The sequence below is a fragment of the Lolium rigidum genome, chromosome 4 (genome assembly GCF_022539505.1).
Source record: "Lolium rigidum isolate FL_2022 chromosome 4, APGP_CSIRO_Lrig_0.1, whole genome shotgun sequence".
Classification (NCBI taxonomy): Eukaryota; Viridiplantae; Streptophyta; class Magnoliopsida; order Poales; family Poaceae; genus Lolium; species Lolium rigidum.
Window position 1 is genome coordinate 250,335,520 of NC_061511.1, and position 71,282 is coordinate 250,406,801.

Consider the following 71,282-nt stretch of genomic DNA (forward strand, 5'->3'; position numbering starts at 1 on the left):
TGGAGGCGTCATTGAGGATGGTGCTCCTCCACCATTGGCCCCGGGTGAAAATCCTCGGTTAGGTTCGCCGGACAGGGCAGCGACACACCTTGGCGCCGCTTCCTTCTTGGAGGCGCTGCTTTTGGAGCCACTGGTCCCTGCCAACTAGTGGTTGCGGTGTGGTTCTTTGGATACGACTAAGTGGCTTTAGGAATGGCGATCTTCCCCGTGGGGAGCAGTTCGAAATCTCTTCTTTCTCGGTTCCCCGGCTATCCGCTATAACTCGAGCTCTAGGGTGAGTGTTCCATCATTTGACAGTACGACGCCCTCGAACCTGGGCGAGAGGGTAGGGGCCCTCTTCGGCGATGGATGGGTTGTCCCGTGATGCAGTGTGTCCATGTTTGAAGCAGATGAAGGCATTCTCTTCCGCTGTTGTGGTGTCCTCCTCCTCCGCTTTGCTTCCTCTACCTTGATCAGCGTTTGTTTCGACATCTGAAGAGCTAGGCGTTTGCAGGCTGTGTATCTTGTTTCATTTTGTGTTGCCCTGCAATGTTTCTGGTTTTTGTTGTTGTTCACCTCAACACCTTGTGATTATAGCCATTGGTAGCTTTATTAATTTAAAGTTGGACGTAATGCCTTATGTTTAAGTAAGAAGGAGTTGCACCGAGGCGAGGTCAAGGCGTGCGATACAGACCAACTCGAGTTAGGTTCTCTTCACCTTCGAGCATCACTAAGTGAACCACGCCAAGGCCATGCTGCAAGCGTACATGGCAGACTCGTCCTCTTCAGACGAGGACGAGTGAAGTGCACATACCTCCACGTTCCGGCGTGTAGTGAAGCGCCGCCGACGACATGTCGGTGCACATAAGGGCCGTCGTATTTGGTCTCCGAGTTAGTTGTCGCCGCCGCGTAGATAAGCACCGCCGACGCTGCATCACTCTTTAGTTGAGCACCGCCACCTTTGGGTCACCGTTGAGGTGCTACAACCGACGCCTACTTGTCGTCTTAGGGTTTGCTTGATCTAGGTCAAGCTTATCTAGGTTGAGGTAGTACTTAATCAGTGTTCATGATGAACGTGATGTATGTGTAAATTAGTGTTGTGAAGAAACTCCCACAAACTCATGCCGGCAAACTCGTCTATTCTTTTTTTCTTTGAAATATCTAGTATGAATGAAGTTGCTCTTACTCCATCCTTTCACAATTACCATGTGTGTTGGGTTTAGTAAAAATCAAATTTTATATCAATTGAATAAATATTAATATTTTCAATATAAAATCTATCGTGTTAGAGTTTTCATAAAGAATACTTTTGTATTATATGCATTTGGTTTTATTGATCTTGATATCTTTCTCCTACTCCATCCGTCTAAAAGTAGGTATCTTAACTTTATCTAGATTTGGATGTATTTTTAAATAAAATGCATCTATATACATTCGTATCTATACAAAAATGAGTCATCTAATTTTAGTCAGGGGAGTATATATTTGATCAAACTTAACAAAATCTAACTTTAACTAAAGCCAAAATGCAGTGTAAATGAAAACGGAGGGAGTACATGAGATGGTGTGACACAAATCCGGAGACTGCTCAATTTCGACAGTATGAAATTTCGGACCCTTTTATCGAAAGAGAAAATCGCCGTGTGGTCCCTTTCATGTTTATTTTTTCCCCCGCAAAACGCTTCCAGCTCGCGCCTCACGGAACGAAATATCGGACCCACGCAGCCAATCTACTGCGCCGAAGTCCCCGCAACCAAATTTTCGGACCCAGCCCGCCACAGTCTACCGCGCCAAGTCCCCGAAATCGAAATTTTGGGAGCCACCCCGCCAAACCACCTCCCCAAGTCCCGGCCACGTCAGCGATCCGCGGCATTCTCCCCCGGATCGCCATCGCAACCATCCATTTTCCCCGCATCGAACGGCAGACACAACACTCCTCCCACCTCTCGCCCCCATATAACCCCGCCCTCCCCATCCCCCAAACCACCAACCACCACTCCCCAAATCCCCACTCCCCCTCACACCTCCAACCAAGACCAGTTTCCTCAGCCATGTCGGGCCGCGGCAAGGGAGGAAAGGGGCTGCGAAGGGCGGCGCCAAGCGCCACCGGAAGGTGCTCCGCGACAACATCCAGGGCATCACCAAGCCGGCCATCCGCCGCCTGGCCCGCCGCGGCGGCGTCAAGCGCATCTCCGGGCTCATCTACGAGGAGACCCGCGGCGTGCTCAAGATCTTCCTCGAGAACGTCATCCGCGACGCCGTCACCTACACCGAGCACGCGCGCCGCAAGACCGTCACCGCCATGGACGTCGTCTACGCGCTCAAGCGCCAAGGACGCACCCTCTACGGATTCGGAGGCTAGAAGAGGCCGTCCTCGTCTTCGTCCGCGCCAAACCCGTCGCATCCTTGCCGTCAACAACCTGTTGTCTCAGTGTCTCTGTTATGTTCAGTTCAGTAGCTCTAGTTGGAATTGGAACGGTGTTACTAGTTCGCTATCTGCCCTTCGCAAAATCTCTCTAGCTAGCTTGTAATACCTCTGTATGGTCCTGGATCTGAAATCGAGTATATTATCTTCCACTGAAATGGTCTGAGTACACTATTTGCCAATTTGCTACTGTATTAAGTTGCTTCTATTCGGCGTCAGCCTGTGCTCAATAGTTGGCCAAAAAAAAGCATTGATGGAATTGGAACGGTGTTACTAGTTTGCCACCCGTCGTTCGCAGAATCTCTCTAGCTAGCTTTTTTTTTGAGGGGGACTCTCTAGCTAGCTTGTAGCGCTGTATGTGCCCAGATCTGAAATTGAGTATATTATCTTCCACTGAAACGGTCTGTGTTCACTATTTGCCAATTTGCTATTAAGTTGCTTCTATTCGGCGTCAGCCTGTGCTCAATAGTCGGCCAAAAAAAAAGCATTGATTGAACGCAATCTACCTCGTTTAGTTCGCTGTTTCTTCAGTAGATCGAACTGTAACGTGGAACAAAGTTGTTTGTATCTGAAGCTCGAATTCAGACTCGTTTCCGTGCAAATACTGTCCTTCTGTCGTGTGATGTGCGTGTTTGTGTTTGTCACGGGTGCTGATCCTTCGGTTGGGCAAAATCATGCGCAGCTGAGGTGTGTTTGTGCCTTCATTTCAGAGATGTAGGTAAATTGTCTGCGTTTGAGTTTGGTCTCGTTTCTTCAGTTCAGGGACCGAGTTTTGCAACGAGGGCATCCTGGCTTCACCTTAAGTTCAGGTGGAACAAGTGTATGTGATTTGAAAATGTTTCTGTCAAATCTTTATTTTGAGCTTTGTGTCTTTCATTTTGGGTGCGATTTGAAAATTTCCTCTTGCGGCCAAGTGACCCATCCTTGACGTGAAGTTGTAGAGGAACAAATTTGAAATAAATAAAAGTGGTAGCTAATCAGATCTTAATTTTGAGCTTTGTACCTTCCATTGTTTCAGTGTGATCAATTCTTGCTTCAAATTTGAGTGGATGGTGGATTAGTTTATCATGATACTTTGTTATGTTTGTTGCATTGACACCAGAAATTTCAGAATATTTTGTTCTAATTTGTTACACCGTCACTGGAACCCGTTTAGGTTCTTTTGAAACTTAACATCCTATTAGTTCTATTAGTCGATGACATTATACTATTACAGGGCACGCTTCGTATAAAGTTTACTGGATACACAAATCCTCATGCTCTACCTTATTTCTGAAAGTGTTGTATTTAGCATATGCTGCTCTTCTGAAATATGAACCATGATACTTTGTATGCGTTATAGTTCCATATATACATTCTGACTCAATTTCTTCCGCAGAAGAAAGAAACTAGCTTATAACATATTTGTCTTGGTTGCAGACAGTAGTGTAGTTTCAACATATTTTATTAGCTGTTAAGCTATTGTTTGATGATACCCCCTCTGTTTTAAGGAATAAGACGGTTCTTGTTTTTCGTGTTTTTTTGTTTGACCAAAAATTGCTTCAAATATATAAAGATTGTTTGTATGAAATTAGCATCATTATAAGGCACTTTTCAATAAAAATTCAACGATACTAATTACATATAATATAATTAAGATTTTGTTGCTTATTTTTATGGTCAAAGTAATCTTGAAATACGCGTGCACCTTATTACTTGAAACGGAGGTAGTAATGCTCAAGCCTGGTCAACCAATTTTGCAAGGCTTATTCCTTTAAACGCGTGCGCCTTATTCCTTTAAACGAAATTTCTGAAATTTCAATCGGTTTCCGTGATGTGATTTTCTCAAAATTTTCAAACTATGTTCAAATGTTTAATTTTGATAAAATTTGCGTGAGTGAATTCTGAAATAATCGTTGAGAAATCCGAAATTTCATAATGTCTCAAAATTTTAGTCAAACCGGAATCCAAAGCCCAAACCAAAATTCAAAACCCGACACTGACTATGTAACTCTTTGAAGTGTGACAGATTGCTGCCACCCGTTACTGGTTCATTTGATCAGGACTATGAGTAAGAGCATGCCCAATGGCAGCCCCCAAAGTCTCCCAAACGGGCTTTGGAGCCTCTGGCCCAAAAATGTTCCGCACCGGTGCGCCCCTCCAAACCGCGCCAGCGCAAGTATCGGCCCGAAACTTGGTCCGACACTCCCGTTCCGAAACCGTATCGAGAGTTTCAAGCGGGGGATGCCGTCAATGCAGAAAAAGTCGCGCGGTCCCGCCGTGGACGCGACAGAGGGGAAGATATACCCTTCCCACCCCAAAAATCTCCCCCCAATCCACTCCCATCGCTAGAGACATTTCCGCCCATCTTTCCCTCTCCCGTCTTTCTCCCTCTCGAGCGCGAATCCCCGCTGTCATCGACCGATGCCGCAACTTAGCAAGCGAGGCCACCCAGGTGGTAGAGCTTCCAGCACTGACGCCGCAACAACCACCTCCAGCACCAGAGCATCCAACACCGGTTGTCATCGATGAGCCACCGGCCTCCTCCAGCTGATTTCTATCACCTCTTCCCGGTTTGTAATATGAGCCAGAATTTGATGGCGTTTTGGTAGCCGGTGGCCGATGAATTTGAACCTATGACTTGGATTGAATGTGGGGCCCTTTGTGGCCGACTTTAAAATATGGTTGTGATTTATATTTTCCGAGCCTTTTGATCGTTGGGGGGGGGGGGGGGGGGGTCAATTTCAGGGCCACCGGTGGGGGAAGGCGACCCCCAAACCGCGGCAGGTTTTCCGGTGCTCCTCAAAGCCTATATATGGCGGTGCTGCCGGACATTTGGGAGGCCGGATTGGGGGTACTCAAATTACATGATAGAAGACGATAAGTTGCATTAGATATCATAGATATAATGTGTGTGTGCGCGCGCAAACAAATACCCATCAAAACCAGTCCTTCGAGTAATCCATCCAAGTTGTAACATTTTCGTCATATAAAAGAAAGACACGTAGTAGAAGAGTGTGGACTTCTGTAAGACGAGCTATACATGGCTCATTTTTGTTTTTAATATTTTAACATGGCATTCTATTTTCTTTTAAATCTGATTCTTTTTTAGATGCAGGCAATGTTGAGTTAAATCTCTTTTCTTCTCTTCTACTCCCTCCGTTCGCATTTAATCGGTGCCTTGCATGTATATAAGCTCTACTAACTAGACTGTACTCCCGTGTCAATTAAAAAAGAACAGAGGTAGTACTTGGCTACGAACCTTCTAAAAGGAGGAGCAATAAATAAAAATTGCTAGGTTTGGATTTGAGTGAGATTCCAGATCGGTAGCTTCAGATATCCCCTCAGATTGGAATGATAATTTCGATAGATTTCTTTGCTTTAAAACATAGTTGCAGGTAGGTTATACTCCTTTGCTTCATCCCTATAATCTAAGGATTGCCAATCAAACAGTAGCGGTAGACTAGGCATATTCATCTTCTACATTTCCGTGTTTCCCCTATTTAAAATGGCCAGCCTGCACAACAGAAAAAAGACGCTATAATCGTACTCGAGCCGTTAATCCCCAATAGGGCTTACTTACCCGACTCAATTCTTTCCTTCATGTGTGAAAGCAAGGCCTCACAATATTGTCTATATCTAGATTTTTTTAAACTTCAAATCATCATTTTTTTTTTTAAAAAAACAAGCTACACCTAGCTCAAGCTATGTTTGTGGTCTCCGCGTGGTAGAACTGTTAGACTGATAAGCATATGTAACTGGTTCTATTTTCCTTTTGCTATTTTTCAAGAATTTGTCGGGACGGCGAGTGATGACCACTACATAGCTGTTGCTGGAGCATGTATCGGTATGGCTGACGAGCGATGGCTGCTAGCTATCGAACAGCCTATGACATCAGCTGCAGGTGCTGCCGTTGCGTTTGTTATCGCCCCAAGGTTATCTGTTCTGCACCTCTTGAGCGCCATTCGTTTGCCATAACCACATTATCCTTCCAGGAACACGAGATTAGTCAACTAAGCTTAGCACTGCTGCCAGGGATTTGTTTTCTGTATCTGATGTGTAAGTATATGAGCCTAGGATCAGGTCGAACATACGCGCTGACAGGGATGCTTGGTGTGTGCTGGTCAAATGGGCACTGCGCACGATTCCGGTCGATCGGTGGTAGCCCAGCTGTTCTTCCCTCCTTTCCCGGACACGTTTGGCCGCGCTGCCAAGCATATCCGCGCTACACCAGCGCCCCGATGCGCCTATTTCAATCGCCGGACCGCTCCTTCCCTCCCGCACCCGGTGCCGCGCGTCCATTTGGTCTCCCAGCTCTCGCCGTCGGCACTCTCACTCGATCACTTGTCACCTCCAGTTTCCACGATCGGCAAGAGCCAGCACCGTCCGTAGCTAGCTAGGTAGCTAGCCGGAGAGATGGATCACGCGGCGGAGGCGCAGCGGACGGACCTGATGACGATCACGCGGCACGCGCTGAACGAGCAGGGCCGGCACCCGGAGTCGCGCGGCGACTTCACCATCCTCCTCTCACACATCGTCCTCGGCTGCAAGTTCGTCGCCTCCGCCGTCAACAAGGCCGGCCTCGCAAAGCTCATCGGCCTCGCCGGAGAGACCAACATCCAGGCAAGCAAGCACCCTTACCTCGCTCGCCACCTATACACGTCTTCTTCTTCTGATTAAATTCCTTATCCCTTCGCCTGCACGGCACCGCTCCTCAAGAGTCAAGTCCCTTTCTCAATTTGTTTAGTCTTTGCACGCTCGATCGTTGACAAAATAATTAACATGCGATGCGAGGGAGCAGGGGGAGGAGCAGAAGAAGCTGGATGTGCTGTCCAACGAGGTCTTCGTCAAGGCGCTCGTCAGCAGCGGCCGCACTGTAATCCTCTGGCTCTCCTAAAACATCACTTATCCAGTGGTTATCTTTTTGAAGTCTTAGAAAATTCAGTTACCAATTAATTAAGGTTCTGACTTTGCCGTGCACTTAGCAAACAAAAAATTATTGAATACTCAAAGGCTCTGACTTCGCCGTTCTGCTCTGTGCAGTGCGTTCTGGTGTCTGAAGAGAACGAGGAGGCCATATTCGTCGACGCTCCCCTCCGCGGGAAGTATGTCAATCCAGGCAGCTCTTCATAGTTTCATAGTGCTGTGGATGCTGTTTTCTGACCTACCGGGATCTTTCCTTGCTGTTCAGGTACTGCGTCTGCTTTGATCCGCTGGATGGCTCCTCCAACATCGACTGCGGCGTCTCCATCGGAACGGTATGCGTTCGTGCTACTGTGGTTGTCTATGCTGATCACAGATTATGATATGGCACATGCCACTGGCCGTGTGTTTATGTTCTGTCCTGTTCTGCAGATCTTTGGGATCTACATGATCAAAGACAAGGACAATGCGACTCTGGAGGACGTGCTGCAACCTGGAACTGACATGATCGCGGCTGGCTACTGCATGTATGGGAGTTCATGCACGGTAACCATGTTTCCCTAATGCACTTCCGACCATTAGTTTACGCTAACTCTCCATCCTAGATTGAATGTTGTTCTGATTTATCACAGCTTGTCTTGAGCACTGGAAATGGTGTAAACGGTTTCACTCTTGATCCTTCCCTTGGGGAATTCATACTCACTCATCCCAACATAAAGGTTTGTGATAATACTACTATAACAGAATCCTTTTCTTTTTCTTTGCCTGAACTGCAAGAAACAACAGTTAAAATCGAATATCTATTGTCCTGTATATCTTTTTATTTGTTCAGATTCCGAATAAAGGAAAGATATATTCGGTCAATGAAGGAAACGCCAGAAACTGGGACGTGCCTACCGCAAAGTATGTACATCTCATCTTAGTTTACAAATATTACAACCTCTTAAGAAGTTAAGCTGAACTTTCCAGCCAACATTGCAGGTTTGTAGAGAAATGCAAATTTCCCCAAGATGGTTCATCACCGAAATCCTTGAGATATATTGGAAGGTGAGTCAGCGTTACAACTGTTATTCTGACAGCATAGTGAAATACTTCAATAGCCTTTTCAGTCTGTTTTTTGACCTTTTCATAGTTTACTGAATCTAATGATCTTATTGCATGCTTCTGAACTCCACAGTATGGTTGCCGATGTTCACCGTACCCTGCTTTATGGAGGCATATTTCTGTACCCTGCAGACAAGAAGAGCCCAAACGGAAAACTTCGGTACGATGATGCTAGCAGTCTCCTTCATGGTATGCCCGGCTGATTAATAATATGCATTTCTGAGGTTTCTGATGGTGTATTTCAGTGTTCTGTACGAAGTTTTCCCCATGTCGTTCCTGATGGAGCAAGCCGGAGGCCAATCTTTCACAGGCAAACAACGGGTAGGCTGAACTGATTCCACCTGATTGTCAGAGCAACATCTTCTTCTTTATACTATGTTATTACTTTGTCTGATTCTTTTTTTTAGCCGAACTTTGTCTGATTCTAGTATGAGCATATTTGGCGTGTAATCTTACAACGTCATCTTAACTTTATGCTCGTGCCTATACTTGGCGTGATATTTAACTGAAAAGTAGTTGTTGCGTCCGCATCGCAGGCTCTTGACCTTGTTCCTACTGAGATCCACCAGAGATCTCCAATATTCCTCGGGAGCTACGATGATGTAGAGGAGATCAAATCATTGTACGCTTCAGAGTCAAGCAACGCCTGATCTGGGTACCTGCAGCCACATAAACATGCTCAAAAAGAAGTTATGTTCTGACTTGTAAGGAAATTCCTAAGAAGGCATCTTATGGTGATTCTGAAATAGTGGTCTTGGCGTTGATGTAAAAGTATCAGTATACACAGATGTTGCACAATATTCAGTATGTATAACTACAGTTACTTCATGGTCTTGGGCTAGATGTGAAAAAATACTATATATGGAGACTGGACAAAAATAATTTAAAAAAATCCACATCCACATTTCTTACAAAGTTTCACACTTTGAGGAAATCATGAGCTTTATTAATTGAAAATAACAGTATTACAATGAGCTAAAAAGGCTGATGACTCAGTATTCCTCGAGAACAACTCTTCCGTTTTTTTGTTGATAAAAGGGAGCTATTTCCCCTGCTTCATTAACAAAGCAAAAAAAAATTCTATAGAGTTTTTACATGACCATTGCCCAAACAGAAGTATTATTGATATATAAAGGCTATGAATTGGTAATTCTTCGACATAGCGGCGCCCAACCAGCGTCCAACCACGAGATTTGTTGAAGATCTGCTGTATCATCTGCTTCACCAATTCACTTCCTCGCTCTAGTTTCTCTCGGACATTTGGTTTCTGCAGGTCACACCAGTAGTTAACATAGTGACAAATCAAGAAGATAATATCACTACGATCAGTTGGCATAATATTGTCAAAACGTGATTTGTTTCTGATTTTCAAGATAGCCCAAAACATAGCAGCTAAACATACTTTATCTTTAACTATATCTTTCCCTCTGAATTTGTTGACCCAATCCCCAAGCTCAGCCATTCTATTGGATTGAGCAGGGGTATTACAGGTACATTGAAAAGTGCTCCAAATAAACCTTGCAATTGGAGAGAAGAAAACCAAATGATCAATGCTTTCATCTTTAGCACTGAGCAAACAATGTTGATCCCCTACCCACCCTCGTTTGCTTTTAACTATCCCTAGTCAAAGTTCTCCCTTACATTAAGCGCCACATGAACATCTTAACTTTTGCTGTAACTTTTAAACCCCACATCAATTTGAAAGCTTTGACATGTGGTCTATTCTGTAGAGCACTATACAAGGATTTGACAGTAAATCCCCTTTCCCTAATTTCCAAGACACCTTATCATCGGCTGGAGTAAAATTTACCCCATGAATAATATCTAACAACTGTAACCATTTAGTGGGCAACTCACCCTGCAAATGTCTTTTAGAAGTCAAAAAACCTCCAAAAGAATTTACAACTTTATCCACGGGTATATGTTGATTAAAGGACATGTTGTATAATATATGGTAGGTGGTTGCCAAAGGCTATTTTGATTATACCATACATCTCTCCAAAATCTTGTTTTATTCTCAGAAACCACTCTATTACAGAAATTGTAGAAAGTTGGCTTCACCTTCATCAGTCCTGGCCATAATTGAGATGAACCCACCCTATGCGTAGCTTGTGTTAGAGTTTCTTTATGAAGATATTTTTTCTTCAAAATGTTTTGCCAAGCACCATCCTCATTCTCCAACTTCCACAACCATTTACACAACAAACTAATATTCATCACATCCAAATTCAACACTCCAAACCCACCTAGATCTTTGGGAGTACAAACTGTCTCCCAATTTACTAAGTGGTATTTCCTAGTCCCTTGTTCTTCTTGCCACAACAACATATTCACTCCCTTTTGTACTCCTAGAGTTACTCTATAGAAAGGAGACATAAACAAGGGTATAGTGGTCAAACAAGCATTCAACAAGTTAACTCTAGAACTCATATCCAAATGCTTCCCTTGATAACAACCCAATCTTTCTCCATCTTATCATCTACAAGTTATCAATGTGCATTAAGAAGTTTTTTTTCTTATCAATTGGCACCCCAAATATTTTAAGGTAGCACCCCAGATTTACAAGTAAAAATCTCTTCATAAATATGTATACATTCCTTCCATTTGCCCAAACAATAGACTTCACTTTTAGGAAAAATTATCTTAAGCCCAGACATTTGTTCAAAAAGGCAAAGCACGAATTTCAAGATCCTAGCATTTTCAAAACCCTCATTTAACAGGAAAATGGTAACATTTGCCTATTGGAGAATGGCAATCCCATTCTCCCTCAGGTGAGATACCAAATCAGTTATAACACCACCCCGTTGTGCATTTTAAATCATTACACTCAAAGAGTCAACTAGAGAATTAAAGAGGATGGGGGACATGAGATCACCCTGCCCTCACACCCCTATAAGTAGAGAAGAACCCTCCCATCTAATCATTAATTTTAATGTTCACTTTTCCACTACTAATGATGCTAAACACAAGATCATTACACTTGTGTGAAAACCCTTTTTATCATTACACTATAGAGAAAAGCCCAATTCACATTATCAAAGGATTTTTCAAAATCAACTTTGAAAAGCACCCATGGCATTTTTTCTCCATTTTAACTACATGAATAATTTCATGAAGCATGGAAACAACTTCCATAATGATTCTACTTTCCATAAAAGTAGTTTGAGTTCTATCAACTATCGGAGCCAACCCATTATTCATTCTTTTAATAATAATTTTCAAGTTTGTGTTCATTAGGCATATAAGCCTAAATTTCGAAATTTCCATGGCATCCTCACGTTTTGGGATTAAGGTAATCGTACCATAATTTATCATACCAATACCCAAATTACCATTAAAAAAGCCACCAAAAAGATTTTTCAAAGGAACTTTCACCAAATCCAAAAAGAATAGTTCAATTTTCTAGGAAAACCATCAGGTCTAGGATTTTGTTATGTGCCAAAGAGAAAACCATTTCCTTAATCTCTTCAAAGGAGGAAAGCTAGGTCAGACTCAATAACCACCATATTTGGAAAATCAAAATCCGCTCCCACCTAGATTCTATCAGAATGCCCAATTATTGTTTGTAAAAATCAGTTCCATGAGCAATCAGATTTTCATCACCTTCAACCACATCACCCCGATCCATCATATGCATTATTTCGTTTTTTACCTTCTCCTATCATTCATTTTATTCATATAATACCAAGTGCAAGTTTGTCCCAGTTTGAGGTCAACACTTTTTACTCTATGGAAGCGATTTAATGTTGTCCTCCCTAACCGGATAATTAAGTTGTTTTTAATATAAAATATTTTTCTCTTTCCCCCAAATCCAAACCATTAATCTCAGCTGTCTTTCAAGATTATCAAGAAAAACAATTTTTTTCTTCTCTTTTCTAAAAACACTATCCACATTTCCGTTCCACCCTTTTAGTTTCTTCCTATTCTCTGACAACCTCCAGTTACATTCATCCATGGAATTTCTTTTACCAGCAGAAGCTTCCAAACTGGTCTAATAGTTTTTGTTATGTCCTCTCTAATCAACCAACACAACTCAAATTTGAAACTGAAGGACCTGCAAACCCCTCACCAGTGTCTAGCAACAAAGGTGTGTGGTGAGACCACTCCCTTGTCTTGTCTCTTGTGTAAGAGGATAATGATCCATCCAATCTGTGGTGACTAAGAAATGATCAAGCTTCTCAAAAGTGGGAAGAATATGATTAGTGCTTACGGTTTGAGCATCCCCATAAATAACGATCAAATTTTATTTAAAATCATCACTTTTTTTAATCAATCATGTCGGGTCCGATCTAGGTCCGTGATGTCTACGGGTGCTTCTATTCTTGTAGACAGTGTTGGGCCTCCAAGAGCAGAGGTTTGTAGAACAGCAGCAAGTTTCCCTTAAGTGGATCACCCAAGGTTTATCGAACTCAGGGAGGAAGAGGTCAAAGATATCCCTCTCATGCAACCCTGCAACCACAAAGCAAGAAGTCTCTTGTGTCCCCAACACACCTAATAGGTGCACTAGTTCGGCGAAGAGATAGTGAAATACAGGTGGTATGAATGAATATGAGCAGTAGTAACGGCACCAGAAAAGTGCTTGCTGGCGTGCAGTTGATGGTAGTAAAATTGCAGGAAGTAAAGATGCAGTAAAACAGTAAACAAGCAGCAATAGCAGTATTTAGGAACAAGGCCTAGGGATCATACTTTCACTAGCGGACACTCTCAGCTTTGATCACATAACAGAATAAATAAATAGATGCTAGACTCTACACTCTCTTGTTGGATGATGAACACCACTAACTGTGTAGGATTACACGAACCCTCAATGCCGGAGTTAGCAAGCTCCACAATATTCGATGTTCATGTTTAAATAACCTTAGAGTGCATGACAGATCAACATAACCAAACCAAGTACTAACATAGCTGATACGTCTCCGACGTATCGATAATTTCTTATGTTCCATGCCATATTATTGATGATACCTACATGTTTTATGCACACTTTATGTCATATTCGTGCATTTTCTGGAACTAACCTATTAACAAGATACCGAAGAGCCGATTCTTTGTTTCTACGCTGTTTTTGGTTTCGAAATCCTAGTAACGAAATATTCTCGGAATTGGACGAAATCAAAACCCGGGGTCCTATTTTGCCACGAAGCTTCCAAAAGACCGAAGAGGAGTCGAAGTGGGGCCACGAGGGCCGCCACCATAGGGCGGCGCGGCCCGGGCCCCGGCCGCGCCGACCTGTGGTGTGGGGCCCTCGTGTGGCCCCCACGTTGCCCTTCCGCCTACTTAAAGCCTCCGTCGCGAAAACCCCAGAACGAAGAACCACGATACGGAAAACCTTACTGAGACGCCGCCGCCGCCAATCCCATCTCGGGGGATTCTGGAGATCTCCTCCGGCACCCTGCCGGAGAGGGGATTCATCTTTCGGAGGACTCTTCACCGCCATGGTCGCCTCCGGAGTGATGAGTGAGTAGTTCACCCCTGGACTATGGGTCCATAGCAGTAGCTAGATGGTTGTCTTCTCCTCATTGTGCTTCATTGTTGGATCTTGTGAGCTGCCTAACATGATCAAGATCATCTATACGTAATGCTATATGTTGTGTTTGTCGGGATCCGATGGATAGAGAATACCATGTTATGTTAATTATCAAGTTATTACCTATGTGTTGTTTATGATCTTGCATGCTCTCCGTTATTAGTAGAGGCTCTGGCCAAGTTTTTGCTCTTAACTCCAAGAGGGAGTATTTATGCTCGATAGTGGGTTCATGCCTTCATTGATACCGGGACGGTGATAGAAAGTTCTAAGGTTGTGATGTGCTTGTTGCCACTAGGGATAAAACATTGATGCTATGTCTAAGGATGTAGTTGTTGATTACATTACGCACCATACTTAATGCAATTGTCTGTTGCTTTGCAACTTAATACTGGAAGGGGTTCGGATGATAACCTGAAGGTGGACTTTTTAGGCATACATGCAGTTGGATGGCGGTCTATGTACTTTGTCGTAATGCCAATTTAAATCTCACTGTACTTATCATGACATGTATGTGCATTGTTATGCCCTCTCTATTTGTCAATTGCCCGACTGTAATTTGTTCACCCAACATGCTTTTATCTTATGGGAGAGACACCTCTAGTGAACTGTGGACCCCGGTCCATTCTTTTATACTGAAATACAAATCTGCTGCAATACTTGTTCTTTACTTGTTTTCTCTGCAAACAATCATCTTCCACACAATACGGTTAATCCTTTGTTACAGACAAGCCGGTGAGATTGACAACCTCAACTGTTTCGTTGGGGCAAAGTACTTTGGTTGTGTTGTGCAGGTTCCACGTTGGCGCCGGGATCTGCGGTGTTGCGCCGCACTACATCCCGCCGCCATCAACCTTCAACGTGCTTCTTGGCTCCTCCTGGTTCGATAAACCTTGGTTTTTTTCTGAGGGAAAATTTGCTGCTGTGCGCATCATACCTTCCTCTTGGGGTTCCCAACGAACGTGTGAGTTACACGCCATCAATAGCATGCACACTGTCACCTTCACACTACGAAAGGAGGAATAGATCACATCAACACTATCATAGCAATAGTTAACTTCATAATCTACAAGAGATCACAATCATAGCCTACGCCAAGTATCGCACGATGCACACGAGTGTCACCATTACACCGTGCGGGAGGAATAAACTAATTTAATAACATCACTAGAGTAGCACACGAAATATATTGTGATACAAAACACATTGCAATCATAAAGAGATATAAATAAGCACTTCACTATGCCATTCATAACAGTGAATAAGTATTCTGTGAAATATAGCCTAAGAGACCCACACAGTGCACACACTGTCACCTTTACACACGTGGGACAAGTAGTCTCCGGAGATCACATAAGTAAAATCCACTTGACTAGCACAATGACATCTAGATTACAAGCATCATCATATGAATCTCAATCATGTAAGGCAGCTCATGAGATTATTGTATTGAAGTACATAGGAGAGAGATTAACCACATAGCTACCGGTACAGCCCCGAGCCTCGATGGAGAACTACTCCCTCCTCATGGGAGACAGCAGCGTTGATGAAGATGGCGGTGGTGTCGATGGAGGAGCCTTCCGGGGCACTTCCCGTCCCGGCGGCGTGCCGGAACAGAGACTCCTGTCCCCCAGATCTTGGCTTCGCGATGGCGGCGGCTCTGGAAGGTTTTCTCTGGTTTCGTCGAACGTGTCGAGGTTTTTAGGTCAGGGACCTTTATATAGGCGAAGAGGCGGAGTCGGAGGGTCGACGAGGCGACGACACACTAGGGGGGCGCGGCCAAGGCCTGGGCCGCGCCACCCTGTCGTCTGGGGCCCACAGGGCCCTCCTCTGGCGGCTCTCGGGTGTTCTGGAAGCTTCGTGGAAAATTAGGATGCTGGGCGTTGATTTCGTCCGATTCCGAGAATATTTCCTTACTAGGATTTCGGAACCAAAAACAGCAGAAAACAGCAATCGGCCCTTCGGCATCTCGTCAATAGGTTAGTTCCGGAAAACGCATAATAATGACATAAAGTATGCATAAAACATGTAGATATCATCAATAATGTGGCATGGAACATAAGAAATTATCGATACGTCGGAGACGTATCAACATCCCCAAGCTTAGTTCCCGCTCGTCCCGAGCAGGTAAACGATAACAAAGATAATTTCTGGAGTGACATGCCATCATAACCTTGATCATACTGTTGTAAGCATATGTAATGAATGCAGCGATCAAAACAATGGTAATGACATGAGTAAACAAATGAATCATAAAGCATAGACTTTTCACGAATAGTACTTTCAAGACAAGCATCAATAAGTCTTGTATAAGAGTTAAGTCATAAAGCAATAATTCAAAGTAAAGGTATTGAAGCAACACAAAGGAAGATTAAGTTTCAGCGGTTGCTTTCAACTTGTAACATGTATATCTCAATGATAGTTTGTCAATGCAAAGCAATATAACAAGTGCAATATGCAAGTATGTAGGAATCAATGCACGGTTCACACAAGTGTTTGCTTCTTGAGGTGGAGAGAGATAGGTGAACTGACTCAACATAAAAGGTAAAAGAATGGCCCTTCACAGAGGGAAGCATTGATTGCTATATTTGTGCTAGAGCTTTGGTTTTTGAAAACATAAAGAGAGCATAAAAGTAAAGTTTTGAGAGGTGTTTGTTGTTGTCAACGAATGGTAGTGGGCACTCTAACTACCTTATCCACCAGACTTTTAAGAGCGGCTCCCATGAAGGACGTTATCTCTACCAGCAAGGTAGATCATCCCTCTTCTCTTTTGTTTACACATGTACTTTAGTTTCATTATTTATGGATGACACTCCTCCCAACCTTTTGCTTACACAAGCCATGGCTAACCGAATCCTCGGGTGCCTTCCAACAATCACATACCATGAAGGAGTGTCTATTTGCAAAATTAAGTTGCTTACTGATGAATCAGAGCAAAACATGTGAAGAGAATTATTAATGAAAGTTAATTAATCGGGGCTGGGAACCCCATTGCCAGCTCTTTTTGCAAAATTATTGGATAAGCGGATGAATCCACTAGTCCATTGTGAAAGTCTGTCAGAAGTAAATGACAAGATCGAAAGATAAAACACCACATACTTCCTCATGAGCTATAAAACATTGACACAAATCAGAGGTGATAAATTTTGAATTATTTAAAGGTAGCACTCAAGCAATTTACTTTGGAATGGCGGAGAAATACCATGTAGTAGGTAGGTATGGTGGACACAAATGGCATAGTGGTTGGCTCAAGGATTTTGGATGCATGAGAAGTATTCCCTCTCGATACAAGGCTTAGGATAGCAAGGTTATTTGAAACAAACACAAGGATGAACCGGTGCAGCAAAACTCACATAAAAGACATATTGTAAACATTATAAGACTCTACACCGTCTTCCTTGTTGTTCAAACTCTTTAGTAGAAATTATCTAGACCTTAGAGAGACCAATTATGCAAACCAAATTTTAGCAAGCTCTATGTATTTCTTCATTAATAGGTGCAAAGTATATGATGCAAGAGCTTAAACATGAGCACAACAATTGCCAAGTATCACATTATCCAAGACATTTTACCAATTACTACATGTAGCATTTTCCGTTTCCAACCATATAACAATGAACGAAGCAGTTTCAACCTTCGCCATGAACATTAAAAGCTAAGAACACATGTGTTCATACGAACCAGCGGAGCGTGTCTCTCTCCCACACAAGCATTTATTCAAACAAAAACAAAAAACAAAAACAAACAGACGCTCCAAGTAAAGTACATATGATGTGACCGAATAAAAATATAGTTTCAAGGGAGGAAACCTGATAAGTTGTCGATGAAGAAGGGGATGCCTTGGGCATCCCCAAGCTTAGATGCTTGAGTCTTCTTGAAATATGCGGGGATGAACCACCAGGGCATCCCCAAGCTTAGACTTTTCACTCTTCTTGATCGTACTATATCATCCTCCTCTCTTGACCCTTGAAAACTTCCTTCACACCAAACTCGAAACAAACTCATTAGAGGGTTAGTGCATAATCAAAAACTCACATGTTCAGAGGTGACACAATCATTTCTTAACACTTCTGGACATTTCTCAAAGCTACTGGAAGGTAATGGAACAAAGAAATCCATCCAACACAGCGAAAGAGGCAATGCAAAATAAAAGGCAGAATCTGTCAAAACAGAACAGTCCGTAAAGACGAATTTTATTGAGGCACCATACTTCCTCAGATGAAAATGCTCAAATTGAATGAAAGTTGCGTACATATCTGAGGATCACTCACGTAAATTGGCATAATTTTCTGAGTTACCTACAGAGAATTAGGCCCAGATTCGTGACAGCAAGAAATCTGTTTCTGCGCAGTAATCCAAATCTAGTATGAACCTTACTATCAAAGACTTTACTTGGCACAACAATGCAATAAAAATAAGATAAGGAGAGGTTGCTACAGTAGTAACAACTTCCAAGACACAAATATAAAATAAAAGTACTGTAGCAAAATAAACACATGGGTTATCTCCCAAGAAGTTCTTTCTTTATAGCCATTAAGATGGGCTCAACAGTTTTAATGATGCACTCGCAAGAAATAGTAGTTGAAGCAAAAGAGAGCATCAAGAGGCAAATTCAAAATAAATTTAAGTCTAACATGTTTCCTATGCATAGGAGTCTTGTAAATAAACAAGTTCATGAAGCATAATGCAACAAGCATAGAAAGATAAAACAAGTGCAGCTTCAAGATTATCAGCAAAAAGAGAGGTGTTTTAGTAACATGAAAATTTCTACAACCATATTTTCCTCTTTCATAATAATGTCCAGTAGCATCATGAGCAAACTCAACAATATAACTATCACATAAAGCATTCTTATCATGAGTCTCATGCATAAAATTATTACTCTCCACATATGCATAGTCAATTTTATTAGTAATAGTGGGAGCAAATTCAACAAAGTAGCTATCATTATTATTCTCATCATCAAATATAGGAGGCATATTGTAATCATAATCAAATTTATCCTCCATAACAGTCGGTACTAAAAGACTACTATCATTATAATCATCATAAATAGGAGGCAAAGTATCATCAAAGTAAATTTCCTCCTCAATGCTTGGTGGACTAAAAAGATCATGCTCATCAAAACCAGCTTCCCCAAGCTTAGAACTTTCTATATCATTAGCAACAACGGTATTCAAAGTGTTCATACTAATATGTTCCATGGGTTTTTTAATTTTCGCATCAAACCATCCATGTCTTAAATCGGGAAATAGAATAAGAAGCTCATTGTTGTCCATTATGCCAAACTAGTGTAAACAAGAAACAAAAAGATGCAATTGCGGGATCTAAAGGAAATAGCTTCTAGCACACACACAACGGCGCCGAGAAAAGTACTTTACTCGGGACCGGAGTATGAGAGCCTTTTACCTTTCCTCCCCGGCAACGAGCGCCGGAAAAGTGCTTGATGTCTACGGGTGCTTCTATTCTTGTAGACCGTGTTGGGCCTCCAAGAGCGAGAGGTTTGTAGAACAGCAGCAAGTTTCCCTTAAGTGGATCACCCAAGGTTTATCGAACTCGGGGAGGAAGAGGTCAAAGATATCCCTCTCATGCAACCCTGCAACCACGAAGCAAAAAGTCTCTTGTGTCCCCAACACACCTAATAGGTGCACTAGTTCGGCGAAGAGATAGTGAAATACAGGTGGTATGAATGAATATGAGCAGTAGTAACGGCACCAGAAAAGTGCTTGCTGGCGTGCAGTTGATGGTAGTAAAATTGCAGGAAGTAAAGATGCAGTAAAACAGTAAATAAGCAACAATAGCTGTATTTAGAAACAAGGCCTAGGGATCATACTTTCACTAGCGGACACTCTCAACTTTGATTACATAACAAAATAAATAAATAGATGCTAGACTCTACACTCTCTTGTTGGATGATGAACACCACTAACTGTGTAGGATTACACGAACCCTCAATGCCGGAGTTAACAAGCTCCACAATATTCGATGTTCATGTTTAAATAACCTTAGAGTGCATGACGAGATCAACATAACCAAACCAAGTACTAACATAGCATGCACACTGTCACCTTCACACTACGAAAGGAGGAATATATCACATCAACACTATCATAGCAATAGTTAACTTCATAATCTACAAGAGATCACAATCATAGCCTACACCAAGTACTACACGATGCACACACTGTCATCATTACACCGTGCAGGAGGAATAAACTACTTTAATAACATCACTAGAGTAGCACACAGATATATTGTGATCCAAAATACATTGCAATCATAAAGAGATATAAATAAGCACTTCACTATGCCATTCATAACAGTGAATAAGTATTCGTGAAATATAGCCTAAGAGACCCACACGGTGCACACACTGTCACCTTTACACACGTGGGACAAGGAGTCTCCGGAGATCACATAAGTAAAATCCACTTGACTAGCACAATGACATCTAGATTACAAGCATCATCATATGAATCTCAATCATGTAAGGCAGCTCATGAGATTATTGTATTGAAGTACATATGAGAGAGATTAACCACATAGCTACCGGTACAGCCCCGAGCCTCGATGGAGAACTACTCCCTCCTCATGGGAGACAGCAGCGTTGATGAAGATGGCGGTGGTGTCGATGGAGGAGCCTTCCGGGGCACTTCCCCGTCCCGGCGGCGTGCCGGAACAGAGACTCCTGTCCCCCGGATCTTGGCTTCGCGATGGCGGCGGCTCGGAAGGTTTTCTCTCGGTTTCGTCGAACGTGTCGAGGTTTTTAGGTCAGGGACCTTTATATAGGCGAAGAGGCGGAGTCGGAGGGTCGACGAGGCGACGACACACTAGGGGGGCGCGGCCAAGGCCTGGGCCGCGCCACCCTGTCGTCTGGGGCCCACAGGGCCCTCCTGTGGCGGCTCTCGGGTGTTACGGAAGCTTCGTGGAAAAATAGGATCTTCGGGCGTTGATTTCGTCCGATTCCGAGAATATTTCCTTACTAGGATTTCGGAACCAAAAACAGCGAAAACGAGCAAGCGGCCCTTCGGCATCTCGTCAATAGGTTAGTTCCGGAAAACGCATAATAATGACATAAAGTATGCATAAAACATGTAGATATCATCAATAATGTGGCATGGAACATAAGAAATTATCGATACGTCGGAGACGTATCAGTCCGTTGGGCTGGGGGGGGGGGGCTCAATGTTGTGGCTCTGCCTCCTCGGCGGTGAGGCGTTCGTGGGCATCTCTCGCGTCATGAGGAAACCTGGGGCAGCAGCCCCGGGCATGGTGGTGGTGGTCATCTTCTTCGTCGGAGGTGGTCGGCCAGGCTGGTAGTCCTGTGTGGGGGATCCTGAGATCTCACACAGGGCTCCGGCAATGGTGATCTAGTCCGGGGTGTCATGGCGGCCGGTGAAAACTGAGCCTCGACCTCGGTCTTGGCGGATGATGGCTGCGTCGGTCGACTTTGTTACCTTGTCGAAGGCGTCATCTTTGCCCGTCTTGGCACTACACTCGGCGAGTTGGGGATGCGCGGTTGCCGGTGAAAACCGTGCTCCGACCCGGTTGGCGGGCGATGGCGACGTGTCGAGCCGCTACCTTGTTGAAGGCATCGTCGTTGCAGTCTGCGGTTTCTCACTCGTGCTGCTCCGGGGAAACCCTAGGTCCGGGTCTCTGGATCGGACGATGGCGGTGCTACCTGCGTCGTTCTACCTCTTGGGGCATCGTTTTTGGAGCAGCTGCTGGATGTTGGTGGATGTTGGTGGAGTGGTGTTCATCTACCACATTGTTGGCGCTGTGTCTCGGTGGCATGGTGCTGCAGGGTATCGACGACGGATGCGGGATGATGTATGCGTGCAAGATGGTGGAGCCATCTGGTGTCTTGGTGGCATCGACGGCAGGTCTTGCAAGGTTAATGCGATGATCTCTCTTGAAGATGGAGTCGAGGAAGACGGCGGTAGCAACTTCTATGGCGTGTGCGTTGGCGTGCGCTGAGAGTCTGCTTGACTGGATGTGCTTCTCATCTGCTATTGGGCGGTTTGGGAAGGCATTTGGTTTTTAGATGATGTGAGTTTGTGTATTGTCACCACCTTCATCCCACTGTAGGTTTAGTGAGGTGGCTTCGAGTTTGAAGTTTTGTATTGTTCTTGTAAGGTTTTGTGAATAATCTGATAAAAAAAGCTGTGTGCATCCTTTGGATGCAGAAGCTGGGGTGATGTTTCCTCCATTTCGAAAAAAAAACAAAATTGATGGCATGCTCCACTTCCGGGACATCATAAACATAATTTTTCACCCCAACCAAGATCCCACAAGATCTACCTTGGGAGGGAGAAACATACCAAAAGAAATTTTGCCTAGCACCAATTTGATCTAACCAAACATCTTTAATTTCCTCCATTTGAGTTTCCTGGATTCGGATGAAATGCAAGCCATACTCATCTACCAACTCTTTAGCATGTTTACTTTGTTAGCAGAACCCATACCTCTACCATTCCAGGAAGCTTCTCTCACCCTACTTGTAGATTTTAGCTTTAGCCTTGCTTTTCACGCTTACAGGTTTATTTTTGGTTCAAACCTTTTGATAAAGGAGAACTTCGGTAAAACTAAAAGTTTATATCGTATCCTCCGTGGTTGGCACATTTATCTCCACGCTGTGCAACTTAACATTCTTCCATGACTTCAGTGATAAAATTGCAGTAGACCAAGGCTGCACAAGCTGGATTAATCTCAATGGTTATACCCGCTTGAGTCGCCTTCCCAATAGTAAAAACACACGATCAACCATCGGTTACAACCGCTGGGACAAAAAGTCTTGCCCGTTGGTTTCTCGTTGTGATTGTTTTGGGGTATGATTTATGTTGTTGGAGTACTTTGTAATGTTTTTGGTTACAAATACTTTCTTTGTTATCGTGCAGTAAGCACGATTAGTCATTTACAAACCTTGATGATACGAAGCATGCATGTAATAAAAAAATCTTCCTCTATTTTTGTATACAAAGCCAATAATTTATTTTTAAACACCAAAACAAACAAAATCAACTAATAAATAGCACGATCAATTAGGTGGAAAACTTCTTGTGTTCATTCTACTTAAATATATTACTCCCTCCATCTCATGAATTTTTTCTGAGATTTGATAAAATTTGGATGTATCTATATACTAGATAGTGTCTAAATACATCTAAATTTTGACAAATCTAAGACAACTTTTGTGAGACGAAAGGAGTACATATAATGTCTCTATCTCCATGACTGCATCCAATCACATTAATGAGCACATTTATACTGCATAAAAATTTAGTGGTAATGTTTTTGGTTATGAATACTTCATCTGTTCTTGTATACAAAGCCAATATCTTATTTTTTAAAACACCAAAACAAACAAAATCAAGTAATAAATAGCATGATCAATTAGGCGGGAAAGTTCTTGTGTTGGTCCTAATTAAATTATTGCATGCGATGTCTATATGCCTATATCTACATCCAATCACATTAATGCGGAAAGTTGTACAGAAGAAAAATCTAGTGGTACTGTATACACGAGAATGGACTAGAGTCAATCTCTCGCGCCGGGGACTAGTCACAGACTCACAGTCCACCACGCAACGCGGCACCCTTTTTTTTTTTTGAGAGCAACCACATATTTCATTAATAGAAAATCAAGTTACATGAAGCAACACATGTGGAAACTAAAAGACAAACCGGGATAAAATGATTATCCTGAATTTGCAGATAAAATCCTAAAAGATCGAAAAATACAAAACGATCCCTAGGCCATGCACCTGCTTACAAATTGCCTTCTTCTCGCCTTCTCGGTAGCTCGTACGAACCCAGCAATGGCGCCCTCCCCACGAGCCATGCGTATCCTGGGCCTCCCATCTCTCTTCCTCCTCCTAGTCGGCGCAGGCGTCGCCACCGCAGACCTTAACTACACCGACTGCCCGAACGAAGGAAACTACACCCTCGGCGGCGTATTCCAGGCCAACCTCGACGCTCTCCTCTCCTTCCTCCCCGCCACGGCGTCTGGCGCGTCCGGGTTCGCCACGAACGCTACCGGCGCAGCGCCCGACCAGGCGTTCGGGCTCGCGCAGTGCCGCGCTGACGTTAACCCGTCCGAGTGCCGAGCGTGCCTCGATGCCTCAGCGCAGGAGGCGGCCAGCAACAGCAACTGCCCCGGCCAGAAATCCTCCATGGTCATCCACGACTACTGCCTCCTGCGGCACTCGAACGCGAGCTTCTTCGGCACCGCCGACACGTCGGTGATGTTGGGACTCTGGTCACTCTGCAACAACGGGAACGCGACGCAGCCCGAGCTGTTCATGACGCAGCTGGTTTCTCTGATGAGAAACCTCAGTAGCCTGGCGGCGTACTCATCCCCGCGGATGTTCGCGGTCGGCGAGGCCGATGTCACGTCCTTCACGAAGATCTACGGCATGGCCCAGTGCACACGCGACCTCGGCGGCGACGACTGCAACCGCTGCCTCAGTGGAACCGTCACGGACATCCTCAGCAGCTGCAACGGAAAGATAGGCGGACAGAACATCCGCCGGAGCTGCTCCGTCCGGTACGAGGAATCCCTTTTCTACAGCGCCAAGGCCGCCGAGGCGGCGATGTCGCCGCCTGCTCCAGCAGGCGGCGGACTCAACGGTACCGACCACTCCGGTGAGTCAATAAAAGTCTCCGTCAACTTTGTGTTCCCTGCGCCAACGCGTTTCTAGCTGGCTGACACTAGCGTCCATACAGTTCCTGTTCTCTGTTTTGGAATTGTCGTTTCAATCTTGAAAGTTTGCGTACACAAAAACGCACCGGATTTCTACCACTCCGTATTAGGCATGGCGGCATGCAACGTGCTTTCGGTGGTCAAAGTAGCGAGTTGAAAAGTTTAGACAGCGACTGAACTAGAGGAAATGGTAAACTATTCTGAATTTCGTGACAGGAGGAAACAATTCCACGGTCAAGATAGCTCTGGCGGTCTCTGTTCCTGTCGCTGCCGTGCTGCTGGTGCTGTTGATCACTGCTTTGTACCTGTGCAAGAGGAAGAACAAGAAGCCACACGAGCATGTGCAGATTTCCAGCGCCGGTCAGTGATTCTCCATCGATTATAGCAAATCTCTGAAGAATAACAGCATATGAGGCTTAATTCTCTAGTACTTTTGTTTTTGTGTGGACTGCAGCTGACTGTGAGGATGGAGAAGACATGGGAAGTTCAGAGTCTCTCCTGTACGATCTGAGCACTCTAAGAGCTGCCACGGACAACTTCTCTGAAGAAAATAAGCTAGGGGAAGGCGGGTTTGGGCCGGTCTACAAAGTACGTAACACTATTATTATCTTGGAAGATCAGCTCATTTTTTTTTTTTACTTGGAACATGAGCATCCACTATTCTCCATGCCTGAAACTGAACTTGGATGTTGGTCAGGGCACACTGCAGGATGGGCAGGAGATCGCGGTGAAGAGGCTGTCGAAAACCTCCCAGCAAGGGCACGTGGAGATGAAGAACGAGGTTGTGCTAGTCGCGAAGCTCCAGCACAAGAATCTGGTGCGCTTGCTGGGCTGCTGCATCCAGGAGCAGGAGATGCTCCTCGTATACGAGTTCCTCGCCAACAAAAGCCTCGACAAAATTCTATTCGGTTCGTGTCTATACTCTATATCTAGTTCTTCCGATTCCCGGCCAACTGTTGATCTAAGCGACATTCAGTTCCTTCAAGTCATCACCCACGTAAATGTTTACTGAAGCGTGCTAAATTGCAGATCCTGTGAGGAGGCAAGAGCTTACCTGGGGGCACAGGTTCAGGATCATCCAGGGTATCGGTCGAGGCCTTCTTTACCTCCACGAGGACTCGAGACTGACCATCATCCACCGGGACCTCAAAGCTAGCAACATCTTGCTAGACCCCGACATGAGCCCCAAGATCTCCGACTTCGGCCTCGCCAAGCTATTCAGCCTGGACACCAGCGTCGGGAACACCAGCCACATCGCCGGAACCTAGTGAGTTTATTTGTTAGATTGATCGAGCAGCAACACGGAGTAATGCTGCTCTGTACCTGAACGGAGCCGAGCTAACATAACAAAATGCGGTGTATTTCTTGAAATGCAGCGGGTACATGGCGCCGGAGTACGCCCTGCACGGCATCTTCTCGGCCAAATCGGACGTGTACAGCTACGGCGTTCTGGTCCTGGAGATCATCGCGGGTCGCCGCAACACTTTCAGCCAGTATCCAGGCACAAATAACGAAGATCTTCTGACCACGGTAACCTTGATATTAATACCCTGCTACCAATTTACGTACTAGGAGTCTAGAGCTTTGCTAATGGCAGATCGATCGGTAACTAATTGTGCACTTGCATCATGCATGTACAGGTGTGGAGGCACTGGAGCCATGGGAGCGTAACGGGGTTGCTCGACGGCTGCTCAGCCGACGGTCTCCAGCCGTCCGAGATGCTGCGGTGTGTCCACGTGGGGCTGCTCTGCGTCCAGGAGGACGCGCACCTGCGTCCAAGCATGGCGACCGTCGTCGTCATGCTCAACAGCCGCTCAATTACTCTCCCGGTGCCGACGCCGCCAGCCTACCTCGTTCGGAGCCGCGCGGGCGCATTGGGGAGGAGCCAGACGCACGAGGAAGAGACTCCGGCCGGAGCTGTTCGTGAGCCGTTTGGTAACGACGCCTATATTTCTGACATGGAGCCCCGGTGAACCGATGGCGGAAATTTTCCTGTTTCTTGTGATTTGGCCAGCTAGATGTTGTATGGAGAGAAATGAAGCTTGTGTCTGTATGTGTATTATGTTTGGATCTCAACAAAGTTTTATGGTGCAGTTTCAGCCCATTAATTATAGACAACAATCGTTCATATGTTGACTGACGAGGAAATAATTAGCTGTTTGATTTTATGCTAAAGCAGTGATGTTTTACCTTTCTATTCAGCTGATGCTCTCACCCCTTAACTAGCCATTACGAAGCACAACACACATGAACACAGCGAAGTAAGCACACATGTCAACAGACACACAAGCTAACTGCATCACCTATTAAGGATTGTTAGGGCAAGCTATAAAGCCCTGATCAAAAGCAACGACGTTCCAAGGGCATAGAAGTCTGTGGAACCCCTTGATCAAAAGATACTAGCATTGTCTTATCAGTAAAGGTTCACCATTATCAAGTTCAACTAAAACTACATATGAACATCATAAACATGCATACAAATTCGGTAGTGGCGCTGCCGCCTAGCCATGATCGAGGCAGGTGTAGAGCCTGGCGGTGGAGGACTTGGCCTTGTAGTGATCATCTTCATGGCGAAGGCCTGGAGCTGGAACTCCACGACGTCGCCGTGATGCAGATCATACTTGTAGACCGTATGCGCCTAGTTCCCGCCGAAGACCACCTGGCCACCATGGTAGGTGACTTGCACCCACTCGTCGCACAAGCGACATGCAGACAAGGGCACACTGCGTGCCAGTGCGATCTTGATCGACTCCCGCAGCGCGTGCTGGAACCATGGGGGGACGACGAGCATGTGGATGTCATCCGTGGATAGCTGCATGACAAACCGCCGCGGCATCATCGCCCTAGCCATGTGCCCCAGCTTCGGCTGACTGCCGAGGGTGGGAGGTGGTATCAGCACAACCTCCACCCTGCCAGTCATCTTCAACATTAGCGCTCTCGTCCAGTGGTTCATGGCGATGTGGTCCTGGTAGCCGGGTGGAGGGAAGAACCCCTTGCCCACCTTGTCGCACTCCAGCTTCACCACCTTATCGGAAAATCAAATGGATGTTAGAGTGATGATAATGTCATAGCCATTGGCAAGACAGTGACATGATCATGCCATTGCCATTGTCATTGCCTAGAGAGTGGCATGATCAAGCCATTGCCATTGGCTACACTATACATAGGCAAGGCAATGGCATGATCACAAGCATGTGCACATAGGCAGGACAATGGCATGATCACAAGCATGTACACACATGCAAGATAATGGCATGATCACAAGCATCTACACATAGGCAAGACTCATGCATGACCACAAAACATCTACACATAGGCAGAACAATGGCATGATCACAAGCATCTACACATAGGCAAGACAATGACATGATCTTGAACCAATCTTGATCATATCCTTGTCTTGCTGATTCTGGCACTGCAATGATTTCCCAATTTCTCAATTTGGGGAGTGCAATCATTTAACAGACTAACATTTGCACTCCACAAATTGGGAAATCTAGATGCCACATGTACGTACCAGCAAGGAAAATCTAGAAGCCACACCTACAAGCGCATGCATTACAACCCTAACGACCTCCGGTCGCTCTCCGTAGAGAGTTTAATCAATGGCAGTTGCCGCCGGTACCAAACCCTAATCGCTACCGGAATATATCTAGGCGTTAGGGGACTTACCGTGGAGAAATTGGGCACTCCTGTCGACGAAGGAACGCTTCGCGACCTTGACCGAGCCACCGGAGTCCGTGAAGTAGAGCCGCCGCTGTTGGAGGCAGCCGCTAGAGGGGGTGAACCCCCGCCTCCCCCAAATTGGCGAGGGTAGGGCCTACGAACGCAGGTGCCTTGCCTGCCTCCACGCTATCGGGACTGGGGACCGTCAGTCAGATCCTCTGAGGCGGACGACGAGGTCGTCGCCCTCATCGCGCGCCGCCTCGAACACTCCAGGGACGGGCTCTTCAGTGCTGCTGCGAGGTTCGCGCCTCCACCAGCCGCTAGCTTGTCGAGTTGGCGCGATGCCCACACTTCATGGGCGGACATCTCCTAATGGTGGGGAGTCCGCTGGGCGGAGGGGGAGGCGGAGGAGTGGCGGCCATGGAGGAAGCCGAGGGATGTGAGATTGCCGGTTGGGCGGTGAGGGGAGTGAAGTGGGGAGTTAAGCGATACGTCTGGTCTCCCGCGCTTCCTAACGAGTGCAAAACACCACACACATGGCGCTCGGCAGGGTCTGTCCGTGGAAAAAGCGGCTAAATCGATCTTCCTCCCGGATCAACTTTTAGCCTGCTTTAAAGGTGTTGTGCAAAATCTTCATGCGACCTGGGCTTCCAAACAGCCCGAATTTTGACCCCCTAGATTAGAAAAAAGGCTTTGTTAGCAACCAAACACGCCCTCAAAGAATGGTGTTTTGGGCTGAACTTCTAGTTTTTTTTTTAGAACCACCTGTAGGTCATTTTTTCTTTTGCGTTATCTAAGCGTACGTGTGTTAGTCGTTTCAGTATTCGATAAAGAAGTCAATCCTCTTCCTAAGAGCATCTTTAATACAAATCTCTTAAATCAGCGAAAACCATACTACATATATTGATTATAAACTATACATATATTGGATCTCTTGATTATAAACTATACATATATTGGATTAGTGAACAAGGGAAAATCTCAAGAAAGGTTTTCTTATTATGTACAAAATTTTATTTTATTAATACGTACTTGCAGTGCTAAAGTACTAGAAATTACTAGATAATACCCCGCGCGTTGCGGCGGAACTGTATGCTACAAAATGAAATTACTGGAGAAAGCGTGAACCGGAACAATATAACCAATAAACCAAGGACCGCATATACATCGGGAGAATACGCTCCCATGTTGTATAAAAGACAATAGAATATCATAGTCAGGAAGACTTCAATACCTAATAGCATAGAAAAAGTATAGTAAGACAAATGGGTATATAGTATATACATTGAAAAATAAATGATGTCCGCAGTTTGGGCGGAACATAAAGTATTTTGTATCTTCCAAGTGAACAAAAACCGTTTGGATTTTGTAGGAAAGGAAGGTGCACCCGAGATCAAGTACTTGATTGGATGGAAGCACATTCATATATCATTATCAGGTCGACGATTTCTGCATTTCAAGGAAGACCAGAAACAATTTAGTTTCAATTCAAGCAGTGATTGAAGGAGAGAAACACAATATAATAATGGAGAAGAACATATGTTTGATCATGTACTGAACATATTATGAAGACAGAAATTAAAAATGATCATCCGATGATGTTGTATAAGCAAACTAAAAGGTATTTATTTCCTTCGGGTACTCATCTACCCATCTAATTAAACACAAACATTATTTGCTAGTTTGGTCATGTCCCCTCTAATCTGCAATGGAAAAGAAAAGGCAACCTTTTGTAATAAGTGTGTAAAAGCTGCTAGCAACTATTGGCAGTAAGTAATAGGAATTTAGGATATCAGCATTTTAACTCGAGATTCCTCTTTCCATGCACAATCAGATAAAAAGAGAAGAGCAATCAAATGTACGAATATTTACCCAAGATCTGACAATACAAACCTTAGGTGGTCACAGGCTTCAATATCTTGCAAACCTGAACATACTAAACGATCAGAAGTGCAAATTTCTTGTTCCCTGATGTAAAGTTCATTCTTGGTCTCCACCTGAACCAAACGGAGCAAATAATGTAAAATCAAGGTCACATGCCGTGAAAAATAAAAAGCTTTTTAGTAGTTTGTTGTAATTGAAGGGTAAGATAAAAAAAAGGCAATTCCCTTCACTACATGGTCCTTGCTACTTGCTAGATGCTATGTGCTTGTAGAACCCTTTGACTCTTTGAGGGAAGTGATAGTAAATGACCGGTAGCTGCAGATTGTGCAAGATGGAGAATTCCTCAATAGATGTACGAACTACGAAGCCAGTAACCGGGACGAATTAATGGGTGTTATCCTCCATGATCTTCCGAATTGCAAGACAAACTGGCCAACTTCACTGGCGGCCTGCTACAGAAAGGCGGGAGATGGCATATACTTCCAGAGCCAGCAAACCACGAGGCCCATCGCCACAGCGAGGTGGATGCAATGGTAATCGTAGGCAGGGCTGACCCACGAAGACTATGAATCTGAATACACAACTGATTGTGAGAACCGGAGTGCCAAAACTCAGTCATGACAATGACCATGCTTGGGTTCCTGGGAACAGAGCAGGAGGATATTTGACGAAGTGATGGGCAGGAAATCACGGTCGAGCAAGGTGAATTTATGGGAATACTTGGGACAGGGGAGGGGAGAAGACGGCACAGAGGGGCCTACTGGTATGCTTGCAATAATTTCTTGTGCATCTATTCTAGTATTTCTCACGGAATCACGGGGAGAGGAAGAAGAGAGGGTTATCGTAGACATTGATTGAGAGGAAGAGTTTGTTAGACTATCCAGATTCTACTCAGTGGAAAACAGAAACAATGCTCCGTGGAGATGGGCCGAATAATGGCCTTCAATTATGACGCATGAACAACATCAAAACAGAACGGTGATTTGTCAATTGTCATTTAAAAGAAAAAAAGAAAAAAAAACTAAAGTTGCTGACGGGGCATGTAGCTGAGTTGGATAGGCTGCATGTTGAGAGAAATAGTTTAGTGGGGATGAACTTCTTACTTATATAAGATTCCCAACAAGGAGTGCCTCACCCCTCAAGTATTCTTTGCAAAATCGGTCAAATATTATTAGCGTAGCCACCATTATTGAGCAGCATGTTCATATAATATTTTCCATTCCACTTCCATCAATATATGAAAATTACAAGTTAGTGTCGAGATCTTTCAAATATTATTAGGATAAGAAGTATGCTCAGATAATATTTTCTTTCCACTCCCATCAGCATTCTGAAATTACATGTTAGTGCTGAGATCTTATTGTGTTGAATATGTTATTATCAACGTTAGTTCTGAGGTCTTAATGGCATATGCTATCAAAATTGAGTAGTGCTTCATCCTGAGCCTATATAATGACATAAGAAAAGTTATGCACATAATACGGTTTTCTTGCTTCATATCATCCCAAATGAAACTGTAATTTCTGATTATAAAGCAAAAGTTCCTAGGTGGTTGCAGATATAAGATTTCTAAGCCAATGTAATTCAATGCAAGCTGCTTATATTTTTTTACATTCAGTAGGAAACTAAATTGCACTTACTATTTTGTGTTCTTATTTTATCTTGACAAACCATGATATTTTCTAAATTATTTAAGCTTAGCTTTTCCTGTATGCTTTTGTAGTCACAAATGTATTGCATGTTACCGTCTTGATAGTCCCGGGGAAAAAGCTTGTGGTTTGATCAACTATTGGTGACTTGCTAAGGCTACTATTGTAGAGATCATGACTACTCTCTTTCACTCACAGTTTGTACACAATAAGATTATATCTACCATGGAAACTGGGGAATAAGTGTCAAATTTTTTTGGTCAAGAAACCGATTGATGATTGGTATATTACATATGCTCAGTTTATCACTTTCTTCCAGTTTATGGCCTCTTTGTGATGCCTTTTTCCTGTGCTTGCCATAATTGATGTATTAATACTCTACTGGTTCCTTATACTCCAATTTAGAGGTTTCCAAATATTGTGATGGAGTTCGTTTTCAGAATTTTGTTATGTCGAAGAAAAACAATCTGGTTTACGCAATTCAGAAATTCTCAAGTTGCATAAAATAAAATATATTATTGTTGCGGTCAGAAACCCACCGACGGGCAGCGACTGGCAACACCGTAGAGCCGGGAATCTCCCAGGACTGCGGCTGGCCCTGGTCCCTTCGAGCGACGGCCCGCAAAGCCTTCTGGTCACACGTCCGATGCTGTCGCAAGGGCGTGCCACCTGACCTATACCTGGTCAGGAAGGTGTTGGATGATGCCTCGCTTAGTTTCCTGCATGGCATACACGTAAACGTTAAATACGAACCTCGATCGGCTCTCAGGTTGTCTCGTGAATCGGCTCAAAGAGCCGATCCACCCATGATTCGTACGAGGTGTACGAATATATGGTGGTCCTGCTTGATCAAGATAAAGCTAAAGCGATCTACGACGATTTAGGGTTTTCACCGCATAATCGGATCGTCCTACTCACGATTGGGCCTCGCGCTCGCGTACGGTGATCGTAAGCCGATCCTAGACAGGGCCTAAAAACCAACACGAGGTTGATCCCCGGAACATCCTGTCTAGGGCTAGCAAACACCACCCTACACGCCGCTGGATCCTCCAACCCTTTGTAAGGCCTAACTATTGCGGATATTAAACTAATCCTTGAAGAACAAGGAGCAACCGTAACAGATCGGATCTACTAAACAATGATCAAGCGGGTGCCGCCCCTACACCTAAGGTAGGTGTAAGGGCGGCTAGATGTCTAAGGGTTGCACTACGACAAGCATATGATACGAAGAACAATGCTAACCCTAACACATCTAAGATAACTACGTTGCTCGCCATAAAAAAGGCTTCGATGACGAGCAACGCATGAACAACGTAATAAGCTTGTGCTGCCTAGATCGCAAGATGCGATCTAGGCAGCATGGTGCTTACCGGAAGAAACCCTCGAGACGAGGAGTTGGCGATGCGCCGAGATTGATTTGTGTTGAACGTTGGTTGTTTATTTCATAAACCCTAGATACATATTTATAGTCCAGGGGACTTTCTAATTCAAGCGTGCACCTAACCGTGCACGGGTAAAACTCTAACTCCTAACCGACACGTATTCTACTATGGTACAGATACACGGGCAAACTAGCCCAAACTTTGCATGTAAGGCCGATTCACGTATTTCTTCTATATATATTCTTCAAACCCATCTTGATCGCGGCCCACCTCTGACTCGGTCAAATTCTGGTGATAACACATGCCCCCCTGGTTTTGGAAATGACATTTCCAAAATCATTACGCTTTTCTTCCGTCGGGTCATGTCGTGGCAGAGCAGAACTGCCGCAGAATCTTCCATCATCTCGCCTCGCCTCATGGGCTTCTCTGCACGAATTGATAATTTCGGCATAACGTCCTCGAGAACCGTCATGGCATTAAACCTCCACTACACCCACTTTATTTATCTGTGCCGAACGGTTCGCCACTCCATCCCCTTGCTCGTTCTGTCCACCGGCGCCAAAAACCCTCTTCCCTCGTAGCAATGTCTTCCTCTTCCTCTTCCCCCTCGGGCTTGCCCCTCCAATCCTCGCCGAAGAGCAAGAATGAAGACGACCTCTACTCCGGGCGAACCCCATCTCCTCCGACAAGGAGGAGAAAGCAGGAGAAGTAGAGAAGACAGGGCCTCCCCTCCGCCAAGCTCCCGCCGAAGAAGCGCTCCCGCATGTGGGCGGACAGCGAGGACGAGGATGATGACGAGGAAGGAGAAGAGGAGGAGGAGGAGGAGGATGATTCCTCCTCTTCCGCTGGGTACCCGCCGACGAAGCGCTTCCGCGCTTGGGCGGACAGCGAGGATGATGATGATGACGAGGAAGAGGAAGCTCCGGCCGACGGCTGGGGCAGCAGCGGCGAGGAATTCTCCGGCAGTAGCGCCGACGGCGACGCCGACGACGATGCTAGCGAGGATTAGTTATGTAGGATTAGTAGTCCCGGAGCAATCGGCTCTTTCTTTTGCTCTTCCTTGCTTTGAGCAATCGGCTCTTCATTGTAAAAATCCTCTCTTATTAATGAAGAAGACTTTTCCTTAACTTGATTTTGCCGATTTCCCTTCGTACTGATTATGCCGATTGTTAGTTGGATCAACGCTTAATGAGCCGATGACAACGCATCGACCTCTTATGATAAATTTCGAGATAGGCCAATTTAGCCATCTCCTCAAATGGTACCCTGTGAACCCGCAGTCACTGAGCGTATTATTAACGGCCACCTTTGTCTTCGGAAGAGCTCTAGGACCATTGCTGAATCAATCCGGAGGCCGGAGCTGATACTTCTGCAGGACAGGCTCCTGCTCCGTTTTTCCCGCAACAACTATTCCTCAAAGCTGAGATGTAGAGCCAGCCAATTTCAACCAAATCGGCTTCCTATAGCAAAGGGTCTTCCAGGGCAAGCTGCCCCCCAAGCCTCACTTAAGGCGAGGAAAGTGGTGAGTCAGCCAAATGTGCCACCATTGGCCTTCAAGTCATAATGCAGAGCCAGCCGATTCCAACAAAATCGGCTCCTCGTAGCAGAAAATCTTCGGGCGAGCTGCCCCCGAGCTTCTTCAGTCCACTTCTTGCGCCTTGCCGGTCGGATCGGCCCCTTTCCTTTGGCGGATTTGATGCAACCCATCCTTAACCCGATCCGCACGTCCATGCCGCTCTTGGCATTGGTCGGGGTCATGATCCCTCAAACTTGCCCCGGCTGATACTGCGGACTCGAATGCTCGCAAAAAGAATCCGGAGGTTCTTGAAGAGAGGATCTGAGCCACCAAACCACTCCATTGAGGAGTTCTTCCATTATAGTCTCTCTTCGTGGCCCACTTCCTGCTCCATTGACCCTCTGCTTATAACAGTTATACCTCTTGAGTCGATGGCCATGCATCGGCTTTCTATCCTTAGGTCGATGTCTGCTGCATCGGCTGTGCTTAAATTTTTTTGAATTTTTTACGGCCGATTTATGTATCGCCCCCCATACTTCAATACCCATCATCAAAGAATATCTTGGGCTGGTGGGCATTTGAAAGATACTTCTACTTCATATCCTCGTGTTTTATCCACCTAGGTGCCCCCCGAGCCGATTCTTTCAAGGGATTTGATGGTATCGCCTCTTTAGGTATTCCCTGCTGGATCAAATGTTGAACCCGTGCAGAATGGATGGTGAGGATAATTTTGGCCGATTGCTGGAATCGGCCTCCACGTTGCTTGTTCGATGAAGGTTTTGTAATGTTCCTCCATAAATCCTTGGGGCCGATCACCTGGATCGGCATCGCCACGTTTGTTCATCGATGTTTGCTTTTGTTACACGGTCAGGCCGGTGGATAAAACCAGCCTAACCCCGTTCTTCGTCACGTCGATGCGCTCGCAGTCGTCCAAATTGATGCCTGAGAGTGGCTCTTGGCCTGACGTCTCCCAAACGTTCATGCCAGCCGTCGAAATCTCGGCTGAATCATCTGCGTGGACGACTTCTACTTCATCTCCATCCCACTGTATTAGGCATTGGTGCATCGTGGATGAAATGCAACAGTTTGGCGTGGATCCAATCTCTCCCTAGTAGGACAAGCATAGGAGCTTTTGTCGTCGACAATAAAGAACGTCGTAGGGACAGCTTTCCTTCCTACGGTCGGATCCACATTCGAACACCTTGTGCGTCGGATGCTTGGCCGTTGAAATCGCTCGTTGTTACATTGGTCTTGATCGGATCCGAGCTGGAGCGTCCCAACCGACGTAGCATGGAGTATGGCATAATGTTAATCGCCGCTCCGGTGTCCACCAACATCTTGTTGACAGGCTGCCCATCGATGTATCCTCGCAAGTACAGGGCCTTCAGATGCCTGTAACTTCTTTCTCGTGGTTTCTCAAAGATGACCGGCCGTGGGCCGCAGTCCAGTTGTGCCACAGGTGCTTCGTCTAATCCTGGAGCGCTAAACTCCGTTGGAAGGATGAAGACCATGTTTGTGCCAGCCGATGTCTCATCATCGGCTTTCCTTTGCTTGTGGCGCCACTCTTTTCTTTGTGGCCGACCTTCTTCGTCCAGGGTTCGCTGAATTTTGGCGGCCGGATCAGGTCGTGCCTTCCTCAACGTGTGCGGGTATAACCTTTCAGCCTTCTTCCAACACACGCAGACGCTGAACCCTTCGCTTCGGGAACGGCTGAGCCCATCAGGGCACCACTTTGGCCGATGATACTTGTCTTCTTCATCATCGTCCTCTAGTTCCTCGAGATCTTCCACCCGAGCGGACTCAACATGCTTGTTCCGAGGCGGGAGAGGCCCTAGACGTTTGAACACGGATACGTTAGCCGCATCCTTCTTCCTTTGTTTACATTCTGGGCAATCCTACAATCGGCTCATTCCTGAATCCCAGCAGTGTCTGAAGAAGGGGCAGTCCCAATGCCTATCCACGTCGTCTTGCTCCCTCGACTTTTCCTTGGCGTGGCGCTCATATCGCTCCTCGTCGTGATCATGCCGACGACGTCTCCTGTCGTCCCTAGCCGGACGATCTTTTTCATCGCCGTCGTTGTATCGCCGGCGTTGGTCATACCGACTCACATACTTGTTGAGGAGGTGATCGAGAGAGGTCGCCGATATCTTATGTTCTTCACTTCTCCCTCCGTGACGTAGCGCTTGCCGTCGTGGCGGAGCCGATCGCGTGGAGCGGCTTCCTCTCGTGTCTTTGCTATGAGAGCAGCTGCCCTCATCTCCGTCCTTACCGCAGTGGTGCCCAGGTCCCACCATGTTGATATTGCACGAGAAATCTGGCTGGCACCCTCCATGGTAAGTATACCCCACCATATTAACGGCGGGGAAGGGGTGTGTGTCGACCTTCATGGCGTACTCGGTTGAAAATTAGCCGCCCTTTTTCTATCGCCATTTGGATCCGCCGACGCCACACCCTGCAGTCGTTAGTGGTGTGGGTGAACGTGTTATGCCACTTGCGCATGGCTTTCCGTTCAGCTCCCGCACCGTGGGGATCTTGTGGCCTTCGGGTACCTTTAGCCGCTTCTCCGTGAGTAAGAGGTCGAAAATCTGCTCAGCTTTGGTCACGTCGAAGTCGAACCCTTTTGGAGGGCCTTGTGGCTTAACCCACTTGCAGGACACGGGGCCTCGCCGCCCGAGTCCATTCAGCCACTCGCTACCTCTCGATCTCCCGCAGCACCTTCATCTTCGTCCGCCTCAACCAGGACCACCGCACGCTTGAATTTATCCCGGTAAACATCCGGGTGGCGCTGTTCATATGCCGACAGCCTTCGCACCATGTGTGCCAATGAAGGGTAGTCTCGCTTGGGAGGCCACGTCCTTGATCGATGATGAGAGACCCACCACCGCCAACTCGATCGCTTCTTTTTCACTTACGTGAACCGAATAGCATCGGTTCCTAATGGTCCCGAAGCGCTGGATGTATTCTCGACACCGTTTCCACGCGCTCTCGTCGTACTTGTGCTAGATCGGCAATACCAGCCTCGGAAGCCTCTGAGTGATACTGTATGTGGAATTGCTCTTCCAACTGCTTCCAAGTCCGGATCGAGTTCGGTGGCAGCGATGTGTACCACCCGAAAGCCGATCCCGTGAGGGATTGTGCGAAGAACCTCACACGCAGCTCGTCTGATGCCGAGATCGTGCCCAGCCTGTGCCAAATATCGGCTCACATGCTCGATGGAGCTGGAACCATCTGATCCACTAAACTTTGTAAAGTCGGGGAGCCGATATTTGGGTGGTAGCGGGATCAATTCGTACTCGTTGGGGTACGGCTTGGTATAGCCGAATGTCTTCCTTTTCGGCATCATGCCGAACCGATCTGTCGGAATTGTACAAATCTGATCCGCGGTGATGGCTGAAGGTGTCGAACCCCGAAGATTCGCCGGGGTGGCATACTTAGCCAGCCATGCTTGCTTTTCCAGCTTCTGAGCCAACCGCAGGAGCTGAGCTCCGGAGGTTTGTCGGAGTGGCATACTTAGCTAACCACGTTTGCTTCTCAAGATCTGCTCCCGACGTTCCTCCCGCTGTTCCGCAGGCCCCCGCTCGTTGCAGCTCGGTTCGAGAGTGCCCGTGCACCGCAGCCTGGCACGTATGCGCACGTGTATCCGTGCGGGATCTCCTTGGGCGCCTCGGTAGGAATTGGTAGTCACTAGGATCACCACCAATCTTGTAGACGACGTATGCCGATGAGTTCGGCACTTCGGTGCTGCCAACGCGAACGGCAGCGGTGGACGGGACTCGGAGTGGCATCTCTCCTTTGTAAGTCCCCGCAGCTGGTCCCGACGGAGAATACCGATGGCTCATGATTTCCCGGATCACGCGCGAGCGACACGCTCCAAAGTGTTCACCGGGCTCTCGTAGTGGCGGTGCAGCGAATGAGCCACCATGAAGTTGATCTCCCGACGCAGCCGACTCGGTGCGTTCTTCCGACGGGGCGGACATGTCCACTCCATCGAGCGCGCCTTCCGGTGAGAACCCCTTCCACCCGATGCCGTGGGAGCGGGTTCCGTGGAAAGAGCCGATGAGGTCGGCTTCGAGGACCGCCTTGATCTCGTCATGCTTCTTCTTGAGCTCGTCGGCCGGATCCTCGTACTTGACCGGAGTGCTTTCCGCCATCTCGGATGTAGATGGCGATGCGGTGGATGTCGAAGATGGTCCCACCGGGCGTGCCGGAATGTGTTGCGGTCGAAACCCACCGGCGGGCAGCGACCGGCAACACCGTAGAGCCGGGAATCTCCCGAGACCGCGGCTGGCCCCGGTCCCTCCGAGCGACGGCCCGCAAAGCCTTCCGGTCACACGTCCGATGCTCGTCGCAAGGGCGTGCCACCCGACCTATACCTGGTCGAGGAAGGTGTTGGATGATGCCTCGCTTAGTTTCCTGCATGGCATACACGTAAACGTTAAATACGAGCCTCGATCGGCTCTCGAGTTGTCTCCGTGAATCGGCTCAAAGAGCCGATCCACCCATGATTCGTACGAGGTGTACGAATATATGGTGGTCCCGCTTGATCAAGATAAAGCTAAAGCGATCTACGACGATTTAGGGTTTTCACCGCATAATCGGATCGTCCTACTCACGATTGGGCCTCGCGCTCGCGTACGGTGATCGTAAGCCGATCCTAGACAGGGCCTAAAAACCAACACGAGGTTGATCCCCGGAACATCCTGTCTAGGGCTAGCAAACTCCACCCTACACGCCGCTGGATCCTCCAACCCTTTGTAAGGCCTAACTATTGCGGATATTAAACTAATCCTTGAAGAACAAGGAGCAACCGTAACAGATCGAATCTACTAAACAATGATCAAGCGGGGTGCCGCCCCTACACCTAAGGTAGGTGTAAGGGCGGCTAGATGTCTAAGGGTTGCACTACGACAACATATGATACGAAGAACAATGCTAACCCTAACACATCTAAGATAACTACGTTGCTCGCCATCAAAAAGGCTTCAGTACGAGCAACGCATAAACAACGTAATAAGCTTGTGCTGCCTAGATCGCAAGATGCGATCTAGGCAGCATGGTGCTTACCGGAAGAAACCCTCGAGACGAAGGAGTTGGCGATGCGTCGAGATTGATTTGTGTTGAACGTTGGTTGTTTATTTCATAAACCCTAGATACATATTTATAGTCCAGGGGACTTTCTAATTCAAGCGTGCACCTAACCGTGCACGGGTAAAACTCTAACTCCTAACCGACACGTATCCTACTATGGTACAGATACACGGGCAAACTAGCCCAAACTTTGCATGTAAGGCCGATTCACGTATTTCTTCTATATATATTCTTCAAACCCATCTTGCTCGCGGCCCACCTCTGACTCGATCAAATTCTGGTGATAACAATTATGTGTTAGTTGCGAAACTAACAAGAAACCGAATACTCAAGCATTATGTTGGGTTAATGATTGTATGTCTTACTTCAAATAAAAAATACGGCTGTTATGTGTTCTTATTGTACTCCTCGTGTATGTGCTTATTGTACTGCTCGCGTTAAGAAAGTGGATACTCTACTAATATGTGACCAAGACAACTCCCGACAAACTAATGGAGCTTTTGGTGACCGTATGAGCTTTTGGTGTCCATATTTGTTTTAGTGAGTTGCACATCATTGAGATTAAAGCATGTGTTTAGGTTACATGGAGTTGGTACAATTTATAGTTATTGTTATATCAGTATAGAAACTCTTTTTCTATGAGGAACAATATACAAACTTTTGGCCGACTAAGTGTGTGTTTCTATTAACGATAAATTATGGCAGTCTCAAGTTTTGGTCACTTGAATAATAGATAGAATTTACAGCTCTGAAAAACGATCAGATAGCCGTAGGTCGGCGCATTAGATGGGGTGGAGGGAATGGAGGGAGGTATAGCTGATCAAGGTGGAGGGCTAGGGAGATTGGTTAAGAGAAGAGATTGTACTGCAAATCGTAATGAGGATGGACGGTATCAGCCGAAAATAGTTGTAGACATTATTTGAGAATAGTGGTAGACATTGTTTGCGCGGGGCAAACCTTTGAAATAGTTTTGGTTCCCGTCGGTTAAGGGGCTGAAAATCTCGAACCAAACTTTTTGTCTTGCTACTCTTAGCAAGTAGAAAGATTCTTCTTGGAATTATTAAATTGTCATATCTGACTGTAGCATGTCAATGGAATGTTGTGTCCCCAATATACTAAAGCTAAAATAAGCTAAAACTTATGGTTTAACTTCTGACTTGATTCTTTCATTTGCGCTACCTAAAATTATGGTTAAATTCTAACTTGATTTTACCATTTGCGCGTTAGCGCAACGGGTCATCTAGTGTAGAAATATAGACTCGCATAAAGCCATAAACTGGGTGTTCATCAGATCCCAAAATTTCTGGTGGGGTGTTCTTTGCTTCCAATCATAAAGTGAAGGGTAAATGATATATATGACACACTCTCGAGGCTGTTAACATTAATCCACGCATTACAACCTTGAGGACTCGTGAGCTTACAAGATCATCTACCCAAAATGAAGAGAACTTACATGGAGTGCTGCATGGCATCACGGGCATCATCAGCGGGGATCAGCCGGTCAGGACATTGGCAGCCACCGGCCTCCTCGTTCTCATTCTTCTTGTCTGAAAGATTTGACCAACTGAAGCTATGATCTTGCATCTTATCACACAACTGAAGCAAAAGGTGATACATGAAGATGAACTAGGAATGCGGGATTAGGCAGCAGTGTGCGTATAATCTCCGAAAAAGCGGCCAATCTCCCGAAGGCAGTGAGAGAAAGATGGCTGAGATGGTTTAAGTTGTGGTACTCGGGATCGTCAGCGCATACAGCTATGATCTTGTCACCTTTCTCTACCTGTGATAAAAAAAAACAGAGAATATGATACAATTGTACGCTTGATGCCAAAATGGTTGTCCAGATACGTTGACTTGTGGCAGAGATATTGAAAGATCGGTTTGCCTGCCGGATCTAGCATAGGCATGAGGCCAATGGCCATGGCGCGGAGGAAGGTGCCGGGGAGGACTGGTTCCTGGTTGCAAACATCATCCACTTGTGAGAAAATAACAGTACATAATACAGAATTGTGACATTTCATAGAGGGATAAGTCTGCACTTATTATGATCATATCATTTACCTGCATGAGGCCAGGACATCAATGTGATCTTTGTCCTCGCAGAGGGTGCGAGGAACGAAGCCGTTGTTGTGAGGATAGACCACATACTAGTACATGATCCATTCAACCTGACAGACGGATTGCGACGCATGTCGCTTTTGACTTTTATGGGCATACTTCCTCGACGAAAAATGCTATCAATCCATTTACACTGAATTGAAGAAAATCCTCCTTACTTCTCCTCGAAATAGACTTTCGCCCCGCTTTATAAATAAAATCACACACGATCAAACCGATACAAGGTAGAGAGGGAAACCTCTTACAAAGCAGACCAAAAATATAAAAAGAAAGTACAGGAGAGGCCACACCCTCCACAATACAACCGAAACAACCGACTAAAGTTGAGGCCCCGCCTCCTTGTGAAGCCACCGGACATTGTCGTCTCGTACCACCAAGTTGTTGCCGGGAAGGGCCGCCTGCCCTCCCGCTCTGGGCCGTGGAGCGCCGATCCTGCCAGCAGCCAACAAGTACCGAGAACGAAGACCACAATGTCACGTGTAAAAGATAAGAGGCCGCCGAGTCCGCCTAACGTCTGGTCAGAGAGCACCAAAAGAGGATCTGAGCATGCCCACCGATGACGACGAGGGCAAGCCGAAGGTACCAAGCTCCACGACGACGCCCCCAAGAGGGTGACGACGCTAGGCGCCGCCATCATCGAGAATGAGAACGGTCAAAGGTTTTCACCCGGAGCTCTAGCATGGGGGAGCGACCACAACGGTGCCCCCAAGAGGGACACGACACCCACAGGCGCCGTCACCGTTGGCGCAAAAGCGCTGGGCTTTCGCCCGAAATCAACTCCCACCACAGCAAAGGAACCATGGGCAGCCCGCCCACACCAAACAAAGCCTCCGAGACATGGTCTGGGAGCCGCCACTGCCGAAGCACCACCAACGCCAGGAAACCCCACCGCCCACTCCACGCCATCCCCATGACCTAGGAGTGAAGCCACCACCACCGATACGTCGCCAGCTGGAAAGCCAACCGTGCAGTTTCCAGGGCCGCCGCCCCGGCATCCAAGCTCATCCCATCCGCCGGCAGCAAACTCCAGCCAGACCAGAAGTGAACCCTCCCCCGGTTTGGAACCCTCCTCACTCCGAGAGTTTCCCGGAAAAATAAAGGTCATTTTATACTTTGTCCTAAGTCTTCTGGAAGCCAATCTTGAGAATCCCTCAACCTTTTCAGGCGCATTTCATGGATGGACTCGCGTAAGATGACTAACCCAACTAGGATTTTCCTGCCTTGCATAAATGCCATCATCAACCTTTTTATACTTTGGTCAAAATTTTGAATTCGCTAGTGTGGAGATCGTTAAACAACTTGAGTAGGTCTATCTCATTAATCTCTCAAAAACTTTGTAGAACTCAGGTTATAATCCCCCTCCATCATACCCTGTACTAAAACATAATGATGTCGACGGGCAAGCTAGATGGCCGCATGACAGTCGCTACATCGAGTTAGGGCAGTTACAATGCAAGAAGCTTAGAAAAGTAAATCAATTTTTTTGAGCACTTGGCACATCTCCTATAGAAACATGCTTAACTAGGCACCTCTCCTATCGAAATAGGCATGGATTCTTAAGAAAAAATTTAACTCCTCTCTAAACAGTCGCCATTGTAGATCACCTTAGAAGGCAGGCAATAAATATTCAGTGTCAGCTTAGGATTTGACCTATCCAGTATGAACGCAAAAACATACTTTTCTCAGATCTCAATGTAACAAAATTTCATATTATTGTTTGTTCAGTAAGAACAGAAGATAATACACGAGCCAAACCACGGCGTCTTGAATACAAATTTGAGATACAGAGTACCACAAGGGTGGGAAAAATATGGCTAATACAAACCAATGCAAGAATGCAGAAATACAGACTCGCTCGTAAACCGGGTGTTCATAGGATCCCAAATGTTCTGACGGGGTGTTCTTTGCTGCCACCAATCATAGAGGGAAGGGCAAAGGATAAATAGTACAAACTCTACCGCCTCAGGCTGTGCATGATGTATTCGGCGTACAGATCCCTGAAAAGAATGAAAACAGTTTATGCCAACATTAGTCGACGCATTACAACCTCAATGACTCTTTGAGGTTACAGGATCAACTTCCAAAAATAATGAGATCGAGCTTACATGGAGTGCTGGATGGCAGCACGGGCATCATCAGCGGGGAGGAAGTCATTGACGGCCACCTCCTTGTTCTCATTCTTCTTATCTGAAAGATTTGACGGACAAAGAATCAGACGATTGAAGCAAACCAAGGAGATGCTACAAGAAAAACGTTAGCAGCAATGTGCAGCAGTAAGCGTACAGTCTTCGAAGAAGCGACGGATCTCCTGGAGGCGGTGAGGAGAGAGCTCGCTGAGATGGTTCAGGTTGTGGAACTCGGGGTCGTCGGCGCAGACAGCGATGATCTTGTCATCCTTCTCTCCCTGTGATTGAAAAAGAAAGCAGAGTATAACACAATTGTAAGCTCGATGCCGAAATGGTTGTCAAGATAAGTTGACTTGTGGCAGAGATGTTAAGGGGGGATTGTTTTGCGTGCCTGGTCGATCATAGGCATGAGGCCGATGGCCCTGGCCCGGAGGAAGGTGCCGGGGAGGACGGGTTCCTGGTTGCAAACGTCATCCACTTGTCAGGAAATGTAATAGCGCATATATAATGCAGAATCGCGACGTTTCGTAGAGGGAGATAAGTTTGCAGTTATTGTGATCGGATCATGTACCTGCATGAGGACGAGGACATCGATGGGATCGTTGTCCTCGCAGAGGGTGCGTGGGACGAAGCCGTAGTTGTGCGGGTACACCACGGACGAGTAGAGGATCCGGTCAACCTGATCACAGGGAAGCATCGATCAAGAACACATCCAGGCGAACACAAACGGAAATGAAGTTTTGAATTGAGAGGCGAAGGAAATGGGCGATGCGGACCTTGATCATGCCGGTCTTCTTGTCGAGCTCGTACTTGACCTTGCTCCCCTTGGTGATCTCCACCACCACGTTGAACACCGCCGGAGCTCCGGGGCCTGCATGCGCCGACGTACGATTGCGATAAATTAGCACGCGGCCCGCCCTCATGACGTGAGCGGCATCGATCAACATCTAGCGCGCCTTCGGTTGGATCTGACTGAAACGGAATGAGCTAGCGACTCACCGATCTCGAGATCGTGCCATGGGTGGGCGGCGACGGACCGCCGCGAGAGGGAGGAGAGGATCCGCTCGTTGAGGCGCGGCGCCTGCCGCTTCGCCTCCGACACCTCCATATCGGCGCTGCCGTTGGCTCCCTTCTCCTGGCTCATCTTCGCTCTGCCCACGAACGGAAACGAGGTTGCTCCTTGATCTGCTGTGTGTTGGATTGGAATGGTTGCTCGATGATGAGGACGGGATGGCCGCAACGTCCGTGGCTCGCCGCGCATATATAGGAGGCGGAGGAGGGAAGTGGGGCGGGGGGCGGAGCGGTTAACGCGTCCACGACGGAGATGGGAGGCGCATGCATGTGGTGTGGCGCCGTGCCGGCATGGTGCCGGTGCGAAGCTTCCGCCCGCGCGCGTCCAACCCCAACGTACCGGGATCACTCTCCCCGGTCCGGTCCAGCTCCAGCTCTCGTTCAGACCGTCAATAAGAATTTAAAAAGTAATTGAGCTCGGCAACTGGCGGAGCAGAATCCCAGCACATGCAGAACGTGCATGGATCAAAGCGCCTACTCACTCGCGACGCACTAAGCACTACCGCTCGCGCTAGCATGATGCTGTTAGATAAAGTTTCCTCGTATATTACAAGCCCCCAAAAGAAAGCGAGCAAGAGAAATTCCAGATCGTGGTCGCGCGCCACCCTGTTCGTCAACGTGCCGCACGTTGCGGCGATCATGTCAACTTTTTGGGGGTAGTTTTCTCCTAGTAATTATCTACCCACCAACCCCCTGTCTGATTAGCTAATTTAATTCACTTCACATCAAAGACCAATCTCGACAGATCAGTTTAGATAAAACTACTGTCTGATTAGCTAATGTACAACGTTTTGGCAAGCTAAAACATTTCGCCAAAACCTCTGAACAGTGAACGCACGGTAGTTGCTCATACGGTCATACCAGGTGCCACTCAGATGTGTCGAGAATGGATGATTAACTCAATTTTTCATCAACTATATGGTCAAAGGTATGAACAGGAGTCAGAACCACAGCGATTTACAGAATATACATATTGGGCACAGGGTTCTTTCGTTGTGTACTGGGCTCCAGGCTAGCCTATGCAGCGTCTTCTAACGAATCAGGTGCCACTGGTAGTGAACTCCAGGAAACCTGTAAGCTGCTCCAGAACGGCTGATGCTCCTCCCCAGCTTCATGCAGTTCGAAGGGGCGGAGAAACCAGTATCACGCCATCTCCTCGGACAAAAAGGTAGGGGACGGTGCGTTTGGTAGTCTGGAAAACAAAGCGACGGTGAATACATTAGTAACATGTATCAGACATCAGCAGTTAGAAGTATCAGACACCAATTTGTGTTGTTGTACCAAATTACCCCAAACAAGACCACACATAATTTCATTGTTTAGCCAAACCAAGAAATCAGGTTTAACTAGAAAATTGTTGTGAAATAAAATGGATTGCCCTAGAGATAGTGAAGTGGCCATAATGACACACAATAATCTAGCAATGTATGAGGCATCTACGCCAGAAAGTTTCAGTCAGCGAGTTCATAAACCCTGTCTGCAATAACGGTAAACAAAGTTACTGGTTGTCATCAAAATACGAGACATCTCATTCCAACACAAAGCATTTACACATTACAATGCAACAGAGATTGGGTTCTTAAGCATGTTAGTGAGGATTGTGAGAGCCACGGCTTCATGTCAAGCAGCATCATGGTAATAGTGCCAGACCCTCACACCAAAGAGGCTCTACACATCTTTAACACAAACTAGATAAACATATCGGAGTAACTAATGGCTCTTATTTGGAAAATCAACGGTTGACAGCCTAAACTTTGAAGAAGCTGACATCAGGGTATAGTTGAAAGTTTTGGGGAACGAGAAAATACTTACACGAACAATTTCCTCATAAGTCTCATCATCAATTTCTACAGAAGTCACTATCTCTTCTACATCTCCAAGTATCATATTGAGATGTTGATCATATGCCTGGATCAACAAAAGAACAAAGGGAACTTAGAAACAAAGAATCTCACTTAGTGACCACCTTGATGCAAACAATCTGGAGTCCCACATTGCAAGCTGTTAGTACAATTGAATAACAATGTATGAAGACTGGATATAACCCACGGGGTAGCATCATATAATCCAATTAAATTTCTGACAAGTATAGAATAGTGATATGTGCAAAACTCAGCCACTGGGGTTCCACTGTGATGCATGCAAACAAAACACTTTGATGCAGACTAGACTACTAACCGTGGCAAACAAACTTCTTGTGCCATACATTCATGGAGCCATGCGTCAGACACAACTTGGCAAGACTAAAGGTCTGCAATACATGATCACATCTCTATAGGCACACACTGCCATAGCTTCACCTACATGCATGGCTGCTCTCTAGATCTACACAACAAGTTTAACTCTAACAATCACCCCCTTTAACTTGTTGTCATTTATCGAGTACCTCCTCACCCACCATCAAATCCAAACTGGCTCATCACCGATGTGAGCGGCCACGAGATGTGCATGCCCCTTCCTCAGCGCACTCCATGGAGAAATGCCCAGTCTTGGCAAGGCAGTAGTCCCAGCGCACCTTCCGCTTGTCGAAGGTGCTCTTATTCTTGCTGGCACTGTTGCAGTTCTTGTAATGAGCAAGCCAGTACACAATGAGTAGCAAGCAGATTTTGTGTCATGGTCGCCGACACCAAGTTCGCACCGTACCTCTCCGCCGCAGTTTTGAGTAGTCCAACGAGCTTCTCTATGTAAGACTGAGATCAAGAAGTTGCTAAACTGCAACTGCTACCTGCAGATACTTGCACAGGACGGAGCGGAGGGACTCCTTGACCACCTTTACATTAGAGAGGTGTTCACGAAGGGTGCTGATGAAACCAGCAACCATTCATGTGTATGGCGAGCTCGTCGATCCGTCATTGCTCCTCATGTGGATGCCAATATGCCATCAAACTCTTCGAGGAGAGCTTGAACATGAATGGTATGCCAACAACATCCACACCCTCAGCGAACCCCTCGATGAGGCAAAGGTGGTGAAGAAGCTTCTCCGAGCCATCCCACGAAAGTACACACGTAGGTAGCAATTACAATTGAGCAACTCCTTGATTTGAATACTATGAGCTTGCTGGATGACTTAAAAACTGTGGAAGGGAGATGCAATGCGGACGAGGGGGTTGGTGACTTGACCAAGGTGGTGGAAGCCATTTGCTCCTCACAGATGACCTGCTTGCTCGCTACAAGAGCCGCAAAGACACCGGCAAAAAAAAACACCTTCGACAAGACAAAGGTGCAGTGCTACAACTGCCAAGACCTTGAGCACTTATCCGAGCAGTGCACCGAGACAAAGTGTAGTTGCATTTGCAGCGGCAGATACCGACGAAGAACCTGCGCCGCTATGAAGGTCGGCGAGGAGGCACACAATGAACAACAACAAGGTTAAGGTGGTGAGTGCTTCTTTTTTTCCTTGACCAAAGCTAACATTACAGAATTTCATCTAAAAAGCTAACATTGCAGAGTTACAGTTCGACATCAAGTAACTGGAAACTCATTTTACATACCACATCAACTCATTTCTCTAACAATAGCATCATCCAGTACAATGAATAACTCATTCAACCATACAAAGGCCACGGAAACAACCCAATCCACGAGATAAGCCCAGAAAACGAAAGCTACCAGATCAACGGCAGGAAATTAGGAAGAGGCGCTAAGGAAACATACATGGAGCTTGCCGCGGAGCTCGCGCTCGGAGCGGAGCTTGACGTAGATGCGCTCGTCGAGGCTGAGCCGTATCAGATCCAGGGGCTCCTTCACCGCCACATCCTCCTCCGACGCCATCGCCGCCGGCTGTTACTTCCCCTTCTCCCTCGTCGGACCAGAAAGACCTAACTGTTTTTTTTTAACAACAGAAAGCCCCTAATCGAGCTCTTTCCCTTCATATCATTGGGCTCAGGCTGGACCTGTACAGTACACAGCCCTACTTGGGCTCAATATTTCATACCCCATCTGGGCCATGTTTTTTTTTTTGCGTGGGCTGCGCCTCAGTTGCTATATTGACCCATCCTAATTCCTAGTACAAATCCTGCTAAAAAGGTTTGAAAAATAAATATGGCTTATATATTAGTAAAAGGAACATCTTTTTTTTTTGAAGTAAACGATCAATATATTAAGCAAACAACAAGCCGCCTCATTAAAAACCTTCCAGTCCCCTTCAGTACCCTGGTAAGGAAAAGAGTGCGTCTGAAACTTGCTGCTGCGATCACAGGATAGTTATATCGTTTACAAGTGAATTAAAGATAAAGCTAGGGGATCATCGTCCCAAGTACAAGTGATCTTATTTTGAAAGCAAAACCTAGCTATATCATCAGCAACCTTGTTGACTTCTCTTGGGCAAAATTGGTAGATGACATTCCCAATAATAGTAGTAGCATCCACACAATCCGCATACACCGCAGCGGATTCCATCCACCATGTATCTTCACCTGAACAAGCGTTGATAGTCTCCAAAGAATCACCTTCAGCTACAATAGAATTGCACCCCAGTTTAATAGCCAGGCCGATGCCTTCCTTCATTGCCAGTGCTTCCACCATTGATGCAGACCCCACATGCGGTAAGAATTTACATGCTGCCGCGACGAACTGGCCTTGGTAGTCCCTGGCCACGACCCCAACTGCTCCAGAGCAAGTATCTGAATGAAAGGTAGCATCAACGTTAACTTTTACCTGTCTTGTTTCAGGTTTATTCCACTTTACTTCGTCAACTATAGGATGGGTAGCCTTCGCTGTATTTGCCGCTATTCCAAGGATGGACATTTTACACTTGAACAACGGAGGAACAGCTTCATCTGAGTACGCCGTCTTCTCATCCACCATAAGTACCAACTTGTTATAGAAATAATCTCCTTAAACCCTACATGGTCAAAGCCCATATAATCATTATCTTGTCGACGCAAAAGAACTTCCAACGTGGATGAGCCAGCTCGATCCTCCACAGTTACCCCATTAATTACATGTTGTAAACCCAATTGAGTCCAAAGATTCTGAGCCGCCGGACACAGAAATAAGAGATGTTGTATATCCTCAGGTCCTTGTTTGCAGATTGGGCATTCACTTGAGTTCCCAATGTGTCGATTTGGCAGAATACATTTTAGAGGGATGACACCGTGGAGTGCTCTCCAAATGAATATTTTAATTTTGCTTGGGATTTGTTATTTCCATAAGATCTTCCATACAGGATTATTAGCCGAAGAGCCAGGCATCACAAATTGGCGTGTGCCAAACTGATGCCGCCATTGCATGTGATAGCCCGACCGCACAGTATACCGGCCATGTTTTGTGAATCCCCAAGCAATAAAATCATCAAACCCTTGTTGGTGTAGAGGGATTTGCATAATACGGTTCTTGTCCACAGTATTAAAAAGTTCACTTAGCATCTCTTCATTCCAACCTCCTGTGTTAGGATTTATAAGATCACATACCTTTGTAATATTTGATCCTTCTCTTCGCGAAATTACCTTTTTATTAGGGCTATTCGGAATCCATGGGTCAAGCCAAATATTTATTTTCTCCCCATTGCCAACTCTCCACACATAGCCCCGCTTAAAGGTAGCCAATCCAGCAACAACACTTTGCCAAGTGAAGGATGAACCCAACTTTGGTCCAGCCTTTAAAATATCACCGTGTGAATAATACTTTGCCCTTAAAACTTTTGCACACAGTGATTCTGGTTCCTGGATTAATCTCCAAACTTGCTTAGTGAGCATGGCAAGATTGAAAGAATGAAAGTCACGGAAACCCATACCTCCCTCCTTTTTTGGATAACACAACTTCCACCATGCATACCAATGCATTTTATTTGAATTTTCATCATCGCCCCACCAGAATTTTGAGATTGCATCCATCATAAGCTTACAAACACCTTTTGGAATTAGAAACACTGACATGGCATATACCGGAATTGCTTGGGCAACAGCTTTCAAAAGAATTTCCTTTCCTCCTATTGACAATTGTTTCTCCTTCCACCCATTAATCTGTTGAATAATTCTTTCCACAAAGTGTTCAAAGCAATCACTCCTATCAGCCCCAACCAGCGCTGGGAGTCCCAAGTATTTACCAGAAAGGGCCTCTGTATCAATGTGCAACACCTCGCATATTTCAGCCTTCACCAGAGCATTAGTATTAGGCGAGAAAAAAATGCTTGACTTTGCTAAACTCACCATTTGACCTGAATTTGCACAATAGGTCTCCAGCACATGTTGCAATGAGGTTGCATTGTTCATAACTGCTTTCATGAGAATGAGAGAATCGTCAGCAAAAAGAAGATGTGAAACTGACGGTGCATTTCTGCACACCCTCAACCCATCGATGCCACCAACCTCCTCTTCATGCAACAACAAGGTGTGGATAATCCCTCAGCACAAATAAGGAACAAATAAGGGGAAAGGGGATCCCCTTGGCGAAGGCCTCTGGTAGGAGAAAACATCTCAGTCTCCTCAGAATTTACCCTCACTTGGTACCGAACCGAAGTCACACAGGCCATCATTAACGAGACCCATCTCTCATCAAAGCCCAACCTCTTCATCATATCTTCCAAAAAAATCCACTCAACTCTGTCATAGGCTTTATGCATATCCAATTTAACCGCGCAAGCTCCAGAATTACCAGATCTCTTATTCTTGATGGAGTGAATACTTTCATAAGCCACTAATACATTGTCAGTAATAAGACGGCCTGGGACAAAAGCACTTTGCATTGGGGATATAATATCTGGTAAGATTTCCTTGAGGCGAGCCGCTAGCATTTTCGAAATAATCTTGTATATCACGTTACATAAACTAATGGGCCTAAATTGTGTAACCAACCCAGGAGCCTCAGTTTTTGGAATCAGAACAACCGTTGTGTCATTCCACCCCTCAGGGATAATCCCTGTATTCATAGCCTGTAGAATTTCTTCAGTGATTTCCGTACCACGGATGTTCCAAAACCTTTTGTAAAAAATAGCATGAAGTCCATCTGGGCCTGGGGCTTTATAATCCCCAATGCTAAAAGCAGCTTTTTTGACCTCCTCAACTGAAAACGGTGCAGTCAATTTCTCATTCATATCATGCGTCACTCTTGGTTGGATTTTATCCATCATGGGCGGATCTAACGCATTCACCTCTGAAGAGAAAAGATTTGCAAAATACTGGTGAATAAAGGGTTTTAATAGGTCAGTACCTTCCACCCACTCATTGCCATCTTTCAGCTTGGCTATATAATTCTTTTTCCGCCTTGCCGAAGCATAATTATGAAAAAAGTTTGTATTGAGATCTCCCTGTTTAAGCCAATTGGCCCGCGAACGTTGCATCCAATGTGTTTCTTCTTGTTCAAGAAGAATTTCAATCAGAGCGGCCATCTCTTTTGCAATGGCATCATTTTCATCAGTCATCGGCCCCCTCATTGCTTTCTCTAGATCACTTTGGGCTTTTTCCAAACATTTTTTCGGTTTCTTAAGGACCTTTTTATCCCATTCATGTAACTCTGCATGAAGAAGGTTAAGCTTAGCCAACACTCCATCTCCCGCCACCGATTCTGATGCAACATCCCAAGCTTGTTGAACCCTGTCTCTGAAGTCTTTCTCTTGAAACCATCTCGCTTCAAATCGCCTCTGCTTTCAGTTTCGGTTAACATTCTGTTTCCACGGATCCGTGTCAAGTAACAGTGGCCGATGATCAGATTTGGTATACTCCAGATTCTGTAAAGTGGCTCCCGGGTGCATAGTGGCCCAAGCTCCATTCGAAACAGCTCGATCAAGACGTTCTCTTATACCTCCCCTTTTCCACGTAAAAATGTCACCTGTGTACCCCAAATCTTCTAAGTTACAATCAACCAAAGCATCCCTAAAAGCTTGCATGTATAATTGTGGTCGAGGTTTGCCACCCTCCTTCTCATGGGAATAAAGTATTTCGTTGAAATCTCCAATAATGACCCACATCAAGTCATGGTTTGCGTTAAGCTCTCTCAACTTATCCCATGTCTTGTATTTATCCTGCCAGTTGGACTCCCCATATATTCCTGTTAATCTCCAGATCTTATCCGAATTTTCCAGAACACGAATATCAATATACTTGGGTGCCGAACAGATTTGCTGAATGACAATCTCTTTCTTCCTTCCACATAAGAATAACACCACCACTATTAGTAGAGCTTGAGTTAACAATTTTAAAATCCATCATCATAGTTTTCCTCAAACACTCAGCTGGGTAATCATCAAGATGAGTTTCGGAAAGAAAAATCACCTCAGGGTTATACCGCCTTCGAATATTCGAAAGCGCACGAACTGTCGGGGTGTTACCCGCACCCTGACAGTTCAAAGACAAGATTTTCATTGCGACCGGACGGAGCCCTCTCGAGACTCCGCCGATCCTAGTGAAGTGGAGTTAGCTCCAACCTTCTTTGTGCGTTTCTTTCTATCCTTTTCATTTTCTTCAAACACCACCTCCCCGCGGGATGCTTCCCATCAGTTAACATAGCAGCAGCTCCATCAACTGAAATATCCTCCTTTTCTTTCTCATTATCATCTCTGACCTCCTCCTCCATGTCTAAGCTTCTCTTAGCTGCTAAATTATTCAGAGCCCGTTTATCTACTTCCATATCTTGCTTCTTCCCAGGACTAGAGGCAGTATCCTCAAGATCATTGTCAGGATTTTTTTGTGTCACGTACACCCTGAGCATTATGTCTCCAAAGAATCATAGATCTACCACTACCAAGTGGATCTCCACCTCTACCCCTATTGCCTCCGTCCCATCCACGACCAGCCCTGCCACTGCCGCGCCCTCCTCCACGGCTTATTCTAGAACTGCGACCATGCCATGTTCCCCAGTCCGCCTTTAAATAATCTCCTCATTTGAGGTTTTCCTCATCATGTTCTCCTGAGCCACATTCAAGATGACTATGACCAAAAAATCCACAAGCTCCACAAAATCTAGGCGTTTTTTCATATTGCAGCTGATAGAACTCACGTTGGCCATCCCTTGAAATAGAAACAAAACGAGCAAGACACTTCCTCACATCCAATCTGATTTTGACCCGTACAAAGTTTCCCATCCCATTCACATTGGTTTCAACCTTTAGAGCTTTGCCAACCTTCTTCTCCGTCAGGTTCTTTATCAGAGTTTCATTACGATATCCAATCGGCAGTTTATGGATTTGAACCCATGTATCAAAAAAGTTCAATTCAATAGATTCAGGTGGCATGAGCCCGTCATATTCTTCAATGCACACGACATTCTGGCGAAACAGCCAAGGTCCCCCTTCCTTCACCTTTAACCAGTCTCCCAAACAAAAGCATTGAACTGTGAAGAGGTTGCCCTCCAGATGGTGAATTTCAACATGTTGCGGTGGTGACCATGCATTCAACATATGTTGCTCAAAAGTTGCAGAACTAAACGTATTTGTTGTATGTACCTTTGCCAGGGCCATCCACTTTATACCTCGTTTCGGAGCTGATTCTTCTTCCTCAAAGACAAGGTCATCTAGTTCATCCTCCTCAATTCCCAATCTCTGCAGCAGATCGCCAATCGCCTCCGCCTTTTTGGCACCAGAACCGCTTGGTTGACTTGCCGAGCTTGCCGGACTTGCCATGCTACCAGATCAAAGAAAGCTTCAACCGCGATCGACGAGAAAACGAGACCCGCAAAAGAAACGTCAAAACCCTAGGTCTTCCGAAAACCAGGGCGATGCGATCCCCGAGTCCAGCGCTAGAAAAAGGCCTTCCGAAAACCAGGGCGTTAGGGCGGAGAAAACCCCACGAGGAGTCCAATCCGGAACCGAGAACTGAGCCCTTCCACCGGAGCGATCTCCGTCGGCAAGGTCACAAAACCCTAGATCGCCTGGAGGACGACTAGGCCTGGAGGACCTGTACAGTATACAGCCCTACTTGGGCTCAATATTTCATACCCCATCTGGGCCATTTTTTTTTTCGTGGGCTGCTCCTCAGTTGCTATATTGGCCCATCCTAATTCCTAGTACAAATTCTGCTAAAAAGGTTTGAAAAATAAATATGGCTTATATATTAGTAAAAGGAACATCTGATACAACCAGATTATGAGATAACTGAATATGAGGTAAGTGAACCCACCGACGCAAGAAAATAACCAAGACCTCAAGGCTCTTGATTCTCCGACGTTGTGTCGACATAGCTTTCATCGGTAATAAACTCAGCACGTGAGTACCCTGCAACGATATGTAGATGTACAAATCTACAAAATATTATGTAGTCACGTACAACTAAATATTTGCAATCACGATAGTCTTATCGACAGCCAACGAGGCACTCTTTTTTTCTATCAAGGAGCATAGCCCCAGCCTCTGCATCCACACAGCTTTCTTCTTTATTAAATTATTCGCAATGCCTTACAAGGGGAATACAAAGATCAATCTCGAAGCCTCCTTCCTAGCGACACCTCGCTATACCTACGATGAAGGAGGGACCATGAACAAGGCCATACTCCCTGACGGTACACCAACACACATCATTCAAAAAGCAAAACCCTGAGGGTGTGCCATTGCACACATCGCAGAGTTCGCAACCGCCATCTATCTCGAACCCATCTCCAAGCGAGATCAACGTATTGATCGTGCCAGGTCTGCCATCGATGTCACCAAAACACCAAACAACTCCACCATCCTGCCCGCGTCCAGCAATCCTCGCCCGTCTTCGATACCCCGCAGCTCCACGGCGCTGAGAATCATCGATGACAACGTGGTAGATGAACACCACTCCACCAAAAACCACCTCCATCTAGCAGTTGCTCCAAAAACGATGCCCCAAGAGGTAGCACGACGCAGGAAGCGCCGCCATCGTCCGATCCTAGCTGGATCTAGGGTTTCCCCCGGAGCAGCACGAGTGAGTTTCCGCGGACTGCGACGACGATGCCTTCAAGAAGGAAGCGACGCTTAATGCCGCCATCGCCTGCCAATCTTGACACAGTTTTCACCGACAGCCGCGAGTCCCCAACTCGGCGAGAGCAAACAGAGATGCCAACAAAGATGATGCCTTCGCAGGGGAACGGCGCCAATAGCTGCCGCCATCATCCTCCAAGAACGAAGTCAAGGCTCGGTGTTCACCAGTGGCCCCTTCGCCGCTAGCTCGTCGTCGACTAGATCTTCATCGCCGGGTAGAGGGATCTCGTGATCCGCCACCCCAGCAACCAGCCGGCCTCCTCCGGCGAAGAATAAGGCCGCCTCCACCGTCGAACCCAAGGCTACTGCCCCGAGCGACCTCGTACCGCGGGAGAAGCCCAAGATCATCGCCCTTCACCGGCGAGAGGCGGAGGAAAAAGCGATGTCTGCCATCACCAGCCACCACCGGCGTGCCGGCGATGGGAGGCGGGGAGGCCATAGCACAGGCTATGACCGCCGCCCCCGTCCCCCCATGCAGGAGGCGGGAGGGCCACCGCCGCCCCTCCATCTTCATCAGACCACCGCCGTCCCGGGAGGCGGGAGGGCCGCCGCCGCCGCGCGAGAGAGACTCCATGGCCACCGTCCTCGACGCGTCACGAGGGAAGGCCGCCGCCGCCGCCACGCCCCGAGGTCTTTGCCCCGGCGGCGCTGCCGGCGACGACGGCGGGAGGCGGCTAGGGTTGGGGTCGGGAGGGTTGGGGTCGGGAGGCGGCTAGGGTTGTGATCTAGACCACACTTCGCCAAACCAGGCCAACAACCTTGCTCGCAAAGGCTCAAAGGAATGGGTGTTGAAGAAGACAAAATCGTCACCGAACACCAACAATGAGGACCGACGGGTACAAAAACTCAAACTCTTTAGCAACATCATCCGACCAAACACCATTAGATGGTATGGAAGTTGGGGCATTTTTTTTTAGAGACCACGGCGGCATCACCACCATACGTCAAAACCAAACCAAAATATTTCATTATAAAATATGGAATAGAGAAAATAGTTACGAATCTTTCATATTTTTGTGTCAAAACGCTCTCTGATAGTGGATGCAACAATTTACGATGGCTTGTAAGAATATCTAGATAAATAAAGCAAGATGCAATGATCGACTTCAAATAATTTTGATGTAAATTTTGCTAATATCATATTTTTTTACAGTACCAATAATGTTATATCGACCCTCCAAACAAACTTAAAGGCTGACACTCTTACTTGATAAGTTGAACTCTTTGAAACATGAGAATGTGTGCATTCCTGTTTTTTCGAAGGGGCGAAACGGCGTAGCCGTGGCAAGCCTTTTAATTTGATTCATCCTCATTCTTTTTCAGCTGGAACATGGAATTTCATAATGCTGGTACTTTCTCTCACACAGATGAGTAGATGACTGTCAAGCATGAGCCTGATCAGACACCGTCAAAGTTACTTTCTTGTAAACACCGAAGCCATCCATCGGTGAGTCCGCCAACTACTAGACCCATTCAGACACGCGTTGCTTATATACTTCACACGGCATTTTCTCTCGTCTCTCCCGATTGATAACCTGAACCTGAAGAAATCCTCGGTTGTCCAACTCGGGGTTTTGTCTCGAGAGTTGAAACCCATTGCAACGGCGCGCGGAGCAAGGAAAAATGGGAAACCGCTCGTGCAAGGTCGTCGCCGAGACGGCCGCACCAACGGAGGCAGACGCCGAGCAAGGTCGTCGCATGGAGGCTGGCCGGGCCGTCGTCATGGAGCGTTCCGCGGCGCGCGAGCTGTGCGAGGGCATCTACCTGATGGTCTGGATCTTCTCGTGGAAAATCAGCATGTTCGTCATTTTAAATGCCCAGATGTATCTCAGGAAACTCAGCAGAGATGCTCTCGACATGCTACGGAAGAAACGCTGATACTGTACATCAGAACATGCGTATCTTCCTTAATTGGCCTTCACATTCCGGATCGTCATGCAGTTTTGTTTTGAGGGAGGTTCGTCATGCAGTCGGTGTCGGATAATAAGTTTCAAGTTCGAATAGAAGGCCACCGGAGGACCAAATGAGGCGGCACATTTACTTGTTAAATTTTGAGATGTTTCTAGCTTAGGTTTTATTTCTGATTCTGCACAGGAGTTTATCCAGACGACTCTTTGTGATGATGTCAAGTGATCAGTAAAGTGTTGTCTTCCGTCAAAAAAAGAAATTACTATTGTAGGAATGGTCTTAGCAAAACCGTTGTTATTATTCCACACGGCATTATCTTTTTAGTTTGACAGCCGGATGACCCATCGCTTTAGGCCACCATATGATTTTCAAATTCCATGACGAAATCATCTGCAAACCTCTTCTACACGCCGTCGTTCATCAACATCTCCCTCCACTTCTGCCTCCCTTCCCTTCCCATCCATCCGCCGTCTCCGTGTCCACGCAGTGGTTCATCCCCTCGTGGCTGAACTAGCCGTCATCATCATGCCGTGCAGCCTCCACCCCGATGCACTGGTCTCGCGCAAACAACGCGGTGTTGTGGCATTAGTCGCCCTTCATCAGCAGGAACAACACCAGCCGGCAGCCGACGACGAGGACCTCCAAGACAGAGCTCAACCCGCCATGGTTCACGAAGCACTCCACGCCACGGTGTTGTAGGATATGCTGCTCAACCCACCCGTGTGCACCAGACCTCTTCCCTGCACCCTCTCATCGGAACCCGATGGAACACACTTGTTGAACTATGTCTCAGTGTCCATTCCTGAGCGAGACATGGGATCGATGAAAGGCCATAACTATTTTTATTTAAAATAGTGTGTCCACTAAGTCTTGAACTTGTAACCACTTTGAGAGAAGAATAGATTGATTAGGGTATGAACCGTGCTCCTCTAGGGCCGGCGTATATTGATATATATAGGGTAGTTACAGGGGTATATACGGTAGGTTTATACATGACCTGACCGTATGTATACAAGTTAGGTATTAGACTAGATTACATGGTTTATCACCCTCCCTCAATCTCAACCGTTCCAGAGAGATTGAGATTGCGCTTACAAGCTTCAAATAATGGCAACGGTAACGGCTTGGTGAATATATCAGCTAGCTGATCCTTGGAGGAAATAAACCTGACTTGGAGCATCTTCTGAGCAACCCGTTCTCTCACAAAGTGAAAGTCAATCTCAATGTGTTTAGTACGTGCATGAAAAACCGGATTGGAAGAGAGATACATAGCTCCAATATTATCACACCATAGCACGGGTGGATTCTTCTGTATTATACCAAGTTCACCAAGTAGAGCTTGTACCCAAATAATCTCAGCAGTAGCATTAGCAAGTGCCTTGTACTCAGATTCTGTACTGGAGCGCGAAACTGTAGCTTGCTTCCGAGCACTCCATGAGATGAGGTTACCTCCATAGAAGACGGCAAAACCCCCCGTGGATCGGCGGTCATCAACATCACCAGCCCAATCCGCATCTGAGAAGGCAGACAAAAGAGGTGGAACGGTAGGGGAGTAAGGAGACAACAGTAAGCCGTGTGACAATGTTGCCTTGACATAGCGTAGAATACGCTTGACCGCCGACCAATGAGTGCAGCGAGGAGCATGAAGGTATTGACAGACCTTATTGACAGCAAAGGACAAATCTGGCCGTGTCATAGTGAGGTATTGAAGGCCTCCGACAATACTGCGATAGCGAGTAGAATCTGCGGCTGAGAGAGGAGAACCATCTGTAATGGAGAGCTTATCTGTAGAGGCCAGAGGAGTGGACACAGGAGTGCACTTTTGAAGTCCTGCCCGATGCAACAGATCAGTAGCATACTTCTTTTGACTCAATAGAAGACCAGGTCCTTTGGGGTATACCTCAATTCCAAGGAAATAATGAAGAGAACCGAGATCTTTGAGTGCAAAGGAAGCCCCAAGTTGAGCAACCAGGCGATCAGCAGCAGTAGTTGAGGAGCTCACCAATATGATATCATCCACATAAACCAGCATGTAAACAGTAAAACTGGGACACCGCAGAATGAACAGAGATGTATCAGCTGTAGAGGGAGTAAACCCAAGGCCAGTGAGAACCGAACTGAGTCGAGCATGCCAGGCACGAGGAGCTTGCTTAAGCCCATAGAGAGCCTTATCCAGTCGACACAGGTAACCAGAACGAGAGGGATCCTCAAAACCTGGAGGTTGTCGCATAAACACCTCCTCCTCAAGAACTCCATGAAGAAAGGCGTTCTGAATATCAAGCTGACGAACATGCCACCGCAGCGAGAGAGACATGGACAACAGCAACCGAATGGTAGTAGGCTTGACCACCGGGCTGAACGTGTCTTCATAGTCCAATCCATAGCGTTGCTTAAACCCTTTTGCAACCAAACGCGCTTTGTATCTGTCAATAGACCCATCAGCTTTACGTTTGATCTTGAAAACCCACTTACAGTCAATTATGTTGATGCCAGACTGAGGAGGAACAAGGCGCCAAGTCCGATTATGCTGAAGAGCATTGAACTCATTCTCCATCGCAGTACGCCAATGGGGCGAGGAGAGCACAATACGGTAATCGGACGGTTCTGTAGTGAGCATCATAGGATCAGACTTGCGCATAGTATGCCAGGCGACTGTGCCATCTGTGCGGATCTTCTCTTTGCGTATACCACGCTGTAGGCGAGTTGTGACTCCTGTTGGAGCAGCAGGATGGGATGGCGCAGCAGGAGAGCCCGTATTGGTAGCTGATGGTGAAGTGCTGTCGAGCACGTCAGTAGAGGACGAGGCCGAGCCAGGTGTAGGCGCGGATGGCGACGAGGCCGGCGCAGGCGAGGATGGGCCACCAGGGGAGCGAACGAGGCCGAGAGGAGACCCAGGCGACGGGGGGTGGTGCTCTGCATGATGCCCGTCCGATCCATGCATGCGATCGACGTGAGCATCAACGGTACCCGGATCACCAGTAGGCGAGGCAGTAGGAGGAGCATCCAGGTCATCAAGTAACTCAAGACGAGCGCCACGCCCCGAACCTGCACCATGGTTAGCCAAAAGCAATGGAGTATATGCAGCATCAACAAATTGGTCAGGATTTGGTGGAGAGTTGGATGACGACGGAGCGGTAGAAGAGGATGTAGTTTGAGAGAAAGGAAAAACAGTCTCGTCAAAAACAACATCACGAGAAATATAGACTCGATTGGTAGGAATGTGGAGACACTTATAACCTTTGTGTAAGGAGCTATAGCCAAGAAAAACGCACTGTTTGGAGCGAAACTGTAGCTTGCGATTATTGTATGGGCGCAGATGTGGCCAACAGGCACACCCAAACACTTTAAGAAATGTGTAATCAGGAATTTCTCCTAGTAGACGTTCTAGAGGTGTTTGCATGTTGATGACACGACTAGGTAGACGGTTGATAAGAAAGCAAGCAGTAGTGAAAGCGTCGCTCCAAAAACGGTAAGGCGCACTAGCATGAGCTAATAGAGTAAGACCGGTTTCAACGATATGGCGGTGTTTGCGTTCAGCAGTTCCGTTTTGTTGATGTGTATGGGGGCATGAGACTCGGTGTGTGATGCCAATATCAGCAAAAAATTGATTGAGGCGATGGTATTCACCACCCCAGTCACTTTGAACATGTATGATCTTCCTACCAAGCAAGCGCTCAACATGTTGCTGAAACTGAAGGAAGACTTTGAAGACATCAGATTTATGCTTTAATAAATAGAGCCAGGTAAACCGACTATAAGAATCAACAAAGCTCACATAATATTCATGACCACTAACTGAAACTTGGGCTGGACCCCAAACATCTGAATATATAATCTCAAGAGGTGCAGTGGTTACACGAGTGGATAAAGAAAAAGGTAACTGATGACTTTTGCCTTGCTGACAGGCATCACAAACTAAATCTTTATTAACTGACATCGATGGAAGCTCATGACGGTGTAAAATATGCTGAACAATGGGAGTAGCGGGGTGTCCTAGACGCGAGTGCCACTGAGCTCGGGACACCTTGAGACTGCTGAAGACTTGCTTTATTGAAGACAGATCAAGATTATAGAGACCACCACGACATCCCCCTCTAAGAAGAACCTCCCTGGAATCCCGATCCTTAACAAGAAAGTACCAAGGATGAAATTCAAAGTAAACATTATTATCATAGCAAAAACGTTTAACGACGGGAGATTGCGAGTAACGAGAGGGTACATGGAGGATATCTCTAAGACGTAGGGAATGTGATGAAGTAGGAATTGTAGATTGACCAATATGTGTAATGTGCATACCTGTACCATTGGCAGTTTGGACATTGTCCTTGCCATGATATGGCTCCCTCATAGTAAGATTGTTGAGGTCGTTGGTGAGGTGATCGGTTGCTCCAGTATCGGCATACCACGCAGGGTCGACGGGAAAGGATGAAGTAGATCCCGTGGTAGAGGTAGAGAACGCAGCAAGTTGGCGCTCCTTGTTACGGCCATCATTGCCAATACCAAGGTAATTCTTGTCGTAACGCTTGAAGCAGCAGGAGGCGACGTGACCCTGCTTGCCACAAATTTGACAAGTTGGGCGGGTACCGCCTGTACCCATAGGACGGTCCTGCTGACGAGGAGCGTTCCCTTGCTGTCGGCTACTGTTCGGCGCAGGTGTAGGTGCAAAGTGAGGCGGCTGATCTTGCTGACGAGGAGGAGCGCGGCCACCTCCTGACCGCGACGACAGGTTGGCATGGTGGTTGTCCAGGCTGAGCTCGGAGCGACGAGCTTCAACACGCTGCTCAGTATTGAGCAGCTGAGCATAGACATCTCTGACCGGCAGTGGGTCGTAAACAGGGCGAGCGCCGATGCGATCTGCGAGAGCATCATACTCGCTATCCAGGCCGGCAACAAGAAAAGTGTTGAACTCATCCGGTCGTAGAGGTTGCCCAACGGAGGACAGTACATCAGACAAGGATTTGACCTTGTTGAAGTAGGCAGTGGCGTTGGGGTAGTCGCGCTTCTTGATCTTGCCAAGTTCAGCGCGGATGTGCATGACGCGTGCCGTGGACTGTGAGGCAAAACTCGCCTCTAGGGTTTCCCAGACCTGTTGTGACATCGGGACGAGCATCACCATGCCGATCACCCCTTCGGTAAGAGAGGCAACCAAAGCTGACAGAATCGCCTGATCCTGTTGATGCCATGCAGCATAGAGAGGATTGGCAATGGTAGGGCTTGCACCACCTTCGTTGGCCGCGGGATTCGGGATCTCGGCGGCGGGACAGGGTAGACTGCCATCAACGAAGCCGAACAGCAGATTCGTCCGTAGGATCGGATCCACCTGGGTGCGCCAGTAGAGGTAGTTATCCGCAGTAAGGCGGATCGTGATCTTGTTGTCGAGGGAGATCGGCGTAGTCGGGATCCGTGACGCCATGACGCTCATCGTCGACGTGGTACCAGTCGAGGCCGACGGAGTAGAGAGCGTGGTGCGCGGGCTTGAGATCGAGAGGCCGGAGGTCATCGACATGATCTAGGGTAGGGCAGCGATGCTGCGATGCGGAAGACGAAGGGCGGAATTCTACCTTCGCTCTGATACCATGAGAGAAGAATAGATTGATTAGGGTATGAACCGTGCTCCTCTAGGGCCGGCGTATATTGATATATATAGGGTAGTTACAGGGGTATATACGGTAGGTTTATACATGACCTGACCGTATGTATACAAGTTAGGTATTAGACTAGATTACATGGTTTATCACACTTGCCTCTAATGTTATATTGAATTTTTGAGCCGCTTCACTCAAAAGTTTGATCTGATATCATATTGAATTGTTGAGCCAATTCAGTCAAAAGTTTGATCTAGTGGAGAAGGGCTGGTAATATATTTCCAACACAATTAGGAACGGTCGGTTACTAGACTTGAGGCCGAGGACACGACGACGACATTGTCCTTCAAGGAAGATAGCCACTTGGCCCACCACCACACGAGCTCGATCTGAGATACAATGGATATCCATTACCCACGTACCCCCAGGGTTAAAAGCCCATTAGGAGTACTCGTGTATAGAAGAAAAAAATAATGCATAGGTATGTAATTAAGAAAATATCATATCATCAGGTAAAACAGGTACGGGTACGGGTACGAGACCGTAGAATCCATATTCGTGTACCCATCCAATTTTAACAAGTGGAGCCTCTATATTCTAGCATACTTAATTTTCCCCTAGTCACACATTCACGTAGCTAGACCGGGCCTCATGCTTCCCAGTCACACGATCGTTGGTAAGATAGTTAGGATTAGCCACCTAGTTAGGATCGCTTTACCTCTGTCCCATGAATGCCACAGTTCATATCTTATTTACGTCATCAAATATCGACTTGTCGCTGTTTATGGGCAAGTGATGTTGTTTATGAGAATGTGTTGCTATTTTGTAATATGTTGTTGTTCATAAGTATGTGATGATGCTTATAAAAGGGCTAATGTTTATAAATTATTGTTACATGTTGTTTACAACTATTTTTTCTCATGTTGATGTGTTGTAAATGTGGGTATTTTTATCCGCGGTTACCTATTAACTCTTCAGGGTGAGGTGTATGGAAAAAACTCACACTCGTTGATGGGTATGGATTGGGGTGACAGGTAAGATCGAAAGAGACATGTAGAAGTATGGGGTGGCTCCACCTGTATCCATACATGTGGTGCCATTCCCGCAGCCTATGGTGGCTCTGATACGATAAGGCCAGAGATGGGCACTAGCTTATCCAGCTCGGAGGCGAGATAGCTGATGTAGGGTCCTTCTATTCCAGTGCATGTCTTGATCAAGATGGGTTTGATGGCCTCAATGCCAACCATGACATTGTCGGACACCCATGGTTCATCATAGAAGATGACGTACATGTAGCAAAAATCGGCGGCATGGTAAGCCGACACGGTAGTGCGAGGGGATGTTGAAATATATTATCAACCCTTCATCAGTTTCATACTTTTGGATGAACTGACCGGTGCATCAAATTTAATATAATATCAACGCCAATAGCTTTCAAGTTCGGAGACCTAACCAAGGGATTATTAATTTTAAACTAGTTACGGTCTCTAATCGATCCCATGGTTCCCATGTTTAAGTTCTTTGTATGTCCATCCTTAACAATTAACATGGGAGGGATGTTGAAATAGATTATTAGCTCTTTTCTTAACAATGTCCAGGAGGTTAAGATTATGGCGTCAAATCTCAAGCAAAGGCAAATGATAACGACTTTGCGAAGATGTCAACAAGATAATCTTTGTAAGAGATGACCATGATTTAAAGTAGCTTATGTGCAACATGTGTTTCCTTACAAAACGATAGTCAGCCTCAATGTGTTTTGTGCGTACCTGAAACACAAGATAAGATGAAATATATGTAGCACTGATGTTGTCACATGAAAAGGACTAGGGTGTGTCTTGGCCGGCAAGAGTTGCACCCAAATGATCTTGGCAATAGCATTGGCAATAGCTTTATATCCGACTTAACTTCTACTACATGTTATGGTAGCCTGCTTTCGAGCAGTTCAAGCAATTAAATTTGAATCCAAGAACACATCATATCATCCCTAGTCAACATTTGAGAAATCGGAAAGGATTCCTCCGTGATGCGGTAGCCTACTTTCAAGCACTCCACACGATTCAATTTGGACCAAAGCACACAACATATTTCCTTGGACCACCCAATATCACTACTGCCAGCCCAATCATGATCTGAAAATGCAAAAAATGACTACTGAGAAAGCAAAATGTCAGTGCATGCCATCGAAAGCAGTGAGGCGCACTAACGCAAGATGCGCTTGACAGCAGACCGACACATGTCGTGAGGCACATGAATATAGAGACACATACGATTGACTGCAAGCAAGCACTACGGGAGAGGCGGCGTGTGCCGACGGCCAGCCTATGTGCCGACGGCCAAATGTCGGGGCCGTCGGCACATAGGACCTCGTCGACCGGCGACGGAGATGACCGTCGGCGCAGGTCGGCCGTCGGCACACTGCTGGCTACACCGACGGTCACCGTCGGCGCAAAGTGGACCGTCGGCACGGGCAGTTGGCGGCCGAAGGTCACCGTCGGCACAGCGTCGACCGTCGGTACACGCGCTAACGGGCGGGTCCAGCCGTTAGGCTGTCACGGCGCCGTCTACTCTGTGCCGACGGTAGCCCACGGCACAACCGCGGCCGTCGGCACGGGGACCGAAGCCCGGGTCCCCCTTCGATGTGCCGACGGTGACCCACGGCACAACCACGGCCGTCGGCACAAACATTTTTTTGTTTTTCCATTTTTTTTGCATCAAAGAGATAATTATTAATCCCAATCATTTTTTTTGTTTATTTATTTCTCACTTGCTATTTTGGCGAACCCCTTTGCGGGAAACCTATATATATGTATAAGGGCGGTATAGAACCCCTTCGCCAGAAATCGAACCTCGGAGGGGGTGAATGGCCCACACACGATACAAAATACTTAAGACCCACACACGATACAAAATACTTAAATAACTAGACTCACACACATACCAAAGCGCTTACGAACTAGACCCACACACGAACCGAAACAGTTAAAGAACTACACCCACACAGAGGAAGCAAAACACTTAAAGAAACTACACCCACACACATGAACCAAAACCACTTAAAGAACTAGACCCACACACAAACCAAAGCATTTAAAGAACTACACCCACACACGAACAAAACACTTAACACTGGGTCGACACATGACCCGCTAGACACACGGACTCGACACACACATATTAATCGAGAGAAGTCGAAATCTTCATCCTCGGCTGGGGTGTCCTCGAAGCGGTGGTTGTGAGGTTCCACAACCACCGTTCATCATTCTCCCCCATGTCGACGCCTCTCCTTTGGCGTACTCGCTTCAACCTCGGCCTTCCTCTGCCGCTTTCCCGCCCTCCTCTCTCTCCTGTACGTCCGCTTCTCCTGCCGGAATGCGCGCGTTGCCTCGACGTCTCCGGGATGGTCTCGCGCCCACTGTGCCATGAGCTGCTCGTCCGCCTTGGTGGTATCAATCCGCCGCCGGCCAGCCACGTGCCGCCGCGCTTCACCCTGTGAGCGAAGTAGTGGCTCAGTAGAGAGACTCTGAGCTTCCGTCAGAGACCTGACCTCCGGGAAGTTCATTTCGTGGCGCGGCCGGCCAAACCTCCAAGCCGCAACGTCGTATGCGCGGGCAGCAGCCTCCTTCGTGTAGAAGGTGCCGAGCCACACACGCGTACCACCGGCGGTGATTTCAGCCGCGAAATGTCCCGCGGGCCGCGGGCGAACGCCGATGAAGCCCGTGTTGCTACGGCGACGAGGAGCCATCTCGGCGGCAGCTCAGCTCGAGAGGATTTTGTGGTTCTATTGGATGAGAGAAGTGATGAAGGGAGAAATGTTGCTGGTGCTTGTTAGTGGAGAAGCCATGGCTATATATAGGCGACGAGGGGCTGAAACGGCGGGAAAACATGGCGGGAGAGAATGGGCGGGAAAGGGTGGGCGGGAAAAAAGGGCGGGAGAGAAGCAGCGGGAAAGGGGGGGCGGGAAAAAAGGGGGGGAGAGAAGGAGCGGGAAAAGGGGGGGCGGGAAAAAAGGGCGGGAGAGAAGCAGCGGGAAAAGGGTGGGCGGGAAAAAAGGGCGGGGAGAGATTCGCATGTATGAGGGGGAACTCCCTCGGAGGTGAACCGTAGAGAACCTTGGGATCATATGGGATGATACTTGTTTCCACATGTACCTATGACCTAAGCAAGCTCAAACGTAGGCATACGCCCACCGGGGGACCCCCGATGGGATGCAGTCAAAGGGGTAGACGGCGCGGTCAACAGAACTAGGGTTTCGTCAGAAATAGAGCATCGGACCTAGGGAATGGCCCCAAAAGTTGTGTGTGTCCACATGGCATGCACAAAAGTGATTTGAGATGGTTCTATATCCAATGCTACCCCCTCCGGGTGTGTCCGGCTTCTCGGACATGGGGTTCCTACACTTAGGCAGGTTCGCATGTATAGGGGGAACTCCTCGGAGGTGAACCGGAGAGAACCTTGGGATCATAGGGTATGATCCTTGTTTCCACATGTACCTATGACCTAACCAAGCTCAAATGGAGGCACACGCCCACCGGGGACCCCGATGGGATGCGATCAAAGGGGTAGACGGCGCGGTCAACGGAACTAGGGTTTCGTCAGAAATCGAGCATCGGATCTAGGGAATGGCCCCAAAACTTGTGTGTGTCCACATGGCATGCACAAAAGTGATTTGTGATGGGTCTACATCCAATGCTACCCCCCGGGTGTGTCCGGCTTCTCGGACAGGGGGTTCCTACACTTAGGCATGTTCGCATGTATAGGGGGAACTCCCTCGGAGGTGAACCGGAGAGAACCTTGGGATCATATGGGATGATCCTTGTTTCCACATGTACCTATGACCTAACCAAGCTAAAATGGAGGCACACGCCCACCGGGGACCCCGATGGGATGCAGTCAAAGGGGTAGACGGCGCGGTCAATAGAACTAGGGTTTCGTCAGAAATCGAGCATCGGATCTAGGGAATGGCCCCAAAACTTGTGTGTGTCCACATGGCATGCACAAAAGTGATTTGTGATGGGTCTACATCCAATGCTACCCCCTCCGGGTGTGCCGGCTTCTCGGACGGGGGTTCCTACACTTAGGCGGATTCGCATGTATAGGGGGAACTCCTCGGAGGTGAACCGGAGAGAACCTTGGGATCATATGGGATGATCCTTGTTTCCACATGTACCTATGACCTAACCAAGCTAAAATGGAGGCACACGCCCACCGGGGGACCCCCGATGGGATGCAGTCAAAGGGGTAGACGGCGCGGTCAACGGAACTAGGGTTTCGTCGAAATCGAGCATCGGACCTAGGGAATGGCCCCAAAACTTGTGTGTGTCCACATGGCATGCACAAAAGTGATTTGTGATGGTTCTACATCCAATGCTACCTCCCGGGTGTGTCCGGCTTCTCGGACGAGGGGTTCCTACACTTAGGCAGATTCTGCATGTATAGGGGGGATCTCCCTCGGAGGTGAACCGGAGAGAACCTTGGGATCATATGGGATGATCCTTGTTTCCACATGTATCTATGACCTAACCAAGCTCAAATGGAGGCACACGCCCACCGGGGGACCCCGATGGGATGCAGTCAAAGGGGTAGACGGCGCGGTCAACAGAACTAGGGTTTCGTCAGAAATCGAGCATCGGATCTAGGGAATGGCCCCAAAACTTGTGTGTGTCCACATGGCATGCACAAAAGTGATTTTTGATGGGTCTACATCCAATGCTACCCCCCGGGTGTGTCCGGCTTCTCGGACGGGGGTTCCTACACTTAGGCGGATTCGCATGTATAGGGGGAACTCTCTCGGAGGTGAACCGGAGAGAACCTTGGGATCATATGGGATGATCCTTGTTTCCACATGTACCTATGACCTAACCAAGCTAAAATGGAGGCACACGCCCACCGGGGACCCCGATGGGATGCGATCAAAGGGGTAGACGGCGCGGTCAACAGAACTAGGGTTTCGTCAGAAATCGAGCATCGGACCTAGGGAATGGCCCCAAAACTTGTGTGTGTCCACATGGCATGCACAAAAGTGATTTGTGATGGGTCTACATCCAATGCTACCCCCCGGGTGTGTCAGGCTTCTCGGACGGGGGTTCCTACACTTAGGCGGATTCGCATGTATAGGGGGAACTCCCTCGGAGGTGAACCGGAGAGAACCTTGGGATCATATGGGATGATCCTTGTTTCCACATGTACCTATGACCTAACCAAGCTAAAATGGAGGCACACGCCCACCGGGGACCCCAGATGGGATGCGATCAAAGGGGTAGACGGCGCGGTCAACAGAACTAGGGTTTCGTCAGAAATCGAGCATCGGACCTAGGGAATGGCCCAAAAACTTGTGTGTGTCCACATGGCATGCACAAAAGTGATTTGTGATGGTTCTACATCCAATGCTACCCCCGGGTGTGTCAGGCTTCTCGGACGGGGGTTCCTACACTTAGGCGGTTCTGCATGTATAGGGGGATCTCCTCGGAGGTGAACCGGAGAGAACCTTGGGATCATATGGGATGATCCTTGTTTCCACATGTATCTATGACCTAACCATGCTAAAATGGAGGCACACGCCCACCGGGGACCCCGATGGGATGCAGTCAAAGGGGTAGACGGCGCGGTCAACAGAACTAGGGTTTCGTCAGAAATCGAGCATCGGGTCTAGGGAATGGCCCCAAAAGTTGTGTGTGTCCACATGGCATGCACAAAAGTGATTTGTTATGGTTCTACATCCAATGCTACCCTCCGGGTGTGTCCGGCTTCTCGGACGGGGGGTTCCTACACTTAGGCGGATTCCGCATGTATAGGGGGGAACTCCCTCGGAGGTGAACCGGAGAGAACCTTGGGATCATATGGGATGATCCTTGTTTCCACATGTACCTATGACCTAACCAAGCTCAAACGTAGGCATATGCCCACCGGGGGAGGTAGACGGCGCGGTCAACAGAACTAGGGTTTCGTCAGAAATCGAGCATCGGACCTAGGGAATGGCCCCAAAAGTTGTGTGTGTCCACATGGCATGCACAAAAGTGATTTGAGATGGTTCTATATCCAATGCTACCCCCTCCGGGTGTGTCCGGCTTCTCGGACAGGGGGTTCCTACACTTAGGCAGATTCTGCATGTATAGGGGGGAACTCCCTCGGAGGTGAACCGGAGAGAACCTTGGGATCATAGGGTATGATCCTTGTTTCCACATGTACCTATGACCTAACCAAGCTCAAACGTAGGCATACGCCCACCGGGGACCCCGATGGGATGCGATCAAAGGGGTAGACGGCGCGGTCAACAGAACTAGGGTTTCGTCAGAAATCGAGCATCGGATCTAGGGAATGGCCCCAAAACTTGTGTGTGTCCACATGGCATGCACAAAAGTGATTTGTGATGGGTCTACATCCAATGCTACCCCCGGGTGTGTCCGGCTTCTCGGACAGGGGGTTCCTACACTTAGGCGGATTCGCATGTATAGGGGGAACTCTCTCGGAGGTGAACCGGAGAGAACCTTGGGATCATATGGGATGATCCTTGTTTCCACATGTACCTATGACCTAACCAAGCTAAAATGGAGGCACACGCCCACCGGGGACCCCCGATGGGATGCGATCAAAGGGGTAGACGGCGCGGTCAACAGAACTAGGGTTTCGTCAGAAATCGAGCATCGGACCTAGGGAATAGCCCCAAAACTTGTGTGTGTCCACATGGCACGCACAAAAGTGATTTGTGATGGGTCTACATCCAATGCTACCCCCTCCGGGTGTGTCCGGCTTCTCGGACAGGGGGTTCCTACACTTAGGC

The 71,282-nt window shown here is 46.9% G+C and overlaps 4 protein-coding genes and 1 pseudogene across 4 annotated transcripts; 2 read left to right on the forward strand and 3 right to left on the reverse strand.

Annotated features, from left to right (window-relative positions):
- The first annotated feature begins 6,594 nt into the window (after positions 1-6,594).
- On the forward strand, positions 6,595-9,244 carry LOC124707489 (fructose-1,6-bisphosphatase, cytosolic). The gene is made up of 11 exons (XM_047239145.1): positions 6,595-7,006; positions 7,185-7,259; positions 7,427-7,488; positions 7,575-7,641; positions 7,739-7,852; positions 7,939-8,025; positions 8,139-8,209; positions 8,288-8,353; positions 8,484-8,570; positions 8,656-8,731; positions 8,947-9,244. Exons 1-11 carry the CDS (start codon positions 6,800-6,802, stop codon positions 9,058-9,060), a joined length of 1,026 nt encoding a protein of 341 aa, XP_047095101.1. The 5' UTR covers positions 6,595-6,799; the 3' UTR covers positions 9,061-9,244.
- Positions 9,245-23,752: 14,508 nt separating this feature from the next.
- Positions 23,753-26,734, forward strand: LOC124650213 (cysteine-rich receptor-like protein kinase 44). Its single transcript, XM_047189770.1, has 7 exons — positions 23,753-24,578; positions 24,853-24,996; positions 25,091-25,224; positions 25,334-25,544; positions 25,666-25,903; positions 26,013-26,166; positions 26,277-26,734. The coding sequence occupies exons 1-7, from the start codon at positions 23,753-23,755 to the stop codon at positions 26,607-26,609; spliced, it is 2,040 nt and encodes a 679-aa protein (XP_047045726.1). The 3' UTR covers positions 26,610-26,734.
- Positions 26,735-41,087: 14,353 nt separating this feature from the next.
- LOC124648582 lies at positions 41,088-42,851 on the reverse strand (annotated as a pseudogene).
- A 775-nt stretch (positions 42,852-43,626) lies between these two features.
- Positions 43,627-45,309, reverse strand: LOC124707490 (soluble inorganic pyrophosphatase-like). The gene is made up of 7 exons (XM_047239146.1): positions 45,065-45,309; positions 44,842-44,936; positions 44,637-44,744; positions 44,457-44,522; positions 44,223-44,343; positions 44,045-44,126; positions 43,627-43,936 (listed from the first exon to the last, which is right to left on the reverse strand). The coding sequence occupies exons 1-7, from the start codon at positions 45,207-45,209 to the stop codon at positions 43,894-43,896; spliced, it is 660 nt and encodes a 219-aa protein (XP_047095102.1). The 5' UTR covers positions 45,210-45,309; the 3' UTR covers positions 43,627-43,893.
- A 649-nt stretch (positions 45,310-45,958) lies between these two features.
- On the reverse strand, positions 45,959-48,956 carry LOC124707491 (sm-like protein LSM3A). The gene is made up of 3 exons (XM_047239147.1): positions 48,791-48,956; positions 46,949-47,044; positions 45,959-46,328 (listed from the first exon to the last, which is right to left on the reverse strand). Exons 1-3 carry the CDS (start codon positions 48,905-48,907, stop codon positions 46,248-46,250), a joined length of 294 nt encoding a protein of 97 aa, XP_047095103.1. The 5' UTR covers positions 48,908-48,956; the 3' UTR covers positions 45,959-46,247.
- Positions 48,957-71,282: the final 22,326 nt, after the last annotated feature.

Excerpts from the sequence above, each read along its gene's own strand:
- LOC124707491 (XM_047239147.1), bottom strand. The coding sequence starts at position 48,907 with ATGGCGTCGGAGGAGGATGTGGCGGTGAAGGAGCCCCTGGATCTGATA. Across the intron at positions 47,045-48,790 it reads AGCTCCGCGGCAAGCTCCAT|GCATATGATCAACATCTCAA; the intron begins GTATGTTTCCTT and ends TTGTTGATCCAG. Across the intron at positions 46,329-46,948 it reads CTTATGAGGAAATTGTTCGT|ACTACCAAACGCACCGTCCC; the intron begins GTAAGTATTTTC and ends TTTGTTTTCCAG.
- LOC124707490 (XM_047239146.1), bottom strand. The coding sequence starts at position 45,209 with ATGAGCCAGGAGAAGGGAGCCAACGGCAGCGCCGATATGGAGGTGTCG. Across the intron at positions 44,937-45,064 it reads ATGGCACGATCTCGAGATCG|GCCCCGGAGCTCCGGCGGTG; the intron begins GTGAGTCGCTAG and ends CGGCGCATGCAG. Across the intron at positions 44,127-44,222 it reads CCGTCGCTTCTTCGAAGACT|ATAAGAAGAATGAGAACAAG; the intron begins GTACGCTTACTG and ends CAAATCTTTCAG.
- LOC124650213 (XM_047189770.1), top strand. The coding sequence starts at position 23,753 with ATGGCGCCCTCCCCACGAGCCATGCGTATCCTGGGCCTCCCATCTCTC. Across the intron at positions 25,225-25,333 it reads GGTTTGGGCCGGTCTACAAA|GGCACACTGCAGGATGGGCA; the intron begins GTACGTAACACT and ends GATGTTGGTCAG. Across the intron at positions 25,904-26,012 it reads AGCCACATCGCCGGAACCTA|CGGGTACATGGCGCCGGAGT; the intron begins GTGAGTTTATTT and ends CTTGAAATGCAG.
- LOC124707489 (XM_047239145.1), top strand. The coding sequence starts at position 6,800 with ATGGATCACGCGGCGGAGGCGCAGCGGACGGACCTGATGACGATCACG. Across the intron at positions 7,489-7,574 it reads GACGCTCCCCTCCGCGGGAA|GTACTGCGTCTGCTTTGATC; the intron begins GTATGTCAATCC and ends CTTGCTGTTCAG. Across the intron at positions 8,571-8,655 it reads AGCCCAAACGGAAAACTTCG|TGTTCTGTACGAAGTTTTCC; the intron begins GTACGATGATGC and ends GGTGTATTTCAG.